The 65,719-nt window shown below is 35.6% G+C and overlaps 7 protein-coding genes and 1 pseudogene across 14 annotated transcripts; 3 read left to right on the top strand and 5 right to left on the bottom strand.

Moving 5' to 3' along the window:
- The first annotated feature begins 11,420 nt into the window (after window positions 1-11,420).
- On the top strand, window positions 11,421-14,856 carry LOC122319034. The gene is made up of 3 exons (XM_043136898.1): window positions 11,421-12,139; window positions 13,040-13,120; window positions 14,031-14,856. Exons 1-3 carry the CDS (start codon window positions 11,761-11,763, stop codon window positions 14,453-14,455), a joined length of 885 nt encoding a protein of 294 aa, XP_042992832.1. The 5' UTR covers window positions 11,421-11,760; the 3' UTR covers window positions 14,456-14,856.
- A 1,314-nt stretch (window positions 14,857-16,170) lies between these two features.
- LOC122318685 lies at window positions 16,171-20,601 on the top strand (annotated as a pseudogene).
- An 865-nt stretch (window positions 20,602-21,466) lies between these two features.
- Window positions 21,467-25,613, top strand: LOC122319033 (aspartate aminotransferase, cytoplasmic). The gene is made up of 12 exons (XM_043136896.1): window positions 21,467-21,781; window positions 22,329-22,400; window positions 22,677-22,738; window positions 22,818-22,901; window positions 23,037-23,136; window positions 23,230-23,350; window positions 23,641-23,804; window positions 23,920-24,057; window positions 24,388-24,509; window positions 24,657-24,751; window positions 24,863-24,983; window positions 25,279-25,613. Exons 1-12 carry the CDS (start codon window positions 21,551-21,553, stop codon window positions 25,361-25,363), a joined length of 1,395 nt encoding a protein of 464 aa, XP_042992830.1. The 5' UTR covers window positions 21,467-21,550; the 3' UTR covers window positions 25,364-25,613.
- A 1,212-nt stretch (window positions 25,614-26,825) lies between these two features.
- Window positions 26,826-34,503, bottom strand: LOC122319031 (transcription factor MYB3R-1-like). Of its 4 annotated transcripts, none has more exons than XM_043136893.1 (12): window positions 34,282-34,503; window positions 33,307-33,521; window positions 32,233-32,287; window positions 32,007-32,064; window positions 31,280-31,374; window positions 31,074-31,177; window positions 30,803-30,931; window positions 28,799-30,605; window positions 28,152-28,495; window positions 27,768-27,882; window positions 27,444-27,680; window positions 26,826-27,226 (listed from the first exon to the last, which is right to left on the bottom strand). In XM_043136893.1, exons 2-12 carry the CDS (start codon window positions 33,381-33,383, stop codon window positions 27,098-27,100), a joined length of 3,150 nt encoding a protein of 1,049 aa, XP_042992827.1. In that variant the 5' UTR covers window positions 33,384-33,521; window positions 34,282-34,503; the 3' UTR covers window positions 26,826-27,097. The 4 variants fall into 4 exon arrangements, with proteins under 4 accessions (XP_042992827.1, XP_042992825.1, XP_042992826.1 ...); XM_043136891.1 differs by having other exon boundaries at window positions 33,307-33,496; XM_043136892.1 differs by having other exon boundaries at window positions 33,307-33,492.
- A 784-nt stretch (window positions 34,504-35,287) lies between these two features.
- On the bottom strand, window positions 35,288-40,656 carry LOC122319032 (la protein 1). Its single transcript, XM_043136895.1, has 10 exons — window positions 40,494-40,656; window positions 40,319-40,397; window positions 39,761-39,910; window positions 39,076-39,218; window positions 38,321-38,469; window positions 37,376-37,477; window positions 36,861-37,284; window positions 36,376-36,523; window positions 35,826-35,904; window positions 35,288-35,676 (listed from the first exon to the last, which is right to left on the bottom strand). The coding sequence occupies exons 1-10, from the start codon at window positions 40,542-40,544 to the stop codon at window positions 35,577-35,579; spliced, it is 1,425 nt and encodes a 474-aa protein (XP_042992829.1). The 5' UTR covers window positions 40,545-40,656; the 3' UTR covers window positions 35,288-35,576.
- Window positions 40,657-42,588: 1,932 nt separating this feature from the next.
- LOC122319030 (coiled-coil domain-containing protein 25-like) lies at window positions 42,589-46,502 on the bottom strand. Its single transcript, XM_043136890.1, has 6 exons — window positions 46,236-46,502; window positions 45,321-45,448; window positions 44,946-45,049; window positions 44,731-44,818; window positions 44,392-44,453; window positions 42,589-43,030 (listed from the first exon to the last, which is right to left on the bottom strand). Exons 1-6 carry the CDS (start codon window positions 46,346-46,348, stop codon window positions 42,878-42,880), a joined length of 648 nt encoding a protein of 215 aa, XP_042992824.1. The 5' UTR covers window positions 46,349-46,502; the 3' UTR covers window positions 42,589-42,877.
- A 579-nt stretch (window positions 46,503-47,081) lies between these two features.
- LOC122319027 (sulfite exporter TauE/SafE family protein 3-like) lies at window positions 47,082-51,654 on the bottom strand. Of its 5 annotated transcripts, XM_043136884.1 has the most exons (14): window positions 51,553-51,654; window positions 50,879-51,467; window positions 50,530-50,689; window positions 49,649-49,849; window positions 49,503-49,567; window positions 49,153-49,180; window positions 48,978-49,057; window positions 48,818-48,904; window positions 48,680-48,730; window positions 48,355-48,594; window positions 47,915-48,008; window positions 47,596-47,736; window positions 47,419-47,491; window positions 47,082-47,279 (listed from the first exon to the last, which is right to left on the bottom strand). In XM_043136884.1, the coding sequence occupies exons 2-14, from the start codon at window positions 51,101-51,103 to the stop codon at window positions 47,105-47,107; spliced, it is 1,620 nt and encodes a 539-aa protein (XP_042992818.1). In that variant the 5' UTR covers window positions 51,104-51,467; window positions 51,553-51,654; the 3' UTR covers window positions 47,082-47,104. The 5 variants fall into 5 exon arrangements, with proteins under 5 accessions (XP_042992818.1, XP_042992817.1, XP_042992820.1 ...); XM_043136883.1 differs by lacking the exon at window positions 51,553-51,654 and having other exon boundaries at window positions 50,879-51,546; XM_043136886.1 differs by lacking the exon at window positions 51,553-51,654 and having other exon boundaries at window positions 48,355-48,576; window positions 50,879-51,546.
- A 3,784-nt stretch (window positions 51,655-55,438) lies between these two features.
- Window positions 55,439-60,077, bottom strand: LOC122319029 (sulfite exporter TauE/SafE family protein 3-like). Its single transcript, XM_043136888.1, has 12 exons — window positions 59,245-60,077; window positions 58,096-58,255; window positions 57,575-57,775; window positions 57,421-57,485; window positions 57,179-57,206; window positions 56,987-57,072; window positions 56,829-56,915; window positions 56,664-56,714; window positions 56,341-56,562; window positions 56,132-56,225; window positions 55,814-55,954; window positions 55,439-55,713 (listed from the first exon to the last, which is right to left on the bottom strand). Exons 1-12 carry the CDS (start codon window positions 59,470-59,472, stop codon window positions 55,628-55,630), a joined length of 1,449 nt encoding a protein of 482 aa, XP_042992822.1. The 5' UTR covers window positions 59,473-60,077; the 3' UTR covers window positions 55,439-55,627.
- Window positions 60,078-65,719: the final 5,642 nt, after the last annotated feature.

Genomic DNA, 65,719 nt, shown 5'->3' with positions numbered 1-65,719 from the left:
TCCGGACCCAAAATCTTATAGTATATAGCAATAAGAATATGTACAAGTTATTGGGATATATATTTATTGAAATATTTTATATAACACGTTATTATTTTATGTTCATCTTAATATATAAGATGTGATATATTTATTACTATTAAATAATTTTTTATTATTTAATAGCAATAAAGTATTAGCAAAATTATCACTATTATTAACCAAGAAAAATTATTCATAATAAAAACAAGACACATTTGGATCAGAAAAAGTCCCTACTCAAAAAATCAAATATATAAATATATATTTAATTTTTTGAGTAAGAGAATTTTTGTCAATAAAAAAAGCAAATATATTCAGATAAAATTTTAAAAATTGATTAATAAGCTAAGTCTATGTTTCGAGTTGTTTGATATCATAAATAAACTCAAATAGTTCGTTAGAGGATTCTTTAAATATTAAAATAAAAATAAAATGAGAATATGATCTATTACGTTATCATTAAACACCTTGTTTTACATTAATTAATTTTATTTTATTTTACATTAATTATTTGTGATCTGGTAAGTTTGATAATTAGAGAAATAAAAATTTTATGTATAATTATTTTTATGTATTCTTTTGTGTACTCCAGTGATATGATTGGTTGGATATTAAAAAAAAATTAATCTAGACAATTATATCAATAAAATATATAAAAAATATGTAAAAGTGATTATATATACCATTGCTCTGAGAGAAAAGTAGTTTCTGGTGCCACTTCGCGCGTTAAAGACGAAAGGCATTCCAAGAGAACGCGCGTTGCTTGAAATGATTGGTTTAGATTTTGACGTTTTGCTTATCGCAAACAGCTACCATACGTGTTGTGTGTGGAAAAACACCAGCGTACGAACAATATCATAGTCAAAACAAACATTTAATGATCCGTACATGTAATTGCAATACATTGTTCGAGAGGATCAGCAACGAGCGACGTGATGTCCATTCTCATATAATTCACACGAGCCAGCCACCTTGTCTAATTTAATTTTCCAAGAATACGGATGGAAATTCTTAAGTTATTTGATTGCATGTGTTTGGTAATTTACTTAGACAATTTTATACGTGAAAAATATAGAATTTCTTCTGAAATTTATAATAGTTATAAAAAAAACCTTTAAAAAATACATATATTTTTAAATATTAATTTATATGATGGAGGCTATGACGTGTTTGATAGAGTTTGAATGTGCACAAATTGTCTGTTACAAAGAAAACAATTATATTGCCTTACTAATAATACACAAATCAGTATCACATATATACAAGACTTTCCAAATCTATTCTAGGAAAGTAGGATAAAAATAAGACCGTATCTTCTAACGGTTACAAGTGTAAAACAGAGTCAAATTTCCTTATTGTTTCCTAGCTATTACATGCTTAATTATTGACAAATTTGCTATTGTTGAAATCTTCAGCTTGATTTAAAGAATTATCCTTTATACGCCCCCGCAAGATGGAGTCACCATAAGTTATTCCAATCTTGTTTCTAAGAGATTCAGTTTGCTGTCGTGAGAGGAGTTTTGTCAACAGGTCAGCTAGCTAATCTTGGGTGTGGACATGATAAACTTGGAGTGTACCTTTTTGCACAATATCACGCACAAAATGTAAGTCAATCTGAATGTGATTCATCCTTGAATGTTGAACTGGATTGAAACTCAAATGCGTTGCTCCCAAATTATCACACAAAAGCTTTGGAGAGTTTGAAATAGAGAATCCGAGTTCAGCAAAGAGAGCTAGAAGCCATAATGTTTCAGAAGCAGTATTGGCAAGTGCTCTATATTCAGCTTCAGTAGATGAGCGTGCTACAGCCCATTGTTTTTTTGAACTCCAAGAAATAGGATTAGAGCCAAGAAAATATATATAAGTTGAAGTGGATTTTCGATCATCAAAGTTACATGCCCAATCAGCATCTGAGTAGGTGAGAAGATTGGATGTTGAGCTCCTGCAAATATGAATCCCATGGAAAATGGTATGCTTCAAGCAGCGAAGTAACCTTTTTGCAGCTGACCAGTGAGTTGTTGTGGGTTTATGCATAAACTATGACAACTTGTTAACAGCAAAAGATATATCCGGTCGGGTGAGTGACAAGTATTGCAAAGCCCCAATTACACTTCGAAATTCAGTGATATCAAATGAGGAGGTGCCATCAATTAGCTTGAGTGCAGTGCTGGTTGAAAGGGGAGTGGTAACATCGTTTGCTCCATGCATATTGGTCTTTGTCAATAAGTCTCTAATATATTTATGTTGGAACAAAAAAAGACCTGTTATAGTGGGAATAACCTCCATACCCAAGAAAAAATAGAGCTGCCCCATATCTTTTAAGGAGAACCGAGTGCCAAGTTGAGCAATAATGGATGAGACAAAGCTGTGATCATTGCTTGTGATAACCAAATCGTCTACATACACCAAGAAGTAGCAAGTGACAGATTTGGTTTTATAGATGAACAAGGAGGAATCTGCTCTGGAATTCTCAAAACCAAAGTCTAGAATGGCACTTTTTAGAGCTGAATACCATGCTCTTGGGGCTTGCTTGAGGCCATAAATGACTTTGTTTAACCGACAAGCATGATTAGGTTTTGTATCATCTTTGAAACCCAAAGGTTGAATCATATATACATCCTCAGTCAACATACCATGCAAAAATGCATTATTGACGTCAAGTTGTCTCAATAACCAACCTTGGGTAACAGCAAGAGTTAAAACAGTCCTAATAGTAGCCGATTTCACAACTGGGCTAAAGGTTTCCTTGTAGTCCAAACCTGGACGTTGGTTGGAGCCTTTTGCAACTAGTCTCGCTTTAAAGCGATCAATCGACCCATTAGCTTTTCTTTTAACCCGAAACACCCATTTGCAGCCAATGGGGTTACAGTTGTTGGGTGGAGGAACTAATACCCATGTGTCGTGTCTCATTAGAGCTGTAAGCTTCTCAGACATGGCATGTCTCTAGTGAGAATCAGATAGTGTTTGACTCACACAACTGGGTTCAATTGTATGGGGAATAGGATGTTTGGTGACACCATAAAATTGCTTAGGTTTGTAAATTTGATTCATCGACCTAGTGACCATGGAATGTGTTCTTTGTGGTTGGGATACATTCGGAGCAGTAGAACCAGGAGGTGAACTTGGTGTGGAAATTGGAAGTTCCATGTGAGTGTGTGTAGGAGAATGGCCCGTGGAGGTCAAATTTTCGTTTGTTGGTTGGGAAGATCCAATCGGGTGGGTGTGAGAAATAGGGGTGTCCGTGTGGTATGAGGGTGAGAAACCCTCATCGTGATGCAGAACCAGTGGAGTAGAACATGAGGAATTTGAAGGTAATGATTTAGAAACAAAAGAGGGAAGATCAGATGCGTTACCTGAAGGTGATGCGAAAGCAGTGGCACGATCCGAGGTCACTGGTGGCGGTCGCAGCAGAGTGGGCACACGGATGGGTGGAGCAGCAGTCGAGGACGACCAAGGGGATATTTCACGCACAATAGGAGTCTGAAAAGGGGTTTGGGTTTCATCGAATGTAACGTGACGAGAGAGATAGAGTCGGTTTGTGGATATATCTAAACATTTGTAAGCATTCTGAGTTTGAGAATAACCAACAAACAAACACAGAATGGCTTTTGGTTGAAGCTTATTTGTGTTATACGGTTTTGTAAGTGGAAAACAAAGGCAGCCAAACTTTTTTAATTTGAGATAATTTGGATGTTGATGAAATAAGACTTCAAATGGAATTTTGTTTTGTAACAAAGGAATGGGTTGCCGATTAATAAGATAAGCGGCTGTGGAAAAAGCATGGGGCCAATAAGATAGTGGGAGAGAGGCATCATGTAACAGAGTGAGGCCGGTCTCTACTCAGTGACGATGACGACGTTCAGAGACCTCATTTTGTTGAAGTGTATGAGGGGCAATGCTATAGTGGCTAATCTCGTGTATAGAAAAATATTGTTTAAGAGCAACAAATTCACCACCATTATCCGAGTAGATACTTTTGATTTTGGTTTGAAATTTGTTTTCAACAAGGTGTTTAAATTGAGGAAAGATGCTACTTACACCAAATTTAGTTACCATGGTATAAAACCAAATGTATTTGGTAAAATGATCAACCAAAATCAAATAAAATCTGGACCTATCAAGACCAACCGTGTTTGAAGGACCCCAAACATCAGTGTAAATGAGATCGAGTGGTGCATGACTTTGAAAACTTGTTAGACAAAATGGTTGCTTATGAGCTTTATTGATAGAACAAGAGGTACAAAGATTAGACACTTGGTCTTTGTTTTTTATTGGAAGCGAAAAAGAATTAACAAGATGTCGAACAATTTTTTTAGACAGATGTCCTAGACGTTTGTGTCACCTGTTGCCCAGATGACTAACACAAGAGGGGGGGTGAATTGAGTTGTATTAAAAAAAATAACAATTATAAATCAAATATATAATATAAAATATAAACAAAATATGAAATAACAATAAATATAAAGAGTAAGGGTAAGAGAGAAGCAAACTCAGTATGTTAACGAGGTTCGGCCCCACTGCCTACGTGCTCGCCTCAATCTACCCCTTGAGGATTCCCAAATTCACTATTCAATCTCTTTCAGGTGGGGATAGAAACCTATTACACCTTTGAACAACACCGCTACAAAGGATTCGTGTAGAACACCCTCTACACTTGCAATCACCTTACACGTGGTGATTCAACTATTCCCCGTGTAAAATACTTTATACACGCACAAGGGTTATACACACTCTTTTTTCTGATACAAAAGCTGATAGTGGGTAGGTTATCAGAAAACACTCCTCAATGAGTGAAATAAGAACAATACAGCGCAAACTATATCTCTTAAAATGAATAAGGATTAATGCTCAATACTTAGAGAAGAGAGAATGAAAGCTTTGAATGAATGTTGTATGCTCTTGGTGTTGTGAATGTGAAGCTCTCAAATGATCTATTTATAGGCATATGAGACTTCATATTCAAATTTAAAAAGATTCACATGTCAAAGACAACATCATTCACTTTTTCAAAAAATTCAAATAAAAGATTCTTCTTTTTCAATTGTCAAAGACAACATCATTCACTTTTTCAAAAAAATCAAACCTAATCTTTTACTTTTGGCATATGACAAAATGAGCACACTTTCCTTTTCAAAAAATTCAAACCTAATCTTTTACTTTTTGCATATGACAAAATGAGCACACTTTACTTTTCAAATATTTCAAACAAAATCATCTACCTTTTGTATAAGTCTAAAAAAGCATCAATCACTTTTAAAAATATTCAAATAAAACATGCACATGTGAAAGATGACAATCAATCATCTTTAATATTTTCAAAGTTTAACCCTTTAATCAAGGCATGCACATGCAAAAGATGACAATCAATCATCTTTCAAAATTTTCAAATTTAATTTTCAAAAAAATTCATGCACATGTGAAAACTGTATTTTAATGCTTTATGATAAAATATTAATTTTGAGCATTAATCATAATTTCGAATTTTAAGAGATTTACAACATTACTCTATGACTTTAATGTGAACTTGTTTCCTTCTTGCTCATGCTTGGTTCTTTGATGTGCTTGATTCCATTGTGTGAACAACTTGAGCTTGAAACTCCTTTATTCTTTGAATTCATTTATTATCATCAAAATCCATGTGTAGATTTATAATCACATGAAACTTGAAACCTTGGGTTCAACACCACCCATCAAGTGAAGTCCGTTCATGCACATTTGCAACCATTTTTGGAGAGGATACCAGTGAGTCCGGAAGCGTGTAAACACCATTTTCACATGCACCTTTGAGTAGAACCGCCCCCCGTGATCTGATCTTTGACAAGAAAGAAAGAGGGGTGAAATTCAACATAAACATTATTCTAGGTTGTGAAATGGTGAACAGAAATAAGATTTTTGCGTATACTTAGAACACAGAGAGTGTCATGTAAATGAAATGTGCGGGTGGGTGAATGAAATACCAAAGAACTAATGTGTAAGACATGCAAACCTGATCCGTCACCAATGACAAGTTCATCGGTTCCATCATATTCGGAGTGGACAGATAAATTTGCAAGATCACTAGTAATATTATGAAATGCAGCTGAATCAATAAACCATTTAGTGTCCTTGGCTTAGGAGGTAGAAGCACAATTAACTGTTGCTTCAAAAAAATTCAACCGCGGGCAATACTTAGCAATATGGCCTAGTTGATCACATATTTGACATTTAGGTTGATACATATGCTGGCCATTGGATTTATTAGGCCTTTATTGTCCCATGGACTTCCAGTGTTATGGGTTGGGGCTGAAGTACCATCAGGTTTAGAATTGCCCCCTTTGCTTGACTTGTTAAAGCCTTTGGAGCCATTACTTCCAACCAAAGGGTTGGAAAAAGACCTGCGATGTGAGAAATTTGCTGCAGCGATGAGCTGCTGCGTGCTGGCCTCAAGACGACGCATGTAGGTTTCATGACTCACAAGCAAATCATGAAGCTCTTCAAAAGACAGTGGGCGTTCCCTTGCGTGGATAGGTGCAACAATTTCTCAAAAATCTGGTCCCAATCCATTTAGAATGTAGAGTGTAAGATCATCCTCTGAAATGGGGTGATCAATGAGTGCAATCTCATCGGCAAGGGCCTTGACAGTATGCATATAGTCTTGAATCGACCGATTATCTTTCTTGATCAAGGTAATTTCCTCTTTTAGTTACATGGCATGGCTACGGGACCGGCTTGCATACATGGTGTTTAATTTGCACCATGCGGCTTGAGATGTCGTAGCAGCGGAGATAAATGAGGTTATGGTGGGTGTGGTGGATGCTAGGATAACGCTGAGGATCAGCTTGTCTTGCCGGACCCAGTGTGATTTTTGAAGAGAGGAAACAGATGAATCATTTGGGGAGAGACATGGTTTGTTGCCAGTAACATAGTCGATGAGATTGTAGCCAATAAGTAGGGTTTTAAACTGTGCACGCCACTGAGGAAAGGTGGATGAAGTGAGTTTTTCATTGATTTGGGTAGCAATGTTTAGAGCAATGAGTGGACTATCTATGGAGGATTGCAGATTTGTGATGGGAGGAGGAGAAGTTTCTAAGTTGGGGATCGAATTCTCGGTGGAGTGGGGCTCTACTGATACCATGATAGAGTTTGAATATGCACAGATTATCTGTTACGAAGGAAACAATTATATGGCCTTACTAATAATACACAAATCAGTATCACATATATACAAGACTTTCCAAATCTATTCTAGGAAAATAGGGTAAAAATAAGATCGTATCTTCTAAAGGTTACAAGCTTAAAACAGAGTCAACTTTCCTTGTTGTTTCCTAGCTATTACATGCTTGATTATTGACAAATATGCTCTTGTTGAAATCTTCAGCTTGCTTTAAGGAATTATCCTTTATAGTATTCACATTAAAAATATTATTTAACATCTTTTAATTTTATGCATCAATCACATTAAAATATTTTTGTTTTAGTTTTTTTAATAGTTAAAATAAATCTCAAAATAAATAATGTCCTTTCATGACACCGACTTATAATTAACAAATCTGTGTGTATAGCCCTTAATTTAAACTTCCATATTTGTTAGACAAATAAGTAATTTCAAGTTGACAGAGTTGGTAGATGAAGATGGTGCTCGCAATTTCAATTGTAGTCAATTACTAGTACTTGTATGTAGTGGTATACAATTTCAGGAACATGTAACAAATATTGTATATACGATGCAAAAGTTGCATACTGTTTTGGTCATTATCTCTGACCAAAACAGTTTCACACGATTTATTTTCAATATTCACCTCTGTACAAATATTCACCTCTGTACAAAAGCATTCGGACAACTTCGCTGAATAACTGGCATTTCTTATCGGCAAATACGAGGGAAATGCGAGCCTGGTCTGCTTGTGCAACGTTTTGTTGGATTGAATATGATTTGGTGTCTGCTAGACTGGCGAGAAACCTTTGAAAGAAGATGCTCCATTTAGTTGGCCCCCTAATATTGACGGGGATAAAGGGTGAATTATGAAATGGATAAATGATTTATACCGTCTTAAACGTGTAAATTCTATAGACTTATTTTAAAAAAATAGATAAATATAAAATCTTAATAAATAAAAAATGATGGACCCTTATATTTATATTCAAATAAAATATATAAATTTTATATATTTTAAAACTGTAACTATCATTATTGTATTCTTTATATGTCAGTCCAACAAAATCAATATTATCTATTTGGCATTCCCATCAGCCTGTTACACTCAAAAGTATGAAAACTAGGGGCATTTAAATACCATCAAATATGCATGTCAGCAATTCAAAGCACCATATTTGGAGTGATCTCTAATGCGCAGCCGTGTCACGTAACACCCAGAGGAGGAAAAGCAACTGGGGGGGCCAGATGTCATGTCCCCAGCCACGACCTGTTTTAATAACAGCAATGCTACATATAAATTTCAAATAACTAACTTCCATATTTTATAATATCTCATTAAAAATAATAATTTTTTAAGATTTTGTTAAGATGAAATCTTTTTATTTCTTAATAAAAACATGTGCACACAAAATTTATCTATTTATAACTTATTCAAATCATTTATTTTTGCATAAAAGAAGAAAACAAAAGTGCCATAGAATGATAAACACTACGTTACGATCTCGTTTGGATTCAGAAAATATTTTATCTTATCTCGTCTCGTTATTATAATTTTTTTAAATTTTTATATATATTATAATAAACAATTCAATTTTTTCAAATTCTAATTTAACTTTTTTCAAATTTAAAAATAATAATAATAATATTTTATTTAATTTTTATTTTTATCTAAAATTACCTCATTTCGTCTTAAAATTTAAACCCTTCCTAAATTGTCTAGAGCAGCGAAACTGTGAAAGTCTTACAACCGAATTAGTTCGTTTATAATTTTTAATAATATAGTAGTTTTAAAATATTTAAACCCATCAAATCAAGATAAAAGTCAAACTAAAATTTTAAAAAACATATTATTTTAATCTATAATTATAAACAAATTGTCTATCATTTTTCAATTATAAGTGTATTAGAGGACCCGAATGCAATGCAAAAGTACCGTAAATAGAAAACAATTCAACCATATCTTTAGTATTTTTTTTTTTTAAATAAACGGTAATATTAATATAAATAGTCAAAGTCTAAATATATAAGATATGTAATACAAGAGATAAGACCTATATCATATCTTTGGTATAAAAAGATGTTAAGGTCGACTATGGCTCATGCCTTGAGAGGATGAAAGACAGATACGACATAAACCTGAAAACTAGAGATAAAGGAGTAGTGGGAGATATGTGAAGCGTAAGGCGTAGAGATTAAGTTCTCGTTTAAGTATTAAGATGATATAAAATAAAAGATCTATGAATAGTAATGAAAATAATTTGTAAATAATAATAAAATTATTTAAGTTGAGATGTTTTATAGAATTTTAGAAAATAAGAGAAAAAATATAAATAAAAAATATTATAAAGTTAAAATATTATTAGATATAATTTTTATTTAAAAATTTAAAAAATTTATATTTTATTTGAGAATTTAAAAAAATGATAATGTTTATATAATAATTATCTCAACAATTCAAAATAAAAATTTATTTATATTTAAATAATATTTAAATATTGAAATGAAATTTCTTTCTAACAAACCCAAAAAGGTAAAGGTTTGATCAAAGTAAGGAAACCACTTTGACTTTGCGTCCCGTGAACTTCATATTCAATCTCTCCCCTCATCAATTCTCACCGTCATGACATGGAGTAAAACTAGGTAAATGAGCTTTTAAAATTATTAAATAAAGTGGAATTTGTTCCCAAAAGACCTATAGACATAGATTTTAGTGTCAAATTACATAAATTTTAGTGTTTCTCTATTTATAGTTTCTCTATTTATTTCCTGTTCAAGTTATAGATGAAGACTCTAAATACCGTCTCTCTAGCTCTGTTGAAGCACTATACTATAGATTATTAAACAATATAAAATTTTATATATCACATTATCATCTTACTTTCATCTAATTATATAAGATGTGACATATTTATTATCATTAGATAATTTACCATTAGATAATTAAAAATTATCTAATAATAATAAATGTGTCACATCTTAATATGTTTAAAATGTTTTAAATAGCGCCTCCTTAATATATTGGCTCAAGCATTAAGGCATGTTATCTATACTTAGGTGCAGCTTATATGGATATAACTATGTCAGCTCAAAAAATAACGACTTATTTATGCCAAACATGATACACATAAATTCTCACCAATTCCTCCTGATCGTTTACAATTTTTTATTTTTATGACATTTTGCCTTTTTTTCCCTTTACTTTATAAGGGAAGAATAGATCAAGATATGCACGACCAACCTCCATAGACAAACACATCAGTACTTATAAGGCTAGAATCCTCTAAAGTCCTACCCAACAAAGTTACCAATACAGAGTAAATTAAAAAACAATCAAGAAATGATTCCAACGAATTAAACCGATCAAATGTTTATTGATTCTATGTCAAGAAATGGCCAACACAATTGGCAAATTTTAGTCAATCTATAATAGGACTGTTTTGAGGACGTTTTCCAACAGTTTGGCATGTGATGAATATTGTTGGTCTCCATTCTCACAACATTCTTAGCATGAAAAATGGTAGATTTGATAAGATCTCGATTGCAAATAGATGTTACGCGTGCTAACAACGACACATTTGATCTACGCATTCTATAAAAATTATGAATAATATTATATACAATTTTAAAATATATATGCCTATGTATTTTTTTGAATAATAATGAAATCTATCACTTAAAAAATAATTTATTTTATTGAATTTTAAATTGATATATATATTTTAAAGTAATGATGAGAACTGTATATCATAAACTGAACAAATCATTTTCAAAAACTATTTAGAGCGGTTAAAATAGAAAATATTAAATTAGAACTATTTTAATTAAAAAAAATTAAAGATGCATTATTATCCTTAAAAATAATCTACTGATCAAGTTAGTCAAAAGAAAAAAAGAAAAAAGATACCACGTGGCTCGAGGTACAAAGTGTGGTAGCCCAACGAATCCTAGGGTTGGGGATTATACGCGTCACCACACGAGAATACCCGCTGCCGCCAAAACTTTCGCGGAACTGCGCTCTCTACCTGAAGTATTGTACGTACTTGTAGAATTCCCTCGGTACTCTAGTGTCTCTTTTTACCCTTTTTTTTAATTTAAATTATACTTTTAAAAGTTTAACCGTGCACTAATTTATATATTAATATAATTTATTTATATTTAAATTTTAAATTAATATTATTTTTAATAAAATTTATTTTTAACTAATTACATCATATTAATATACAAATTAATATATAATTATACTTACGACTATATTTTCCTTTCTAATTTATTTAGTTGTTCTAACCCTCACCGCCAAATCTTTACAATTAGGGTTCGTTTAGTTTCTCCCAATTTCCAAATCCCCGAACCCTAGCCTTCAAACTAGCCGTATCGCACTCTTCTATTGCGAGATAGGGTGTTCTAATATCAGTTATAAGTTCAAATTTCATAGATCCACAGTTATTTGTTTCGTGATAGTTACCTATAAAATCGTGATAGTTGGCTGTAATTTGAAACCCACCCAGAAATCTGAGACGAGCTTGATTTCACCAATTATAATTGAGATCGAAGGCTACTTTATTTTGAGTGAGGGCACTGGACTGTTTTACGACGACTTGGGACCGATGGCGATGATCGGCGACGCGCTTCGCCAAGCGTTCATGCCGAAGCATGAGTACGAGAGCCTCCGGGAGGAAGATAAGGCGTGGGGCAAACTCCAGAGACCTTTCGTAATGGCTTCCATGGCTTTCATCTGCCTAGTACTAATTGTATGTACCATTATTAGTCTGAGCATCGTGTTCCCGCCCGACATTGGGAAGAGGCCATTTTGCAGTGATGAGAGGCTCCAGCCACTGACTATTAACACGAAAGGAGGAGGCGATTCCGATCTGTTTCCTGGCGCGTTTTATCTCACGGACCAGGAGACTGTGGATTACTACTGGATGGTCGTGTTCCTTCCCTCCATGTTAATTTTCTTCGTCTCGGTTGTCTATCTTGTTGCAGGTAATCGTGCCTCTCTTTTATTTCGTTTTTCACTGTCCTCCTTTGGAAGATCTTGATGCTAAAAATGTGTCACTTCTGGAATGGTTCCGTTTAAAGGGCATGATATGTGCAGAAAAATCTAGGTGAAAAGATAGATTCTACAGACAACAATTAACCACACGATCTGCATTTTAGACTAGGCAGTTGATATGCACGCTATAGCATTAAGACGCGCCGTCTGTGTAACATCCTAAGCTTAGCATATACTACCTAGAAGGCTCGAATAAGAATCGGGTCCAGAATATGTATAAGCCATATGTGAGATTGACAAATTATTGGGATTAAGCTCTTGGGCTACCTTATGAAAATCTTTTTCTGAGAAAGAGGACACTGTAAAGTTGTTTGCTTGGAAAACTGAGTTTCATTGTGCTCCATCCTAGGCCTAGGCTACCTAGAATGAGAATCGGGTCCAGGATGTGTATAAGCCATATGTGAGATTGTCAGATTATTGGGTTTCCAACTCTTGGGCTACCTTATGATTTTTTGAGAAAGAGGAAGTAGTTTACTTGGAATACTGAGTTTGAAACTTTATAAAAGGGCTCATGTAAGGCAATAACTATTCGATTTTATTTAAAGCTGAAGTTTCATAACGAAAAGGGAAGGTGACTGACTCATTGTTCTTGTTTTTTAATTCAAGAAAGCGCTATGGTTCTTCAAACTAATAGTGGAATTTAAAGTGCTCGTAAAACAATACTAGTGGATTGAAAAGAAATTTCAAGAAACTTTTCAGAGCAGTTTCTCTGCATGTTTGAAAGGACTCTTGCATTTCTGGAATCTGGAGTGTTGCTTAGGCATTTCTGAAATCTGCTTTCTCTATGCATAATGACTTCCAAATTTCTCATAGTTCTGGTTTTGCTGCAGGAATCACTGTTGCTTATGCTGCTCCAGCAAGACATGGGTGCTTGAAGGTAGTCGAAAATAATTACTGTACCTCAAAAAGAGGTCTGTTCTCTCTCTCTCTCTCTCTCTCTCTGTGATGCATAAATGAGATGTATCTGGCATGAGTTGTATTATTCTTTCATGCCAAATACCCCATCTCCTTTCTTTTCCAATTGTTGAATATGCCAAACAACTTGCTCTTTATAAAATGGAGTGGGAATGATCTTGATGCATTTAATATTTAAGCTGGAGTTGTCACTTGGATGTTGCCATTCTTTGAATCCTTTCCATGCTCTTCTCATATCTAATCCAAGTTATGGCTTAAAAGTCCAATGTATAAACAATTTAGCCCACCGAGTGCTGGTGTGGTGAGTTTCTCCAGAACTAGCTCCGGTATGCTTCATTTGGCCAACAAGACAGCGGAAAGAAAGAAAATTGGGAATCTTACAGCTTCTGGGATGCTCAAACTTGTTTCATCTTTCATAACAAAAGAAGACAAGTACAATGAGTTCCACTTTGGTCATACCTTTCTTCTTTCATTTGGAATACGAATCTAGGATATTTGTTTGCAATATTGTTGTAGCCTTGCTTATCTTTAGGAAACTTTTTATAAAGTTTTCTTGTGGTGATGTGAACCACAAAGTCTCTTCATGGATTACATATCAATAACAGAATATCAGCTTGGCATCTGGATTATCATAAGTTTACCTAGAGCATAGCTACACGTCCTTCCTCTTTACTTGCCTTTTTGTTCAATTTTCTGTTTCTGCAAGATAGTGGAAGGAAATTAGTGCAGTCATACCCATGGAGATGTTTACCACACACTTGGATTTATCTGAAACAGTTCCAAGTTCCAACTGTTATATTGCAATTTTTATCATTTCATTTGTTTAGTCTATGATAGGCTGAAAAACTTGGTGTTGTACGAACACCTCAAATAGGTGGTTTGAAGCTTCTTTATTGTAATTTACAGGTGGCATTCGTTGTCTCTCTCTGCTGAATACTATCTTTGCAATCATTTTTGGTCTTCTTGCATTATTTCTTGGATCAACGCTCCTCACATTAGGTAACAGCTGCTCTGTGCCCCTGTTTTGGTGCTATGAGTTCACATCATGGGGGCTGGTTATTTTGTATGGAGGAACTGCATTCTTCCTAAGAAGGAAAGCAGCTGTGATTCTCGGTGAGGTAGATTTTAGTGCTAGAAACCTTGGGCTGGAAATGTTGGAGGCTAATCCCTTGGAAGTCACACCAGAGGTGGAAAGGCGTGTTAATGAAGGGTTTAAGACATGGATGGGGTCGTCCCTCTTATCCTCTGACGAAGAAGATGAACCCGAAAGTTATCAGGAAGTGCCTCCTCCTCATATTGTTTATACCAATTCTAACAGGCAAAGAGTGTGAACTCCACGTTTTTTCCTTCTTTCTTCTTTTTCAATTATCTTATGATTTAGGCATAGAGAGTAGATGGAAATCCAGTTTGGATTATTGAATGCACCAGCTTTGTCATGATGGTTGAACGAATGCCATGCAAAACAAGATAATGCTAATTGGCTGGGGGTAAGTTCCACTGTATGAGCTGTCGGTTCATCTGTCGTCCTAGGTAAATATTATCTCAGAAATGTGGCTTGGTGATATTTTTTGTTGGTTTGATTAGCAGCTGTAATTTGGTCTTATGGTGCGCCTATTGATCATGGTGCTGTACATGTTTTAGTCTGGTAGATGGCGGTGTATATGCATTGCCTAAGGCTCCGTTTGGACATTGAAAGTATTTTATCTCATTTTATCCTCATGATTTTTTTAAACTTGCATACAAAATATAATAAATAATTTAGTTTTTTTCAAATTTCAAAACAATAATAATATTAAAAAATAATATTTTAAAAATATTTTGTTTAATTTTTATTGTTTATCTAAAATCATCTTATCTCATTTCATTATCTGAACCACAACTAATTGTGGTGGTGATGTGTACTGAACTTCTTTGATTAACTTTACACCGTTTGCTTGTGATCGATTTGCATGATATCCGGGAGACATTAGTATAACATTCCTTAACTTACTGAAGGTAAATTGCCTCTCCGGGAGGAGATCATCTCTTAACTAAATGGTGTATCGGTGATGTAATGGGATGGGGCTTGACAAAATTTTATTTACATGTAGGGCTCTTTTTTACCTCTTTTTTAAATCGATGGAAAAAAGATAAATTTAATTATTTATATTATCTTAAAACACCCCATCATGTGTGGGCCAACGGCCCAACATTCTCATTAATAGTTGAGTCTAAGAAGTGGAATATCTAATCTATTCGAATTCATACACTTCTATTCTAATATCATAAGAAATCACATTTATTCTAAAAATTTAAACGGATAGAAATAAATATATTTAATTATTTATATTTATTTAAAAGGATATCGCAGCATTTTAATAAATAAACTGGAATAAATAGAAATTGTGTAAAATGAACGGTTAAATCCCATATTTTCTCTATTGATTAGTTATAAAATAAAAAGATTTTTTAATATTTTGTTGAGTCTCACATTGCTCAAATAAAGCCTTTGTATTGCCTTGGTCTCTTATATAAATGTTGGCTTAGGAGGGTAATGCAATATAGTCTTGTGAATAAATCTAATAAATTTAAAAATTGATAACATAATTTATATATTATCAGTTTTTATTGTTATATATATAAATTTAATTTACAATTTAAATTATATAAAAATTTGAGTCCAAAAAAATATTTTTTAGATCAAAAATAATTTTTCATTAGTACTCTTGAAGTGGGCAAGGGGTTGGGCGAATGGGATGTCCACCCCTACCTCCCGGGGGGACGAAGTGCTGGGCTGAAAAGCTTTCCCCGCATGATGCGGGAAAGAGGAAGAATCCACCCCACCCCACACCATGCGGGTATCACCTCTAGTTGAGATGATTTAAGATCATTTCTAACGGCACCTAAATCAAACGCTCAGGAAATGGCATTATGGCACATCCGGATTTACTTGGATCGAGCTGCTTGTGGTCTGTGGCCTAAAGACTGGTAGGGCTAACGTTTTGGGTATTTTTGGTGTTGGATGTCTCCAACAGGCTCATCGGAGCCCAATAGCGGATGATCCATCTGTGTTTCCCAATCTAAAGTTCTACACCCTAATAAAATCTCTCCCCTGCTCGGCTCTTCCGTCTCCTCCTTCTCCGTCTCCATCGCATCAGCCAACTCGGCTGCGGAGGCCGTCCCACCGTCATCTATACAATCACAGAACGTCGTCGGGTACGACCCCAACTTCGTACCGGACTCGGTGAAGTCGTTCGTGGTGCACCTGTATAGGCACATGCGGGAGAAGAACGAGTACGAGATCCACCAGAAGTATGAGACGTCGTTCCAGACGCTGTCTGAGCGGCTCTTCAAGGACACCCCCTGGCCCTCCGTGACTCCGTCGATGCCGTGGCACACTACGTGGACAATGACGTTTTCTGCCTCCTCTACCGCGAGATGTGGTTCCGGCACTTGCGAGGCTCTCCCCGATGCTCAAGCAGAGGATCGATTCCTGGGACAATTACTGCAGCCTCTTTCACGTGGTACTCCACGGGGTCGTCAACATGCAGTTGCCCAATCAGTGGCTCTGGGACATGGTCGATGAATTTGTCTACCAGTTTCAAAGCTTTTGGCAGTATAGAGCTAAAATGAAGAACAAGACCGACCAGGAGATTGCGCTTCTCAGGCAGTATGACCAGGTGCGCGCGCGCGCGTTTTTCAATCCGTGCTCTCTGAAAATGCTAGGAGTTTTATTCTATGATTTGTTGGTAGTCGGACTCCATCTACACACCTAATAATTAATAATATCATGGTTATATATGCGTGCTTCTTTATTTTGAATTATGTTTTTTTTTTCCATTTCTGTTTTTTCTGTTTTCCAACATTGGCTGCCGAAATTGAACGATTTATATTTTTAACAGGCCTGGAACGTGTATGGTGTGCTCAACTACTTGCAAGCTCTTGTGGAGAAGTCCATGATCATTCATATTCTTGAGCAGGAGAAGGAAGGTCTAAAACAGTTTACTGTAAATGATGGGTAAGATTACGATGGTGGGAGTAAAGTCTTGAAGGTTTTGGGTTATTTCAGCATGGTGGGATTGCTGCGAGTTCATTGTCTTTTAGGCGATTATCATACTGGTTTAAGGTGCTTACTTCCAATTGACATTAGTCAACAAGGCGTCTACACAATTGTAATAGGAAGTCACATTACCACCATATATCATTTTGGATTTGCCAATCTTATGTTGCGCAGGTACATTAATCAATTGCTTTGTCCGTTAGTTTTTTTTTTTTTTTCAATACCTTGTACATATTAGGTTTTAAGGTGCTTTGTCTTTTTATCTGTAACTGTTTCGATGTATTTGAGGTGTATTCTGTTGTTTCTTGTCTAATGACGCGTAGCTCTCTGCCGTTTGTTCTCATCTTTAATATCCATCCTTTTAGTTTTAGCTTTGTTTCATTTCTTTTTCCTCTCTTTGAAATTCTTGAATAAAATGTTGGATTCCTGCTGGTGCCCTTTTCAGGTTCTTTTAAGCTTGATGTTATAAGTCATGGATGGTTGCCCTATTTCTCAAATCTGAAAAAAGTATGAGAACGCTTTAAATTGTTTGTTGAAAGTATGGTTTTAAATTTTAAGGAAAGCTTTCATAGGAATCTGAGCTTCACTTGGTCAGATGTGCAAGAAAATTTAATCACTTGCCGAATGCACTTGTTTCTTATATTCTACTAGAGGCTCTTCCAAACTTCTGTTACCCCTAGTTTTTTAGAACTTGTAGCCGTTATGTACAGCCTCGCCTAATTTTTCAGATTATGTTGCTCTCCCATTATTTCATCTCAAAACACCTGCAACATTTTAGATTAGAAGGGCTCATTGACAAGTAAAATATGGGCCAAAAATCTTCAGTCGTAGGAAATTCTGATGGTAAAGGAGTTTGTATGTGTGGGTGGACCTCATAAATAAGCGTAAAAATAAAACCGAATTACTTTCATTTAAAATGTTCTTGGTATGCCTTCCGTGAATTTATAATTTTGTTTTTCAGTCGTCTCCATACGTTTTTTCCGTTTTACCAATGAACTATAGTCCGCTTGATCTTTTTCCTCTTCATACGAATGAAGTTGGAGTGTGAGGATGTGGATTCAAGACTCATTGGGTGCGTACATAACTTACCATGAACTGTGACTTTTCTTTACAGGTATGTGGAGTCAATTCGGGAATTCAATAAGATTCTTTTGTACATTTACAAGACTAAGCAATATCATCAAAAGTTTCCACAGTATGAGCAGATACTGAAGAAAAATGAGCAGATGTATGCCTTACTGGCAATTTGCCTTTCATTTTGTCCCCAGGTGAACCTTGTTAATGAAATTGTGAACTCTCAGTTGCGGGAGAAGTATGGTGAAAAGATAATCAGAATGTAAAGATACGATGATGAGCTCTTCTCATATGCATGCCCTAAGTTCATTACCCCTTCGGCTCCAAGTTTTGAGGAGCCGCTTGTAAATTACAACCAGGTGTTTACTTTTTGTTGGAGCCTGTGTACTTTGAAAAGATTTAGACTTAACTGTGAATCTCTTTTAGTATTTTCTGTTTTCAATTTCCAGTTGTCACACAAAATTTTGAGATTAGAGAAAAGATATATGCTTGTCTGAAATTTTTAATGATTGATCTTTGACCAGGAAAGTTTTTGCATGTGAAAGAAAGATGGTCAGTTTGGGAAATTTCTCATGAAAACTAGTATTGAATGTTTTGATAATTGTTATCTGACCTATTCGGTACGTTTGGTTGTGTATTTGCTCTCTCTCTCTGATTTTACCAAATAAATTTATTTCTTGCAGGATGCCTGTAGGCTTCAGTTGAAACTATTTCTGTATGAAGTGAAGCAACAACAGTTATTATCAGGCGTCAGGACCTTCTTGAAAGTGTATTCAACCATCACCCTTGGGAAGCTTGCAAATTATATGGAAGTTGATGAGCCTACGTTGAGGTATTTCGTGAGGAGTTCGTCGTAGGCTGAAATATGTCAGTTCCTTTGTGTAATAATACGTAAAAACAACGTAAATATGTGAAAACACCGTGTTCAGCTTTTTTCTGTTGTGTCTCACAGGGCTATCTTGATGACGTACAAGCATAAGACACATGCTGTTGATGGTGATGGAAAAATCGTATCCAATGCTGATGTGGATTTCTACACTGGTGACGTATGTTTGTTTGATTACTACAGACATTTTATTTCTTACATTACTCTTTTAGGTTGAAATTGTCCAACCGCATATTTGTGCTTCTTGAATTTATGAGATGGCTGAACTTAAAAGATAAGTTTGAGCTCGTTTGTGGAATTTTTTGGAAATAAACATAAAATGTGATAGTCAAACTAAGCGTAGTAGTTGTCAGCTAAAGTGATGCCCTTACCCTTCACTTTCCTGTATCAACCCACGCACATTTAACACAGGTGGATTACTAATAATTACACGTCTGTAAAAAACTGACTGCAGGCTGTGAAAAGATTTGGTGACTTTGTATTGGCCTTCGCTTGACATCCCTGCCAGTTTAAAGTTCCTTTGGTATTTGTTATATGTGTGTTGATGTTTAACTTCAGCCTGCTTACTTAAGTTAATGTACTAAAGCTAAACATAGAATCCCCAAAGCCAAACAAGCTCAGGGTATTGAAAATTGGAAGATTTTTAGAAGAGCCTCTCCCCTTAAGGGTGCTGCAAGTCACCTTTTCATACAGCTGCAGGACAGGATTTGTGTTGTTGAATCCAAACCAGCTAAGGGATATGGAGATCACTTCTTGCGTCAGATTGTGAAGGTATATCAATTGTATTGCTGTTAGCCGTTTTTTCTGACATTCCAACTCGATTTGTTTTTTTATTTTACTAGATGTTTTTATGGTAACAGCTCGAAGGGGTGATCAATGATATGGACAAGGATAAAGCTGGACTGAGGTACCCATCCCCTTCTAGTAATGGACCCCGTGGTCTTTCCATTTGTTCTTTTCACTTCTTATGGTACCGGGCAAATTTGTTTCCTTTTTCCTTGTTTATAATTTTCCTGCATTTTCTGATTAGTGGATGCGGTTAGCTGTTAAATATGTGGTTGAAATGAGTAGTGCTTTTCTTGTAAGCAAAAAAGGATCGACTATGTACATGCATGTATGTATGATGTGCATGGGGACGGAAGAAGTGTTGTCCTGTGTTTGTCAGCATGCTGCTGAGGATACCAGATAGTGCTCCAGGCAACGTTTTTGTACAGTTGAACGTTTGCTGAGGGTCCACGCCAGGACAAATGTGCAGACAAGTGTGAAGTCTTGTGCAGGGAAAATCTAATACCAAGACCAATAGAAGAAAAATCATAATTAATCCTTGAATGTGATGTATGGAACTGCTTTTGAGACGTAAACAGTAGTGCTAACCTCAAATGCCACTTGTCTAGATGATTTTGAACTTGAAGCCCAATGTTGTATGTGCCCAACTCCCCATCTATTAAACTTTGAAATCCTGAATTCCTTTCACAGCATTATTTCCCTATAGATAATTATAACCAAACTCGTGTAGAAGATAATAATAAAAGAACCGTAGGAGTTTAGGCCGATGAATCCACTCATCCGTGTACGGAAGGATTGCAAGAAATATCTTTAGATCTTACAATAAATAGATTGGTGAGATGTTTTGATGGGACAATTTACAAACTTCATTGGTAGTTTGGTTGACAGAGAATAACTAATTTGGAGAAAAATAATTGAGCTTCGTCCAAACGGTTCCATTTATTCTTTTAATTTTATTTTAAAGGCAAATCCACTTTTGACCATTGCAAGATTTGACTGAAGTTATAGCTTGCATAGGATTGTGGATGAAGATGAAATAAGAATTTTTTTTACTTTTTTATTTTTTTGTCGGTTTGTCTTGGAGTGTGCGCAAGTTTATCCTTAAAATTCCCCTGTCCCAAAAAAAAAAAAAAAAAAAAGTTTATCCTTAAAATTCCAAACAGAAGATACGCTTGGGTTTTTGTCGTGTAATTCAGCCTCGATTAAAGTGCCAGTGCCAGAATAGTTCTCCTTTGTCACCTGTCGGGGTCCAACTTATCCTCTAATCTGAACTGTTGCCTTCGCCGGAGGAAGGAGGGCTGCTTTGTCATTATCCTTAAAAAATATAAATAACGAAAATATAACATTTATTTGTCGGAGGACAAAAATATAGAGATGGTAAGAGAAAATAAATTAAAAATACACCGTGAAAAGACAGAATAACAAGGGTCCAACTTATGGAAACACGTCACCACGTAACAACTTCCATCGCTCGCCGCGTAAGAATCGGCAAACCCTTTTGGTTTTTTAATCCTTCCTCCCCGCAATATAAAATGCAAAGCATGCAACGGTCCCCAGCACAAACAAACACGCGCCCCCTAGAAGAAACCGAGTTGTATTTTAAAGCAAATCTTTTCAATAGAAAGTGGGTTGGGGTCCAAAATGCGCCCACAGGTAACGTCAACCGAAGCCCATTGTATTGGTACCCCTCGTGCTTTTTCTTCATCAACCGATCGGAGGTTGAACACTCTGGTGAGACACCTTATTGCCCCATCGCTCCTGTTGGACTCTCAGATTCGGAACGATACCATGTCTGCCTCTCCCACCTCCGGCTTTCATGCCGATTCCGTCTTCGCTCACATCGATCGCGCTCCCGAAGATCCCATCCTCGGGGTACTCTCTCTCTCTCTCTCTCTCTCTCTCTCTCTTTCCCCGTCTGTTCGCACAGAAAACAGCGGGAAACTTGAGAAGATTAATTTTGCGGAACTTGTGATAGTTCGATTCCACAAGATTCATGTACTACATTAAAAAAAAAAAAAAAAACTGTGATCGACCGATAGAAAACGAGTTCCATGTTTTGTTGCGATTGAAATGACTTTTTCGGTTTTTTATTTTCGGCTTGTGGATGTCGATCCCAAAATCTGGAGACCTTGAGATCTCCAAAAATTTTTGCTGACTCTCACGCTAATCCATAATTTCGCAGCAGCAGCAAAAGAGTGTAGAGAATCTGAACTGATTTAACTTCAATTTTAACCATTGGTTTCTTACAATTAGTTTCAATCTTAATCTCATTTTACACACGTGTGTATATAAATATATTCTATTGATTGGTGTTATGAATTTTAAATCGCCGCGGATGTTGAGCAAAAACTCTTAGACTTGACTTTTCTTTCTGTTTGTTTCGATAATAATCTAATCATGTATCTTGTTTGATCAATAGGTAACTGTTGCATATAACAAAGATCCAAGCCCCATTAAGCTGAATTTGGGAGTTGGCGCTTACCGGACCGAGGTGATTTTATCTTTTCATGGACATATTTCACATACTGTTATTGAAGATTTGTTGAACAAGAACCACCGTATTTCGTTGATTGCATATGCAGACTTGTTTTCCAAACTCGATGTTTGGACGCTGTGAATATATTGGGCAAGCGTAATGATTGCATGTGGCGTAATTTATTTTAGATAAACAATTTGAAGGAATACGATTGGTCTGAAATGTTAGGCTTCATAAGATTTTATATCTTTATGAAATGTTGCTAAGCTAGCAGAATCAATGGCATAACAGGAAGGAAAACCTCTTGTTCTGAATGTAGTGAGACAAGCAGAGCAGCAGCTTGTTAATGACAGGTAAGGTATTTTATGGTTATCGGTGTGATTTTAATACTGCGCAAAACAGTGATTGAAAAGGAATTTTCTTGATGTCCAGGTCACGCGTGAAGGAATATCTTCCGATTGTTGGACTAGCAGACTTCAACAAATTGAGTGCTAAACTCATTCTTGGTGCTGACAGGTATGGCTGCCTAATATTTAGGAGGCAAATTAGATCTAGTATTCTATATCATGTTGTTTAATTTAAGAGGTTGCTTTGTTCCCCTTTGCCTGACTATTTTTTCTTTTTATTTTAATTTTTTGGTGATGGATATAGCCCTGCCGTTCAAGAGAACAGGGTTACAACTGTCCAATGCTTGTCTGGTACTGGCTCATTGAGAGTCGGTGGTGAATTTTTGGCCAGACATTATCATCAAGTAAAGTGTTCGCTTGACAATTCTTTCCTGAGCTATTATAATCTGATCATAATATGGCATCATATTAACCTTATCATCTACTTTACCATGCAGCGCACAATATATATTCCCCTGCCAACATGGGGAAACCATCCAAAAGTATTTACTCTAGCAGGCCTATCTGTGAAAACTTACCGCTATTATGATCCAGCAACACGCGGGCTGAACTTCCAAGGTTTGGCGCTATCCTATTTACAAGTCATGAATATTTATTATAAATATAATTTGATGTTTTCCGTAATCAGCATTTGCTTGTATTTATCTTACCTGCCTCTTATTTAATTTTTTTTAATCATAAGTTGTTTGTTTAGGTTGATATGTAACTTCTATATATATATTTTTTATAAGTATATATATGATATATATTTATATATATAAGTGTCACGGTGTGTTTATGATTCTATTGAATATGTAAATGGCATATTTCTTTTTCATGGTTAGACACTACTTTACTGTTGCTAACAGGCCTCCTAGAAGACCTTGGTTCTGCCCCATCTGGAGCTATTGTGTTGCTCCATGCATGTGCACACAACCCCACTGGTGTTGATCCAACCATTCAGCAGTGGGAGCAGATCAGGCAGCTGATGAGATCAAAAAGTTTATTGCCTTTCTTCGACAGTGCTTATCAAGTACGAATCTGTGTTTGCAAGAAAGATAACTTCCCTCTAACTAGGATTCAAATTCCTTTTCATTGTTTAACATCATTCCATCTCATGAACTCAAATCATTATTTTGATATTAAAGGGTTTTGCAAGTGGAAGTCTGGATGCAGATGCACAGCCAGTTCGTATGTTTGTTGCTGATGGTGGTGAATGCCTTGTAGCTCAGAGTTATGCCAAGAACATGGGACTCTATGGTGAACGTGTTGGCGCCTTGAGCATAGTAAGACTTTGTTACACATCCTACTGTTAACTCTTCATACCTTTTAGTTGATGGTGTTTGGATTGTATGGGTGTATGAGTTCTGTTTACCTAGAAACAACAATGTTTATGACTTCGTAGTTTTGATTCTTCAGCACATTGTTGCTTGTTACTTCTGTTGCTTAATTTTTAGTGCTTTTGTCCATCTATTTGATTGCTTCTGTCTAGTAGTAATTGTGATGAAAATTTATATCGGATCAAATTTATGCTTCTTACATCTGGTGTTTGTTCACCAGGTGGATGTCCATCTTTCCTCGAATTGTTCTTTTCTCAATTTTATATGTGAATGTAGGTTTGCAAGACAGCTGATGTTGCAAGCAGGGTTGAAAGCCAGCTTAAACTTGTCATCAGACCAATGTATTCAAACCCACCCATTCATGGTGCATCTATTGTGGCTACAATCCTCAAGGACAGGTAATCATTCTAAGCGTGACAAGATACCTGGCTAACACAATGAGGTGGAGGATTGACTTAAAAGTATTGGGATAATGTGATAGCTTCCACTAGTTGTTTATTTTGTATTTTTTTCTGTTGCCTGCATAAAATGTTTGTCACTCTCAGGGACATGTACAATGAATGGACAATTGAATTGAAGGCAATGGCTGACCGTATTATCAGCATGCGCCAGAAACTTTTTGATGCCTTGCGCGCTAGAGGTGGGTCTTTTTATATTTTTGTTCCCGTGGTCTGAATGATTGTATGCCTTTTAATTGTGTTTAAAATATGTGCATAGCGCATGCATCTATTTCACGCATTCTATTTGGCAGGTACACCAGGGGACTGGAGTCATATTATTAAGCAGATCGGAATGTTTACTTTCACTGGATTGAACTCGGAACAAGTTGCTTTCATGACAAAAGAATACCACATATACATGACTTCTGATGGGTAAGAAGCTTCAGTTCCCAAGGGGGTCCAGTATAAAGAGAATTTCTCTATTTATTCTTTTCTTTCACTCATTTTCTCAAGTACTTCCCCAAACCATGCTTATGTTTATTATAAATGGTAATGGTACTCCAACCTTTCCCAGAACTCTTGCTTCCCAGGCATTAGTATTTTGTTCCGTTACGGTCTTCCTCTCCCCAAGCACATTCGTCAGTATAAAAATAGAACTCTTAAAAGGCTATAGGAATATGAGATGATTTCAAATCGAATCAAATTCTTGCTTCTTTACATTATGCAGGAGAATTAGCATGGCAGGCCTGAGCTCCAAGACGGTCCCCCATCTTGCAGATGCAATTCATGCAGCAGTTACTCGCGTGGTCTGATTCTTTTGCTGACCTAGCGAGACTCTGGAAGGCCTCTCCCCACATCGGGGGACTCTTTCCCATTTTGCTATTTTGTTGTAATAATGGCTACCTCAAGTACTGATTGGTTAAAGCTGTCAGTGTTTCGCAGTTGAGGTAATCTCAAGAGATAATTGGTTTTGAGCTTTAAACTCTGCCTCTAGGCTACGTATTTTTACAGCTTGTATTTGTAGCCATGTTGCGTTCTATTATAGTCCCTCCTTTTCCTCTATATCCTTAACAAAATATGGAAGAAACCATTAAGAAGATTAAGGGCCTCTTTGGGATTGTATAAGGGGTCTTAAAAAGTGCTAAAATAGTCTCAAAAACTCGTTAATAATAAAATTAGATTGTTTGGTTGTTGCATATTAAAAAATTTTTTAATCTCAAAAAAATTAAAAAGTGTGTTTCTATACTTTTTCTCAAACATGGTTTTCTGAAATTGCAAAATGTAGTTACAATTTTAAAGACTCAATAAGCAAAATACCCATTCAACTTTCAGGTAGTTATAGTTTTGCCTTTTACTTTTTATCCAGGATATTTACAAAATTAAATAACATTTGTTTTATTATTTATATCCCAAAATGTATTTTTTTATATTATTTTCAAACAAATACAACATATTTAAAATTGTTTGACATATTGTTATAAAATGGTAAACAGTTTTTAAATAGTTAAAAATTATATTATCCACCTTAGTCCCAAAAATGCAATATACAATTTTGTTAACAAGTCTCGTAAATTGTAATATATATTTATATATAAATAAAAATAAAAATATTTATAAATGTAAAAATATAAGTGGGGGAGGGCGGGGGAAATGCAGGTAAGGTTGGCCCTACTGCCCTGTTAGGCGGTAAAATGCAGGGCCGGTGGGCCTGCCATCTGCATTTGGCAGATGGGGTCCACTCCGCCCATGTGGAGGTGAGGCCGGGCAGTGGGTTGCAGGGCCCCACTGCCACCCCTAGGCTACACCAAGCTTATACCGGCCGAGTGCTTCGCCAATATGGGAAAAAAGATGGGAGGGTTTTTCTTGGGTCACGGCTTTCGTGGTTTCATTATGTAGATGGAACAGATCTCCAACGGATTGGAGATTTGGATTACCTACACTTCATTAAACCTACAGAAAGTGAACGCCAAAACATTTAAGTAAATTATTATGGAATCCACTTCATGTTATGGAATACTTAATGTTTTTATCTCTCACCTTATGCTTTAGAGTTTGGTTAAGAACTCCATGAGATCCAAATCCAAATCTAAAGCCTCCTAAAAACATAAAACATGTGTAACGCTTGAACCCCTAAACTAATTACAACAAATCTTTCCCTTTACACATGGCCCAGGCAAAATGCTCAGCTAACTGAATCCCAGAAGAAAGTCGGAATTGTCTGCCTTTTTCTGCGAGAAAGCATTTTGTTATGCTCTGGGGGACAAACAAAATATGTTCATGTGGGAACTCTAAACATTATTCTGCTGGGTAATGCGACGTGTAGATGCATCCCCTTTTCGAAGAGGAAATGGTCTGCCCGTCAAATGAGGTAACATGGTTAAAAAAGTATAATGCACTTAGAACAATCTTCTATGAATTAATCAAATTGTAATCCAGCACTGGAAAAGAAAACGAGGAAGAATATTAAAAAAAAAAAAAAAAACATATATATATAATATATTGGCTTCAAAATATGACATCAAAAGGCCTTTAGTCATAGGAAACCGCTATCTGCAATTCTTCAAGAGATAAGAAGAAGGACTACTTGACAAGCTTACAGCATTCGGGGGTTTCCCATTCTCTGTTCCCTTCCCGGGTGTTCCACATTCACTGAAGTCAAGGGTGCGACACTCTGACTGCAAAGTTCCATAACAATCTAATTCAGAACACTTCATTATATTTAATAGGAATCAATAAAATTTAAGGTGAATAAAATTGTGAATTCTTGATTTATGAATCGCTCGAGGAACTGCTGTACACGCCAAACTCTATAGAGCTTTTAATCTTTTACACTCGAGCCAGCAAGTTTATGATTTTTTTTTCCCAAGAGAATTCATGAAAAACTGGTCATACCAAAACAGTTGGAGCCAAGTGGGAACGGTTCCCATGATGACTGTGGGGTACACGACTGTTCTCTTGGTCCCTACTCCCATGGCTGTTGCATTTTCCCCTTTTTAATGTTTTTGGAGTTTCATTTCCCAAAACCTCCTGAGCGTTGGCATAAGCAGCAGCACTGTGCTCGCTTATGTGTTTCATTAACCCAATGGCATCATAACTTCTATCCCCTGGGCTCATAAAATACCCTATATCCTGGAAGAAATCAAAGGTATTAGTGGAAGAACCAGAAATCATATCTAACACCTTGTAGAAAATACTTTTAACCAGAATTTGTGATACCTCAATTGTTATTTCAGTTTCAACCCTTGGGCCTGGCAGAAAAGAATTGATGAACCAAGGGGATTTCCATGCTGAAGGGGATTCGATACTTCTTTTAAATGGAGTTCCACCAAATCTGAAACAAATACCATCATCAAAGGTATTAGCAACAATCATGGTCAAGCCTTCAATGATCAACAAGAAATCAGTAGGGAATATTAAAATCAAGCGCAGCAACATCATGCTGCTGTTATTAAAGTCCCACAAGTAACTTCTGCAGTTGCATGCAGAAGAGAGAATGATACCAGCATCATCCACGGCATTATCAAGAGTAATCACCCGAAAAGTATGCCATAGCAATAACAAGAAAAGTGATAACAAAAACAAAAATTGGCTGAATCTTACATGCCAAAGGTTTCAACGCCAGCATCATTCCGTCCGTTATGGCCAGCAGTCTCCAGAGGAGCTGATGAAGAAGCAGCTTGAGTGCATGTAACTGCAACTGAATGACTTTCATTCTTTTTCCCACAAAGAGTAGGGGAGCGAAAATGTGCACATGAATTTCCTGAGGATAAATGATTAGAAAGGCCCCGGTCTGATGCAGCTGCCAAGCTTCTAGATTGTTGATTTCTTGGAGTTCTAGAGCTGGAACTTAACATCCTGTCTGCTTTGGAACCAACTTGATCGGGAGAATGTAGAAGCAGATCATTCATGTTACGTTCAACAAGGACTCCAGAAGGCTGCTGGACCTGACAGACACAGACACACAAACATAGTTATACTAAACCTATTGCATAAACTTAATTTTAACACTTGACAACACTCATATAAAGTTAAATACTAGCTTATTGGCAACACTGCAATAGTAACCACATCTTAATTTGTTCTGACAAAGTAAAGTCATACTCTTTACTTTTTTTGGATAAGTTAGATACTCTTTACTGATTACTTCATTTTAGAAAACTAAACCTGCTTTAAATTTTATTTTTAAAATGAAATATACAAAATCTAGTAAAATAACTCAAGGCAAGGGCAGCAGTGTCAATATTAACCTTGGTCTTAGCATCAACATCAGCAGTCGGCCGCTTCATATCGCCTTGCAAATTACTATCATCAGAATTTTTCTCTAAATTTCTATCATCGAAAGATGAAGTGCCATCTCTACCCTTTCCCTTGGCCACTTTAAAGGCATAATCAGTATTTTCTTTATCCATAGGGGAGGCTCCAAAGTTTCTTTTACGATTGGATGATGGAGAGAAAGGAGCATTTTGGGTACTGATTTCATCAAATACAACATCTAAGTGAGAAAAATGTCTGGTCAAGCTGGATGTCATGTCAATCTCTAGCCTTTTGTCACTTCTTCTATCAGATAGTGGTGAAAACAAGTCGCGGTGTCGTTTCTTCAATATGGATGGTGTACCTGTGAAAGTTTTAGCTGCACTCTTCAGAAAAGCATCGGGACTATCATCGCGAGATGGTGAATCCCACAGCCTAAATGGGGTGATACAGTTCATAGAAGACATCATAAGTTGGCGGATTCCAAGTGGGCTATATTCTTGTTGTGTATCACTACCAGATTGTATCAGATCACAGCTTAAAAATGGAATATCCAAGCTTGGAAAACGGGGCGGCTCATAACATAGTGCTCCGGCATCCTGCTGTTCCAAATGTACATGCAGTCTCTCACTCACAGAGGGGCATGTGTCCGTGATATCTGATCCTGAGCCAAAAGTATTTACAGGGACTAATTTTGAAGTGTCCTTTACATCTGGTTGCTCTTGCATTCCTGTGTTATCTGTACCATTGTTGCAAGGAGAATTGGTGAAGTCATTGGTATAAGTAAAGCCCTCATGGGCACCAGTGACAAACCCTTCTTCCTGAGTTTCAAACAACTGGTTAGGTTCATCACCATATAGAAGTGTACCACAGTCAACAGATATAAGTGACGATAGGAACCTAAAAGATTGAGAGCACGGACTTCCCACTAAATCAGACCTTGGAGGACAATAAGATTGTACAGCTGAAGTTCCATCAGCTTCAGGTATGATGCAGTCTGATGATTGGCAACAAAATGAATCAGTGCATTCCCCCAAGGGATCAATGTTAGAAACTTTTGTATGATTTCCAGAGAAAAAACCGTCATTTAATGCCTCTGAAAATAGAATTCTACAACATTCATCATCAGGTATCCTCAAGTTCTCTAGTTTATATGAACCCAAGGTTATATACCCCATTGAAGTAGAAGCTCTCAACTCCGCTGAAGTTTGACATGGAACATTCATTGTTTCATGGCTTTCAATACAATTTGTTTTCAACTGTGATGATTCCTGCTCCACTTCCAATGACGAGATATTCGGTATTGCATGTATATTAAACTGGTTATCCCCACCTGCAGAAGTTCCGGCATCATGCGAGAAATTTTGTTCCAGAAATTTGCCAGAGCAATCCGCTTCACAAGTAATATTTGGCATTGAAAAAGCAACATCTTCCAGAGATGTATAATATTGTTCAGAACAAGATGGTGGGCTCGAGCTTTGTTCCTTAGCTGAACCAGATTCTCGAGTCAATGGGAATTCTTCACTGGCATGCAAAACTGCATTGGTCATATCACTTGAAGACTTATAGCAACCTGCAACAGTTGACTCTTGACTGCATTCCGATGTTTCCTGTGTTTCTATCCCTTTGGGACCACTATCATCTGCACTACCCTGCATCCTTGAAGATGATGAATGCATGTGTTGATTTTGATGTTCGATATGAGGAAGCGCTGGGAACTGAGCAAGTAAACCTGATGCCAGATAAGAATCCAATTTCTTTTTCACAGAACTGTTCCAATGATTTTTTATAGCATTGTCTGACCTGTTGACCACACGAGCCAGATATATGACAAAAGTAAAAAATTTATAAGTTCTAAATGTTGTTATAGAATGGTATCGGAATAAAACCTGTCGTCCCAAAATTAGAGTTTATAAGAAACGGAAGAATTTAGAGAAACTAAAACAAAGTAAAATAGTGGCAGATTACAGTCTTCTTATACAAGCTACTGATGCACAAACCTTCCTGGCAAGAACTTTGTTAGCTCTGCCCATTTGTTCCCATAAATCTGATGAGCACGAATCAAAGCCAGTTCCTCTTCCTGCGTCCATGCTTCTTTGTTTATAGCAGGATTAAGATGATTATGCCACCTAAATGTGGTATCAGTTCATGTGAGTAAAGAATACAGCATACAATTTCTGACACAAGCTACATACAAGACAAAAGGGAAGGGGGGTATTCAAGGTAAAGAGAAAACTATTAAATCAGCTAGAAAAAGCCCTTTGGTCATACCTTTCACGACATTGTTTCCCAATACGCCCAGGTAAATGCTGTGCAATGGTGGACCATTTTTTTGGACCATACTTGTTCACCAATTTAACAATTATTTCATCCTCCTATACATATTATGCAAAAATAGCTGGTAAGGTCATTTAATGCCAATTTGGGAAAAAAACACGGGGAATTTATGTGAATAGCAACCAGATATTGTAGGTCACCTCTTTAGACCATGGACCTTTGACAAGCTCTGGATTTAAGACCTTCTGCCACCTATGTAGGCATTGCACATCGGTTCTGTCCTTGAAACACTCCGCTGCATGGCCAGATTTTACAACTAATGAATGAGTAAGTTATGAAAAATCAAAAGCACCACCGACTAATAGTTAATAAAGTATATTAGCAGAAATAAATGGTCAGATGAGACAAGTACAGCAACTGCACACAAAGGTGGCTGTCCAAATTTTAGAAAAAGATGGATATTGGAGACAAGTGGCATGGTCCGCAAGGAAGAGATAATAGCCTATTGTCGGCACATGGCCCAGCGTAGCAGAAACAATCACGGTTGGAATATGTATTTTTTTATTTAATTTTGATTTGACTTCACTACATACCTCAAAAGTCGATCCAATCTTAAAGGATTAACCCAGAAACAGATAAAAAGCTATGTCCATAAATTTCAAGTTAAATTAAGCAGAATCCTTTCGTTGGCGTTCAAAAACTGTAAGCCATCTAAATTAGTAGGCAACCAATAACTGGTAAATGTAAAATATAAGAAACAAATGATGAATATAAAACACAGTAAAAAAAAAATGAATAAAACATAAGAAGGATAACAAAGGATAAAATAAAAGCACAATGACAAAAGAAACGCTGAAGTGTAAACAAGCCCATCATTTGTTTGATAATATTCTGATGCAGATAAACGCATTGGTTCCGCAATAATACCTATTTTTTTCCAGTTCTTTCCTTTAAAACGTTGAACAGCCTTCCGCAAAATCTCGTCCTAAAACACATGGAAATTCATTCCGTTCACTTAACGAAAAAAACAAACGGCTTTAAATCCAAAATCATCAATATCAATGAAACACAACAATGAATTACACAGTTAATATATTATCAGCAACGATAACATATTGAAAAATTAGTCATTATAAGCAACAATAGGCGTTACCTCTTCTGGTGCCCATTGGCCTTTGGTAGAACGCCTCGTAGGACCAGTTGTTCTCCTAAAAGCCATTGTGCAATGTTTAAAACAGTTCAGATGCTAATGAAATAGTCATTGCCTAAACCAAGTATAAGCTATGCATGATATAGGTAGAAGTAACCCATCTCCAAGAAGAAAAAAAATTATACTACTAAGAAGGTAGGGCTTTCAATAGAGAAATTGGAAAAAAATTCCTCAACCTGAAGTGAAGTTTCGTAGTATGTGGTTCTAGAAGACCAAAAAAATTTATTTGAATAAAAGAAGAAGAAGAAGAAGAAGAAGAGAGCGAGAAGCTGTTTCCCGGTATTTTTATTTTTATTTTTCGAAAGAGCAGCCATAAAGGCAAGAAAAGCCCAGTAGAGCCTGACACAAGGACATGAACTATAAGAAAAAAAAAAATTCATCAGCACCAATTATAAGAAAAAAAAAATCATCAGCACCAATTAAAATAGTGTATTATTTAAGAGTAATGTTATACACTACATTCTCATCCTATTTTTATCTCACTATATAATATGTGACACATTTATCACTATTAGATGATAAAAAAATCTAATAAAAGATTATTTAATGGTGATAAATGTGTCACATCTTACATAGTAGAATGAAAATAAAATGGTAGTGTGGTATATAAAATTTTTCATTATCTAAAATTGTAAAGAAAATATAGAAATTCGCTTGAGATAACGTGTTTATTAATTAAAAAGGGGGAAAACTACACCTTAATCCCTCAAACTATCACTCCTTTTGCAAAATGACTACTAAACTATCAAAATTTTCGTATTACCTTCAAACTACACATGATGCAATTTGCCCCCAAACTATCATATAATGAGTAGATCTTAATAAATTGGAGGCAGATCCATAATTTTGACAGTTCAGCGAACATATTGCAAAAGGAATGATAGTTTGAGGGGGTAACATGATATTCCTGGTTCCAGCGGTTGACAAGAGGGAATGCCCAGCAAGACATTAGCAGAGGAAGAACATCGGAGACATTGAAATGACAACTAAAAAAGATTCAAGATGCTATTAGAATACCCGTGTAGAGGTCGCATTTTCTGACCACCATCGCCAAGCCCATCTTGAGGAGTATAGATTGTCTGGTCACCTTCCATAGTTTCTTGACAAATAGGTAAACCTGCACACCCCAATTCCCATGCGACTGCAACTCTCTCTGGAATATGCTCTCCAAATCATTATATTCTAACTAAGAAGAGCCAGGGGCTACCTTTTCACACGAAAGAACCCACAGACTAAGGGAACGAAACACATACAAAAATAGAAATCCTAAAATTACTTGCATAATCTTCAAAATTGATAGGAAAAACATGATAAATATATAAAGAGTAGATACAAACAAAATATTAGAGAAAACTAGATAGGGGGCAAAAATCTGTAATTCATAATTGGAAGAATCGATCTATCCGAGGTAAAATCAATAATCTCATATAGTGACATTTCAACATAAATAGAACAAGCTTCACCCACAATTCAACTATTGCCGAGCTTGTTAAACAATGCTTAAGAGGTCCAAGATATTTCCAATTCATTAACCACAACCTGGCACCTATCAATCCCTCAAGTCAGTGAACTTAAATGACATTGAACAAGAATCGTGCTGTCTAGCTCGGATAATTTTGAAAATAGTGGGAAATTCTTGCCAATTGGTGTAGTTTTCGAAACTAAAGAAAAGATCTGCGACTTATAAAAGTGATGCTGAATGTTTTCTTTTTCAAAAGTACACAAATAAATTTTGAAACAATCTAGTAATTCATAAGCAATATACTATGCATCCGAAAAAACATTGAAGATGTTCCAAAAGAAAACCGAATATCCATCGAACTCAAATACGGCAAATTAAATTAAAAAATCTGGACAGATTGCGAGAGAATTGAGATAAATTTCAAGCTTAGTTGACTTGAATAACTAAAATTCGATTCTATCCTAAGCTCGTTGAAACCGGAAAATAACATCGAAGAAACATATTTCAAGTTGAAGCAAGCGAAAGTCTACCTCGACGAACTGAGCTATAGAATGCGAAACGAAGAGAACCGAACGGGAGAGAAAAGTAATGGTGCGATCATAGCGATGCGCATTTGCAGATCCAGACGAAGGAAGATATGCAAAAAGTAGCTGAGAGACTCGATCTGCAAATGAACTTCGGAGTAGAGAGGAGAAAATTTGAGAGAGAGCGAAAAGGTTCCGTAGCTTTATTCAAACATTAAAGGCGGACTCGGAAGTTTCAAACCCTATGGTTAAAGACCGAGCAGGTTTCGGTGAGTGAACGGGTGAGATATAGACACGTGGAAATCGCGACACTTGTGATAATCGTTGTTTGGTCCTTTTCCAAAAGTTGAACCGACAAATTATTTTTCTTCAGCAAAGTAATATTTCAAAATCTCGTTTTGTGTAACATATTACCATTAATTGCCATCGGTTTTATTTTCGTTTTAAAAAGATTAAAAATTGATGTTGGTTAGTATATAACATGTGTTTTTAAAAAAATAAAGGTCTCTCTGCTCTCCTAGTCCTACCCATCTTTAAACTTTTGTTTTTAAAGCAGATCTTTGACTTTTGAATGACTGTTTGCCGTAGCCTGTAACCCTGATTTATTTGAATAGTTGATATAACTCAATTAAGTTTTCTTAAAAGTAAGATATTTGGTCAGATTTGGTTATCAAATATTAAATCATCTTGTTCATCTCATTTAATAATTATAATTTTTTTAAATTTTCATTCAAACTATAATAAATAATTTAATTTTTTAAATTTTAAAACAAAATTCATGTTAAAAGATTATATTATAATAATATTTTATTTAATTTTTAATAATACATCTCATCTCATGTTAAATCATATATTATTTTTCATTGGGTATGATCTTATAAACTGCACCATAAAGATATTCCCTTTGGTTCAAAATCTCAAGCTGAAAGGCAGATAAGTGAAGCACATTGGTGACTAGTTCACTATTACAGAATCACAAGGGGAACTAACCATTAGAGGTAGATATGTGGGATTGACTTAAAGAATAGTAATAAATTAAAACAACCAAAATTTGTGAAGCACAAGTTTGACATTACAGGATCACAAAGGCCAACTTATCTTCAGAGATAACTTAAATTAGACGAGTTGCATTGAACGGGAAGCAAAATACATTACTATAGATTATGAGGAAGTGCAAAAACTTGAAATAGATGACAGACACGGGAGGATCGAGAAGCAAGGAGAGGACTTCTTCCACAGATGTCTGTCTACAGGTGTCCTGGAAAAATGATCCCATAACTGATCGAAGCTTCAAAAATAGCTCATGCGGCTCCAACTTTCTGGGCTTTATTTGGGCGACCAGTTGCAGTATCATTTTCCCTGTAGCGACCATGTCTCCCACCTCTATTGTATTTTCCTCCCCTACGAAGCGCAAATAAATCAGAAATATAAATAAATACTGAGAAATATTACATAGGTGTTGCAGGTGACGACAACAAAAAAAAAGTGCAGCCAAAACATTCTGAACTAGATGAACATGTAAAATGGGACAGATGTAGAGTCATACTAACCTTCCTCGGTGTCCCTTGATTTCCCGGTGCTTTTCCTGACTACCACGGAGAACACTCCAGTACTCCTTTTCAACCTCACCTGAAAAGCATATAAGGTAAAACAAATTGCACTCTATTAGTCTCATTTCCTGATAGAAATAACTAAGGCTATAAATAGTCATCAAGGGGACAGACAAGCATAATTGCATTATATAGATTTAAGTTCTGGACAATACAAATTCGTATTGCAAGATACATGTATTATTATTAGCAACCAATCTAAAAAATTTCTCCAGAAGCAAAAACGCACTAGCAATGGTCAAATTCATCAAGAATTCATCGTGCCTTGCCTCATCTCATCAATGGCAAACACCAGAATGTAAGCATGCAACTCTGAAGCATACTAATTTACGAACTTCATTATTTTCCATCACTTGGAAAATAAAATCCTACCCTAGCTCATTGTAATTCACATTCCAAGACTACAACTAGGAAAAGAAAATGAATCATCATGCAATACTGAGCTTTCATATAACCTATCAAAATTGTGAAGATAAAGGTTGCTACCTACCAGTGAGTGGTTCTAGAGTGGCAATGTAATTTTTAACGAGGAGACCCTCTTGTTCAGAAAGGACAGCAGCAGCACGAGCCTTCTGGGCTGCTTCAGGTTCTTCAAACCGAATGTATCCCGAATCTGCTCCAAGCTTGAAATCAATGTACTTCACCAGGAAAAAGTACATACAAATAAATGTGTCAGAATTAACCAAAAGAAAGTATTGTCAAAACCATTTTGGATGGCTACTAAAGATCCTTTTCAACGTAATGACCATATGACACAAGAAAAAGATATGCAAATTTGACAACAAGAACACAAACCACTTGGGTTGGCATATTGCTTCATGTTTTACGATCAAAATATAGTTGGGAAAAAGTGGGATCTTTAAAAAATACTACATGAAAAGAATGCAAGAATATAAGGTGTCTAGCCTAAGTTTCAATCTATTTTGGTATCTAACATATCAAGTAAAAGAATAGGAAGAAGAATCCAGAAGATACCTTAACTGTGCCAAACTGTTGAAAGACAACTTTCAGATCCTCACGCAAAACAACATTCATGTCGTCCTTGTAGGCGGCAGCATTAACTCTCTGTTCTTTCTCGCAACCTATTTCAGTGGGACCTTTGGGAGACTTCTCTTCGCCTTCATTTTCATTTTCTTCACTCCCCAAACCATTATTCTCGTCAACCTTTTCTTCATCACCTATCTCAATATTCTCTCCAGGCATTTGTCCATCTTCAATAACATTTTCTACAACCACCTTTTCAGTTTCTCCATTCGCATTTTCTGAGGAATCTAATCCCCCATCTGTTTTGCAAACAGTTTCGCAGTCATTGGCTGTGACATTAGTACCATTTTTTCCTGAGGAACCTCCATCTGACATGCGCTTTAGTGTAAATGAGATAATTAAGCCTTTAGGGTAGCTGCAATCATTGTGAAGGAAGTTAACACTGAGTTATTCCACCTAGGCTACGAAAGTTAAATGGTAAACATGTAGTGGTATCTGCTACATACTTTGACTCTGCATTTGAGTTATTCTTATGATTTGGACCCCTGAGAGAAAGAGCCTTCTCATATTCCTCTGTTTCTCTTGCTCTCTCTATGTCAAAATCCCTCCTGAAATTGAAAACTTCTTTTATTGGGAACATGTGACAGGATAAAAATAATGGGCGTGAATCAGAAAAAGGGGAGAAAATACACAGACCTCCCCCCTTTTTTTCAAATTACGATGGCAATATGCAATGTCCCGCCCAAACTTTCAAATCCAGCAATATAACCCCGACCAAACAATTATAATGTCCCACTATTTTCCCCATTCTAATTGCAAATTAGTAGAAATGTCTTCCTAGTACCTAAATGAAAGTAACAAAATTAAATTGCATGAAAATTCAACTGTTTTTGCCATTCTCTTCTTCTATTTTTTCTTTTATTGGCACTGGATGTCTTGGAACAACGTCCCGACTAATCCAGATGGCGCATAGGCCCTCAGCAAGGAGTTTCCTGCAAGTGCACCTCAGGCAATTCAAGGAAAAATTCCCTCAGTCCAATGGCCCTAGAGTTTGTTTGCACCCAAGGAGAATTGAACCTTAGACCTGGGGGGAGCATACCCCCAAGCCCAAGGCCTTTACCACTAGAGCCAACCCCTAGGGGGAAGAACATCAATACCATTGGAGATTATGACCCTCAACACTGTCTATGACAGATGAACATTAGACCAATTATGTTCCTTACAAACATTTTTATCAACAAGACTACCGTCCATTAGACAGTTAACCTTAATCCCAACAGACCAAAAAACACCATTGAACATCATAATAATGGTTCATTAAAAAAATAATATTCATTATAAACAAATCAACTAAGATGTAACCAGGACGTGCTCAAACTACGCAAAATTCAATTTTTCAAAAACCGGCCCCAAGAAATTTTATTTACACCCAAGCTAGGGACGGAGCTTACTTTGGTTTTAGTTCTAAAGCAACACCAGCATAAACCAAGTCTTGCTTCGAAACCTTTTCAGCATCCTCCTCCGTAGAAAACTCAATCAAAGCAGTACCACAAAAGAACCTTTTGTCGCCAATGTGACGGGGCAGCCTCACACTATTAACCTGAAAAGGGTAAATAAACTCATATACACAGAAGCATAACTAAAAATATCTATATATTTCCTAAAGTATGTTGAATTGCAAGATCTAATGCCACCATGTACTTCTAGTAAAAAACTAACACAATGGCTCAGTTTTTCAAAGAACTAATGCCAAGCCAGAGTTAGGTCATGTGGGGGCCGTTGCATATATCAGCTGTTTGGCTAGTCCTGGGATGTAGGTGGCAGGCCTACTTATGAAGTATTTAAGGCTCCCCCTTTAAGGGCATCTTTAAGCCGAAAACAATCTGGGATGGTATTTTTGAGCAGTTGGAACCCCAATTGGCATGGTGAATTTGGAGATAAATATATGATTGATTGCGTAACCCTTTTGAGAATATTATTAGGTACAACAGACAGAGCATGCCCCAGAGTATTGATGGCCTCGGACAAGTAGTTGCATACTTCTCAGGGCACTCCATGCCTCAGATACATTTAATTTTTGTTCATATACAAAAAAAAAAAAAAAAAAAAAAAAAAAAAAAAAAAAGACATGGTACTGTTTTAGTTTCTTACTGATACAATTTTTTTATAAGTTTCCTACCGTTATAAAATGACAAGACAGCAATACCTTGGCAAATTGACCAAAGAAAATCTCCAAATCTTCTTGGGTCACACCATACTCTAACGGCGATGCAGCTATTGTTCTTATGTCTAATTGCTCGATTACGTCTTCTGGCTTTGGGAGTTCAGTAGTTCTACCAATCTTTCTCCCTGGGAAAAAAAAAAAAAAAAAAAAAAAAAAAAAAGTTAAAGGAAACGACGTAAAAAATATTAATCAGCCTCAAAATTCTTAGAACTAAATTCATCCCTTCCACTAATTAAAAGAAAAACTCCTCTCTTTTTTTCCCATTGACCCCAGGTGTCTAGGAAGAGCGTCCTACTAATCCCGGAGGTACATAGGCCCTCGACAAGGAGTTTTCCGCAAGTGCACCTCGGATAATTCAAGGAAAAAATCCCCAGCCCGATAGCCCTTGAAGATTGTTTGCACCAAGGGGATTTGAACCTTAAACATGGGAGAGCATACCCTTAAACATGGGAAAGCATACCCCAAGCCCAAAGCCTTTACCATTTGAACCAACCCCTAAGGGTTCTATCCTTTCTTCTTCTACTTTTTTTACTCTTATTATGATATTCCTATACCAGGTAAATCTTATAAATAATGGAAAATATGATGACTTTTTTTCTCCTTTATTTTGCTTCATTCTCTTGAAAAAACTGGACTATAAAAGGGAAAATGAGAGCAAAAAACCTACCGTCTTCAGAAACCTTTAGAGAAGTAGATTTTGTAAGGGTCTCGGCAACAGCTTTAACGGTATCTTCTGGAACCTCATTGGGCTTCACGTTCCCCAAATTGAGATGATTTCTCATCCGAGTAAAAGAACATATCAAAGCCAAATCCACCACTATACTCACAGTCAAGTTCAACAAAAAGGGACATACTGCAACAATATTCAACAAAAAGCTCAAGTCCCGAATTAAAAACAAAAACCCGGGTCGAAACCTTTTATTGATCATAACTTAATACTTCAACATCCTTATTGGTGAATCTTCAGATTCCTCCGAAGGGGAACAGAAACACCTTTTTACACCAAGATAATATTTTCGAGGAACACTTTCAAGTTCTCCACCAAAACAAACGATGCATGATTTAAAGTCGAAAACAAGGAGACTGCTTGGGAACCGAGGGAGAGATAAAATATACAAATACATAGACATAAATATGTCCATATCTTATACGCGAACACACGAAAGCAAACTGAGGGAGAGATTATAATTAAAGACAGAATCGATAAACTGAAGAGTAAGGATACTTCCATCATCGCTTTCATTGATGGATTTCTTGAGAAAATTGTCCCTTGGGAGATTGCTATCGCTGAAGTAGAACTCAACCTGCAAACAATGGTACAAAAGATTTCAACAGACATGCAAACCCAATCGGAAGTCAAAGAAAGTTAAACATATAAGAAAAAATCATTTATGTTTGACCTGTCGGAGAACTTTCTTCGCCGTATCTTCGTCCAACGAAGGCGTCGCCATGGTTGTAGGCGCAAAATTTAGAGGGAAAGACTGTAAGTAAAAGAAAACGACACAGAGCAAGCGAGAGAGGGAGGGTGCGATTTATGCCTTTAGGGTTTTGGAGTGTTAACGTGGGCTGTACTTGTGGTTTTATAAGTAACAAGTGCTCCTTCCGTTCCAACTCGGGCAGTCAAGTCGTTCAGTTTTGGCTCAAAAATTAAAAAAATAATAATAATAAAAATAAAAAAGGTGGGTCCCTTTTTGTTCCAATTTCGAATTAAAATGGCATTTAAGAAAAAAAAAATATGATTATCTATAAATAATCATCCATGTAAGCTGCCATTTAGATAATAACAGAAAAATATATGCAATCGATCTTTGATGTGAAAGTCGTTGTACCAAATAGCATGAAAAAACACATATATTTACTGTATGAGACAAATATTCATAGCTAAGTAAATATGGAAATAACCTGATGAGGAAATATTATAGCCTGTTTCCTTTATTTAAATAATGATGAAGGAAAGTTACATTCACTTGAACATAACAGAGATTACTGTTAGGGAAGATCATACTTGAAAGTGATGCCTTAAATGTTGTTAAAAACATTAAGCAGAGTTTGGATTCCTGTCACTACTCGAGGGCCATTACTTGGGATACAAAATCTGTAGATTATTAGGAAGCTATTCATATTAGAAGTGGGTCAAACATTGCTGCAGATACACTAGCTAAAAGTGTACTATGAATAAGAGAGTTGTCCACCTTGTATTCTTTTCCTCATTTGAGGTGATTTTAATTAATGAAGAGTATTCTTTTTAAAAAAAATGATATAAAGTACCAAAATAAGAGGAAAATGTCTTTAATATATAACCATAAGATTATAAATAATGTTTAGAAAAGAAAAGGAAAAAAAACAAAAACAAAAAGAAGAAGAAGAAACTTAAAATAGGATAGACTGCTACGTGGATGCACTACAAGAAATAGGATAGACAGTTTGACAGTTAGAAATTTTAATTTCAAATTCAAAATTTTCATCTTATCATTATAATTTTTTTAAATTTTTATATAAAATATAATAAATAATTCAACTTTTTTTAAATTTTTTTAAATTTCAAAACAATAATAATATTTTAATATTTCATCTTAAAAATAAAAAATTATCTACTATCAAACCCAACCTATAGGCATCTAAATTTTCTACAATTTTTTTATTCAACCACTAGGTTGTATTAAATACAATGAAGTCCCCTTGCTATATCTGATGGAAAAATCTTTCAAAGATACAAACGCAAAAAGTGTGCATGATATGATTCTGAGGGTCTTGTGTCTGTGTCTCTGAAATTGCAATTGCAATACTAAAGGACTATTGCGTGTAATGTTAGCCATTACAACATTAAATTACACGACATTGCCACTAACTAGAGCCGAAACCAGAGAGGCCCGTAGTGGACATGGCTTCCTGGTGTTTTTTAATTATTTAAATATATATAATATATAATTGAATAAATACGTTTATATGTATTTAATGTATATATAATTAAAATAAATAAATAAATTTGGTCCTGTAAAAATTAAAAGTCATCTTCCTATAGTTAGTAAATTGTTAAAAATTCAACAAGTTTGTTCTACAGTCGATTTATTTTTATAAACTATGTATAGAAAAAAAAAAAATTCGAATTTTATGTCTATATTTGATTGGGGTATAACGTTATGCATATACATATTTCATGCTTTCTTTTATTAAACACGAATATAACCAGATAATAATTTTGCGTAAAAGAAAAAATAGAAATCACCCAAAAGGGTATACCATTATCTCCAACTCTTATATTTTTAGACCCCAGAAATAATGGATTGAACATTCTCGATTCCATTGCACTCCTCCAGAACTTTGCTGATTTCTAAACCTCGAAGCACACAGGGTTGGGTGGATTATGAACATGCAATTCTTGCCTACCAATTTGCAAGATCTCCGATCATCATATATATGGCCAATCACGAGTCGCTGGTAGACGATCTAAACCAAATGAAAACTCAATCAAACTAGAAATATAGTAAACAAAACTGTAAAAATAGCTAGTTTTGTTTATGAATATGACAGTGAGCTTTATCACCCATTATCCCAATGCATATAGATACAAATAATGTTCTTCGTCGTCATCCTCTTATACATATGAAAGTAAAAGGAAGGAGGTTAAATCTCATCCTCATTCCCCCCAATTTCTTTCTCTACTCCGTCGAAGTTGCAGATGCTATTTCTTATAAACATCCACAGGGAAAGACGAGGTACTATAAACTGAATGACAATCATGCTTCCTTATCGGCCCAGTAATTTGGCATTTAAAGAATCAAGTTTACATGAAATCTTCTTCCAGTTCCTGCAAGGACTTGCTTGTTGCGGCAATCTGTTTATTAGATGTCATATTTTCAGAGACCATCAAACCCTTGTAACTTTTTAGCTCTGCTTGTCTCTCCTTCTCAAGTCTTTCCATCTCCTCACGTCGTTTCTGCAGAGACAACGTGAATGACATTTATCCAGAAATGTAAACTCTCAATTACTGAATTACCAACAGTACACTGTTCTGTGTTTTGTCCTTACTAAACATGTTGGTAAGAATTAATTATCGACTTGCTATAAGTTACAAAACAAAAACAAAACTGACTGGAGCAAGTAAGCTAAAAGGAAATACAGAAAAAACAAACAAGAGGAAATATGTAAGCTACCCAACACTTTTTTTTTTTTTTTCCTTTTTTATTTGATGGGTGTGCAAAAGAAAGATAAGAGATTCTAGAAACTGATAACAACTGCCGATGACATGCTACAAGAGAAATGCCCTAGGTTGAATGTTTTGTGTAATTTAGATAAAGTGATTTTGGTCACATGCAAAGTGAAATGAAAAGTACCCAGTTCATAACATGATAACTAAGAAACAAAACTAAATTGGCAAAAAGAAACTTGTACAGGTTTAAGCAAGTGAACTGAAGTACAATCTTTGGTAAAAGGAAGGACCACTTTAAGCACAATAACCTCTTTTTTTATAACTAAGAAAAAAAATATTATTAATAGAAAAGAGGTATAGCCCAAGTACACAGGAAGAAGATTGTTTTTTTGGATAGGTAAGCTTTAAGCAAGAGAACTCAAAACTGGATAAGTTCAATACCTCACACCTCTATTAGAATGGTTGTGCCAATCACATTAAAGAAAAACGGCGTATTAGGAGTATATTACCTCAAACAAGACCGTTTATTGGTTAAAGATGGAATCAACATGCCTTCCATGAATGGTAGTCAACAATCAAGACATACCACACACAAGGAGTCAACTATCAAGACATATGACCGTAGGTCAAGTTCCAGAAGAGGGCTCTCATTCCTTCCTTTAAACAGCTTAAGTAATCAAATGAAGGGCTACAGATAATTGCACAGGTAGTTGGAATTTTCAGAGTTCAACTACACTAAACAGGAGGGATTATCTAGTAGTGCACTGTTGCAAGCAAGTAAGAGTAGCAAGAGCCATGAGATATCATGATGCTAATCCTTGGGCGTTCTACATATTAAGTGGAAGGAAGATGACGTTGATAGTTGAAAATGATTTTCCAGAGGGAAACAAATTGAAATCTGCTGTTATTAGGTAGCCTTCTAGGCACACAAAGTGAAAAAGAGTTCAATGTCATGTTAGCTTCTCAATAAATATTTGCCCCAAAACTTTTCCACCAACAAGAAGAGCATATGTCAAGATTTTTCTTTTCTTTCTTGATAGGTTGCATATGTCAAGATTCTATCAAGGTACTTCCAAAGTAATTCCTTCGATCAAGGTACAATACAGAATTCTGTGCCTGAATTGGTTTTAGCAGCATACGGAACTTACTTTATCTCTCAGCTGTTGTTTTCTTTCTGCTCTTTCTGCAGCGCCAACTGCTTCACGCTCCGCTGCAGTTACATGATATAAATGAGTGAATTGTAGCACCATCACAACAGGATTATAGAATATTAACAGAAGAATTAAAATCCCAATAACTTCAACCTGAATTCTCATGAAGATAAAGAAAATCATGATACAAGATAAAATTGCAAACTATCCTGGAGTGGAACAGGACTGATTTTGTGCATTAGTTCCTCCATAAAGAGCAAAAATAGTACTTGCTTAAGCATATTCAATCTAAAAGAATCATGGATGGAAGCTGAGAATCTGAGATCACAATTTTACCTTTCAAATCAGGTTTCCTTTCCACTTTGGTCCTATTCAACCTGTTAACAATCTCGTTAACCCGTTTCTCCACTCTCACAGTTCGAACCTATAGGTGACATCAAATAAGAGAAAGAGTTATCTCTCACACATCTTCAGATGAGAAATATAGAAAGATTTAAAAACTACGCAGCATCCCAAATATCAATGTGCACAAGCAAGAAGGGGGGACCCACCATTTTTGAACTGTAAAAACCAACTTGACCAACATCCATAGAAGCAGTTTTCTTTAAATTGGACCAGGGAGTGTAAACAACATCAATATTGTTCACCTTGTTGCCTGCCATATAATGATACAGTAAGCCATCTATAACAGAAAGCCGCTACCTCATTCAGAGCAAAAAAGAAAGGACAAAACTCATTTCAGAAGAATGAAAGATAACCACGTGATTGTATCCTGTAGGGGAATCTTATTACATCTGTGTGACCTTTTTGTTGATATACGTGAGGTAATTACTAATTATTCGACTACATATTATATAAGTACGTGCACAATCAAACGATCTGTTTCATAAAAACAGGAAGAATCTGAATCGGGTGCAGTTTTTTGCCTTGGATGGAATTTGCTTTGACAAGCTGAGCACAATCCTCCAATAAGCCTTCACTTATATCATCAATAGTCTGACCCTTGTGCAATCTTACATATACATGGGCGGAAGACATTTTATCCACATGAAACCTGCAACAAACAAACCCTGATAAGAATACACCACTTAAAAGTTCAGACAAGCTTAAGAGAATCTAATTGTGCATCAAGGCACGGTCCCTCTCTCTTTTAATTGAATCGACAAAGACTGAGCTCTCTTAGGTAACTCTATATATTGAATTTGTGGATTTTTTTAACAATAATTTAGTTGTAATTTCTGAACATAATGGATTTTGGCTGTGCTTTCTGTATGGGGCTACAATTTCTAGAAAATTCCCGAGTGGGAACTAAATTCAAGGTTTTGTGGGGGCGTTTGGTTGCTGAGAAACAGAAAGAAAAGGAACAATGGCCTAGTTAAATGTTTTGAGCTTTCTGCTTTGTGTAGATGCTAAGGGGTTTTAATTGGGTCTGCAATAATTATTTAGGAAATTTGAAATTGTTTCTATTTTGGATATATAAGTCGCAGTGTTTTTTTCATTAAAATGATTTCGTTTCGGTTAATTTCCAGATACTTTCTCAGCTACCCACCCACTAGAGCGTGATCTGGCTTTGCTGCATGATTTGAAGCGGCACCATTAGGTTTAAAATGATTTTCCAGTCCTATCAAAAACACAATCCAAATTGTTTACTGGGTGGACATGAAACAAGCCAAATATGCACAAGCGCACACATTGAAATCTGCATCCTTCCTCCTCTTTCCTCAGTTTTGTCAATAAAAAACCCAAATATTCGGAAAACTAAATCGAAATAAAATCAGAAAACGGTGAATAATTTTGTGAATCCTTGGCAAAAACTGGCAAACATAAAAATTAGAGGCTACCAAATGTCTTCAGGGAAGCCGTATTTGATGAGCTCCTCGTTCTCGTACTTATCGAGACCCATGAATATGGAGTAATCGCCAGCCTCCGGTCGGGCTTTGAAGTAGAACACCATGGCTGCCTCCTCTTTTTCGCCCCAAAAAGAGCGTGTGCCAGGGGGAGAGAGAGAGAGAGAGAGAGAGTCCGAGTTAGGGCTTCTATCCTTGTGTCCGTCGAGTTACCAGTTTATAGTCCTGGGATGAGACTAGTAGATGGTTGTCCACGTGGAAAATGTAATCGCAGGTTTGGATATTGCGTTTTCTCGACGCATTCACCTTTCCGCTTTTTCCAGACGTTATTTTTTACCTTATTTTTATTATTTTAAAAGTTTTAATCTTCATAATATATAGTCCATTTAAAAAAAATTAAATTAAATATTACATTAAAAATTTTAAATCTAAATTACCACATCATTCGACAAGTTTACCAATTTAAAACATTTCTCAATTTGGATATTATACGACTTAAATAAAAAAAAAAAATTAATAAATAATATCCCTCCGTCTTAAATGGCATATGTTTACCTTTCAAGATCAATCGCATTCCATGTCTATCTATCATCCAGTGACTCTCCTCGGTCGTTATCCATGAACTCTGATATTTTTGTATTCTTATCATATCGTTTTATTCTGTTGCAAATTATATTTTAAAAGGCATAAAACAGGCATAATTGTTTTATACTTATATTTTAAAATGAGTGTATTTTATGTAAAGTGATGTTATTTTTTAAAAATGATTATCATTTAAAAAAATATATAATTATAAAAATAGCTGTATGTCTATATTTTTCGTAATTAAACTTACTGTAGTCGAGGCACAAGATAACTATGTTCTAGCAACTCAACCTTGTGCGGTGTAATTGGTCTTGTGAAGTGTACCAAGTTGGTAGTTGATGAGGTGAAAAAGAAGGGAAAAAGGAGAGAAATTTGAGGATTAAAAAGGATCGTTGCAAAGATAGTATAAACAACAACGGATCAAATCTGCTTCTCAGCTGTGTTCTTGGCAGCCTAACTGCACCAGAAATTTATGAGAAAAAGATAATATAGTAATAGTATTACAGCATATGCAGCATAAACAACAACGGATCAAAGAAGCAAAAAGTAAAAGAAGAATGAACCAAGCTGAGAAACTTGCTATGCATCATACTTGCAGAGGTTCTCAAATCCCATGTATTCGTGCCGATGAATCTTCCCGATCATATTTGAAATGCCAACCCCACCTTAAAAACAGAGAACTATTTTTAGGAATCTTAATTCAAAGATTTTGAAGTTTATCGAAAGTCATACTTCTCCGAACTAAATGGTAGGGAACAATAATGCCCACCTAGGGATATTGCACTGACGAATATGGTGAAGGCTAGAATAAAGATTATTAGCGATGCCCTTCCAAATAAATTGACCAACTTTCTCACAATATTCTGCCCAATGAAGGCACCAACAATAGACACTGCAACAAAGTAGGAAGCTGCCACAAAAGTTGCAGATGATTAAAGATACATGTAGGAATCAAAGTCCCTCTGCCTAGAGGCAGAGAACCTTAGTTACCCTCTTTTCAAGACTTAAGATGCTAGATGATAAAAAAACAGTATGAGAAAGCATAATTTTGTACAGATTCATCTGGGTGTTGTGCGGTCTTGACTTACCATAGGGAACAGGAAAACGTTTCAAAAGGTAGTATTCCACAACAGACATGGATGAAGAGAAGGTCATTCCGAAGTTTGCAGTGGCACTTGAGACCTGCACATAAGAGCTCAAGAAGTTATAGATGAAGAAAGCATAAACAACAAGATTTTTTTCCAATGCTTTTTAGAATTTGGCCATGTACAGTATGTATGCTACTTTCAGTAATAGTAACTCTACTTCTATATAGGTTTTCAGTTTTGAGGTTCCTTGTTGGACAACAACACTGTTAACCTTTTCTCTTTCTTGCCAAGTAAGGAGGAGACGGGTAAATTTCCACTTGTTTAACTATTATTTTGCAAACCATCACCACTTCCCAAAAATTGCCAACTTTCAAATGTATTTTTTTTAAATCTCTGAATGTTAATAATTTGATGTATTTCAATGAAAACCACAAACTCACCTGAGCGGGGATTCCCAACTCCAGAAATAATGGAGCCATGATAAACCCTCCACCAAGTCCAAGCAGCCCGCCAACTATTCCTGCCAGTATACCTAGAGAGCAATAGGTAACCAGCTGATGCACTTGCCAGTTTGTCCTTTCATCTCTCCTGGATGCAATAACTCTGTGTCCCTTGTATAGGCCAACTGCCTGATACAAAGATACCCCGAAAGAAACTGGGATCTGTGCAGAGAGTGTCCACTACTCTAAGTAACCCGGACAAGCACAAACTCAGAGACAGATAGAGGAAAGTACATGTACATTTTTTCAGTCTCAATAGAAATACCTGCAACAAGTTCAGCACCCAATATGTTGTCGAACATGTAGCTGTATAATTCTGTTGTCATTGGGAGATGAGCATTTAACAATGAGAGATTGAATGGTGTAAAGTTCTTGACATGAAAGAACAACAGAAGAAACAAACCTTGGCTATCTGAAGGAAAAGGAATGCAACCCAAACAAAAACGAGAAGTCCAAATTGTTTCCAGTAAACGTTCTCAAGAATAGTGACCTGCAATAATTATTGTATTGATCCAGCTTCCAGAAATCTTAAGACTGATGACAGCTTTCAAAAGTATTCTTACCTCTGATTCTTGGGAGTCCTTTTCACCATTGTTTGAGCCACCAGGAAGAGACGTGTATTCCACTTCTGCACCACCAGAATCTGATAGCATGGAACAAATATGGAAGCTGATTTCAGAAATAAACTCCAGGCAATGGTAACCTATTATTTGTTTACAACTAGAGATATCAACTCACCATTTGACTTCAGTCTCTTAGCAGCCTCCTAAAATTTGAAACATTGGGATTCCAAGGTAAGAAATAGGTCTTGGTACTAAAAACAGGACAAAAAAGGGGCATTTGGACCAAATTCTAAACTGAATGCCGTCCTCATTCTCTTTCAGCACCACAAGGCAATGAAGGCATAAAGGATTCGAGAGACAATATAATGGATTTCAGTCCTTAAATTATATTATACACGTACCAAAATAAAATTCTTTCAAATGCAATCAAAGGAAACAAATCTAAAGGGGAAAGATGTTTGACTTGACTTTCAATGCAGAGAACATGGAAATCATGGATATAAGACAAAGTTCTTAGGTGATTACCCTATTCATAATGGTTTCCTTTTTCCATGTTTCAATACCCATAAAGAATGCCTTTGTTGAAATAACTGCAAACCACAAGAAACAATCAGGGTGTTATTAGAGCACGTACCGTGCCAAGCAATGGGAACTCTAGTTTAACAACTTACCTATAAAAAGAAAGATAAGCAAAACTGTGACCATCCAATCCGCAAACACAACGTTGAAAGCCACTCCTATACTAATGCCTAACATGAGCATTGGTTGGATGAGCAGTACCAAATCATAGTCAATGACGGGCATATCGAGTTGAGGATGCCTTAGCTTAAAGTCGAAGGAAACAGTTGAGAATGCTGCACCCATGATCATACCTGATAAAAGCAAAAAGGAATTCAAAACTCGTTAAATATGCCTGGTCTCTTTTAATGTTGGATCCTTTTTGTGCATTCGGTTCGGCTGTAGAAGACATCTTACAGAGATGCAACGATCGGAACAGCTAAAATATGTCTTCCAAGCTTAAAATCATCCATCTCCAATATTCTGAACCCCCTTTTTTAGAATATTGCATTAATTAAAATTAAATGAGAAGATAAAGAGTATGGGACCCCAACAAAAATCTAATTGGTGAATTTGTTGGACGCAGTATTGCTCTCCACTATTATTAATATAAATCCATAATCAAATAGCTAAAAAATTCTGCATAATCAAGTGGCCTTTTAATTACTCAACACAGCACGCAGAGACTTTTCCCTCTTTTTTTTGGCTCTTATATTTTTTATCTATTAAAAAATTAGATATAACATATATATCTATCGAATAAACTATATATTAATTATTTTTATGTGCTCCCTTAGGCGTAGCATTTCTCTTAAAGACTTCTTCCATAATCAAGAAGGCCAGCTATTACCATGTCCTCTTTTAATGAATGGAATTTGGTGCGTTATTTAATTATAAAAAATAAATAAATAAAATAAAATAAAAACTCCAATGCATCTGAATACCGGAGAGAGAAAGAAATAAAAAATCCCCCAGGATATTAACTAATTCTTACATTTTGAGATAGCTGTAGCCGACTTCGGATCAAACCCAATAATTAGGCTAAGCATAGGAACAAAAATACCACCACCGCCAACGCCACCGACACTCCCAAACGCAGCTCCACAGAATCCAATTATGGTACCCACAACAATTTTCCACCCAAAATTCATCTCCTGCAAAGCAAAATTCACTGTCACCCAGATTTAAATTACATAAGAGTCATTTCTACAATTCGTTAATTATATAATAACAGTTACCACACATCCAATATAGAAAGCGTACTGGTTGAAAAGGACTGCAAATTAGTTTACACAAGTCCAAAAAGGAAAAAAAATGTGGAAGTTGGAATTAATATACCGTACCGGCCAAACTTGGTTACGACCCGATCTGTCGGGTTGCCATAACAAATTTACTGCCTTGAGAGGATACATGCATTCAGGTCCTCCTGTTCCATCGTGTCTTGAATCGTCTTCCAGCCTCAGGTGCCTCTCCGCCGAAACAAACATCACAGCTAAGAGAAACTTCAGCAACACTATCCGCACGGATCTCATACCCCACCGCCGCCATTTCGCTGCAAGTTCAGCCATCAGCTTATGTTTCCAACAACGTAAGCAAGCACGCACGCTTTCTGGTTCTTTGATTGACAAGGCTCTCGCCAAGAATCCTTCACGTTCAAAAGCTTAATACACAACCACCCGAGGGAAATCGCTTTCTATGCAAAGAGAGAATCGCATCAGAGCTATCACGTCGTGCAATAGTACTTTCGGAATGCAAGACACTCTCCTTTAGTTCAGCACCCGAGGACACTTAGGCTTGGTATGCTTGCTTAAAACCTCGAGGGAAAATAAAAGAAGCCGAAAATGTTGAATCTTTTTGGTTATGATCGATCAAGCACTCTGAGATCAGCTAGTTTTTTGTTTTGAACTGATCACAGAAAGATCGCAAGATGTACTGCAAGAAAATAAAAAGTCAGAGAAAGGGAGAGAGAGTGAGAGAGACTCGAACGATAGCTAGGAAGAGGAAATGGAGACCAGACATGTAACGTTGTCGCTGATAAGTGAAGATATCTCATCATGTCTTCACTGACGTCGCCTATAGCCTCTCGTTATGACGCCCCAAGGGCCAAGACAGTAAGCACTCCAAATGGTGTCCCCTCAATTTCAACGAATAAAGGCATCGGTCAATGACTCAATTATATACAAGACGACAAGTTTTATTGACTTATAACAAAAAACTGACAAACACGACGTGCGCTTAAAGGGCAAAAAAAAAACTGCTAATATGCTTCAAATTTCTATTAATCATTTTGTTTGGTAAGGATATTGCCACGTAAATTATTAAAAATAATCAAAAAATAAAATTATAAAAGAATAGTGGAAATCTAATATTTTAATCTTCTGATTTTTATGTTTTTAAGGCGTTATTTTATTTTAAATATATATTTTTAAATTTTTTTCACTAATATGGTGCTGCGTCAATAGACAAGTTAAATAGTATAAATTAAGGACAAAAACACAGCTTTACTCAAGAGAAATAAATAAATAAATAAATAAATAACTAGTCTTGTACATAAATGTGAAGTTAAGGACGTGTCTCACTGTTTCAAACGTAATTGTTCACCTGTAAAATGTAAGAGAATATCAACATAATATGCCTACAAATATTTTGATACTTAAGTCATAAAGAATCTCACATAAACAATTAAGAATTCATATTAAGATTGTCTTTAAAATTACTTAGTACATAAACTTTAAGTTGAATTAGATCAATATTACAGTTAAATCATAATCAGGTGATATCTATTTCATGTGGTATTTATCTGTGTAAATTATTCCTAAATAATCGAAATGTCTATAAAATGTTTATTTCTCTATGCACGGTGGCGCATAGATCCCTATAGGGCCTAGGACCGAGGCGTGTGATCGAGAGTATTATCCCTTAGGTCGAAACCGCTAAATGCGTCCTCCATGTGGAACGATGAATCTGTTTTGCCTCCGATCGGTTCAACATCTTTATAACGAGGTATGAGAAATCAGTGGGAGTGGTAGTTTATAATTGAACAATGTTAGGGTGGTTATTAAATATATTAAATGTGTACACCCGTATAAATAAGTTTTTTTTAATCGTTTTTAAACATCATTTACTATTAAAAAATAAATAAAAAATTATAAATTTACTAATAGTCATTTCTTTAACAATTAAAAAATTTTAAAAATAAAAATATATGAATGAGCATATTTAATAGTCATACTATCATTTTCCTTTATAATTAGGTGAATGATTCAATTTTATCTTTCTTATTTTTCTAAACATACATATTATAAATATATTTAATAGTTATAGGATACAATAGTCAATAGAGTGGAAGGTCCCAATATTTATCCCAAACCAGTAAATACAACACAAGAAATAAAATAAAAAAAGAGAAATATGGACTCAATGACTTGATCCCCACACATTTCTCACAAAGGCAAGCCGCATTATTGATATAGTTTGATAAATTGAATGAAATATTGTGACTGAGAGTCGCAATGAAGTGAGTTGTGTTGTATTTTATTGGTTTGGACTAGCTGTAGAAGACTTCCATTATCTCTTTCTTACGATTATTGGTTAGGCAGAACAGGAACATAGTGTTAAGGTCGTGTTTTACACACCTTTAAGCTACGCTCAAGCGACTCTGGTTTTCGTTCTTGGATCTCACACATAAAGAAAATACAGAGAATCGGGAGTTTGGGTGGATATCAAGAAGTTACTGATGCCTAAGTCAGTATCATCTTATTAATTTGTGCAAAAGAGTAAATGAATTATATAATGTTCTTTGTACAGGGGGATTACCTTTTATATTAGGTTTATGGGAGGCAAATGTCCATACCTTGTGTCAAGGGAATATATACCATCAATAGTTCATTTAGTCAGATTCATATAATGAGGCATGACTCTTTGTCCATTTTATCATATGGGTGCACATTGTCAGAAGATCAATAGCTCTTCGTGTTTCTTGTCCACCTGCCTACACAATGCTATCTGATGCTAGGTGTGATAGGGGAATGTCAAGGTGATGTATCCCCTTCTTACTTGCATTTTTGGAATCTTACTACATGATTATGCCCATAGGATGATCTCTAATGGGCTGATAGGCCGTCTAGTCAAGTTGGGCTTCTCACGTTTGAGCTTTTTTTCTAGACCTTCGGCCTAAGGGAAAAGATTCCCTTACACATAGGAAGATAGCAAATAAAAATGCGTCGAATTAACAAAAGATAAAAGTCAGAGACTATAGAGGTGCATGAAGGCCGCAAACCACTCTAGGAAAGTGGAGCTTGGTTGGATCTGAAGGATCCGAGGCCGATGGCCCTGAAAATGCCACACGTGGCGGCAATAGGTACTCCCCGGTGTGACAGCATGTGGATCTACTCCGTTTGACATTTTGTTTTGGTCGTATGAAGGATCGACAGCAAGAGAGTCTTGCGGTGGGGGGTTGGAAAGAAGTAAATTGGCACCTCTTCTTGCTATGGACGACACAATAAAAATTGAAATAAAAAATGATTAGAAGACACAATAAAAACTAGAAAGCATTAAAGGGGAGGAGAACCCCCCTCTGGCTGGAGAAGATGTGATCTTTAGTTTTTATAGGAGAAAAAACGTCTAGAGAAACGAAAACTATCCAATTCTTTTACTCTTGGTTGTGTTGTTATAATTTTTTTTTTTTAAATCCCCTTTAACTCAATAGGAGAAGACGCAAAATAACACTCAATTTTTTTATCACCATTTACAAGCATTGGACCGGGGAACATAGTGCATCTTCACATAACCTTCTCGGTTATCAGATTAATAGACATTGTTAGGATTTAAAAATTAACTCAATTATCTCATTTCTTCTTATTTAATAATTACAAATTTTTAAACTTTTAGATAAAATATTATAAATAATATAATTTTTTTAAAATTTTAAAATAAAAAATAATATTAAAAATAATATTATAATAATATTTTATTTAATATTTAATCCTCATTTCTCCTCAACTCAACTCAATTTATTATCTATAACTTTCCTAACCAAAGGTTTGGTATATGGTCGAAATTGGATTACGCTTAGGAGTGTCTGACACTGACATTTCTATTCTCAAATGAATAGATGGTACTACAGGCACTCTTGGTGGCTCTCAGCAGAGCGGAGCGACCGTTAGGTGAAAAAAGTTTTTTATTTTTTATTTTTTTTAAATCATTTTTAATAGTTTTAAATATTTTAAAAATATATAAAAAAATTATAATAATATTAAAAAAATTTAATTATTAAAAAATTAGGCCAACAGTAACTCCAGAACCACCAGCAGTGCTTAGTGTTTTCCCTAATGAATAAAGCCTGCTACTGAGAATACTGCTCAGCCAGCTGGGATGTTAAGATGGAGGTGAAAGTCATCTAAAGAATCGGGGTGGCCTGCTGTAGCTAACCCCAGAGTGGGCAAGTGGCCGACACATCTCTAGAATTTACAATTTCTTTTTTTTAATATGTTTTAAATGTGGGACTCAAGTTTACAAGAAAACCTATAAAATTGTCTATCTCATCTCCAATTCTTTTTTTTTTTTTCTTTTTTTCTTTTTTAAATCACAGCTTTTCCCATCCAAACATATCCAGGCTTTTAATCAATTTAGAGCCGAGCAAGTGCCAAGAACGCGCAGCTAGGTTCAATGATCCAATAAGTCAACAACACCATGGTCTTGCAATAGTATACGTAGTTGGTAGCTGACGAGGAGAGAGAGAGAGAGAAGAAAAAAAGAGAGAGAGAAGGGAATTAAAAGAAAGTTGTAAAGATGGTAGATGTTCTCCTTTTCTGAGTTTTTGACGCCCCATAAATTTATCATAAAAAGACAATATATAACATACGCCAGTTGTAATGGATCCGAGTAAACTGAGAGAAGCAATGTTCGTCAGAACTTCATCTTGCATCATCTTACCCAATAATTGGTACAAAGTGCAAGGCAATTTGTCGCCTTAGGAACACGTTCAACCCCATAAATAAATCAAGGGATTTTTGTTCTTTTACGAGAGAGAGAGAGAGAGAGAGAGAGAGAGAGAGAGAGGAAAAAGTAAAAAGAACTAAGCTTGAAGCATGCTAGGCATCGTACATGCAGAGGTTCTCAAATCCCATGTATTCATGCTGCTGAATCTTCCCAATCATGTTTGATATTCCAACCCCACCTAATAAACGGAGAGAAGTCTTTTTAGAATTCGAGTTCACAGATTAAATTGAAGTCATATTTGACTGGACCAAATAGTATGCAATAATATTGAAGCTCACCTAGGGATATTGCACTGACAAATATAGTGAAGGCTAGAATAAAGATGATTAGTGACGCCCTTCCTAATAAATTGACCAACTTTCTCACAATATGCTGCCCTATGAAGGCTGCAATGGTAGCCACAGCAACAAAGTAGAGAGCTGCAACAAAAGTTGGAAATGATCAAATTAAGAAATACTTGGATGAATCGCAGGGATCCCTTGCCTAGAGGCAATGCACGCTACTTGTCCTCTCGTCAAGATGTTAGAAGATGAAAAGACTAAAGAGAAACTAAAGTTTGTACAGAATTATCTGGGTGTTGTGCTGTACTGACTTACCATATGGAACAGGAAAACGTTTTAAAAGGTAGTATTCAACTACAGACATTGATGAAGAGAAGGTCATTCCAAAGGTGGCAGAGGCACTTGAGACCTGCACAGAAGAAATCCAACAAGATTCTTTGCCTAAATTTACACAAATAATTTTCCTTAAAAAAATGAGTGAATGCGAATAACTTGATGTATTTCAATGAGGACCACAAACTCACCTGAGGGGGGATTCCCAACTCCAAAAACAGTGGACCCATGATAAAACCTCCACCAAGTCCAAGCAGCCCGCCAACTATTCCAGCCACCACGCCTAAAAAGCAATAGATAACAAGCTGATGCACTCGCCACTTTGTCCTGTCATCCCCCTGGGATGCAATAACTCTGTGTCCCTTGTAAAGGCCAACTGCCTCGTACAAAGATACCCCAAAAGAAACAGGGATCTGTGCATAATGTTAGCTACTTCAAAGTAACCCGGACTAGCACAAACTCATATAAAGAGAGAGGACAGAACATAGGTCGTTTCCAGTGTCAATAGAAATACCTGCAACAAGTTCAACGCCCAGTATGTTGTTGAACATGTAGCTGTATAATTCTGTTCTCAATGGGAGAATGATTATTTAGCCGTGAGACGCCATTGATATCACATAACAAGGAGAGATTAAAAGATGGGAAATTTTTGACAGGGAAGAACAACAGAAGAGAAAACCTTGGTAATCTGAATGGCAAGGAATGCAACCCAAACAAAAACGAGAAGTCCAAGTTCCTTCCAGTAAACATTCTCGAGAATAGAGACCTGCATTGATTGGATTGATTTAGCTTCCAGAATTCTGTGGCACTAGTAACAGTTTACAGGAGTATTCTTACCTCTTGTTCTTTGGAGTCCTTATGATCAGTACCATTGTTAGGGCCACCAGGGAGAGGCTTGTATTCCCCTTCCGCACCGCCTGAACCTGATGGCGACGAACAAATATAAGAAGGTAACCTCGGAAACAAATTCCAGGCAATGCTAGCGCTATTATTTTTGTATACAATTAGAGGAACAGCAGACAAACTAACCATTTATCTCCAGTCTCTTAGCAGCCTCCTAAAGTTAGAAATATTAAAATTAAATCGTAAGCAATTGATTTTAGTACTAATACCGGAAAAACAGAATTAACGGAGTTGACTCTAAACTAAAAGCAAAGTGAGAATTAGTGGCAAACAGATCTAAAACAGACGGATGTTTGAATACATCAAACTTTAAATGGAGCCCCGAAATCATGAATATATGAGCGTGTAATTAGTTTGTACGGGATTACCTTTTTCATAATGGTTTCCTTTTTCCATGCTTCAACACCCTTAAGGAATGCCTTTGTCGATGTAACTGCAAGCCACCTCGCAATTAGAGCAAACCAAAGTTCCTAGCTAGCAAGCAAAAGGAACTACATTAATTTGAACAAATTAATTAATTACCTATAAAGAGAAAGATAAGCAAAACTGTGACCATCCAATCAGCAAATGCAACGTTGAAAGCGACCCCAATACTAATGCCCAGCATGAGCATTGGTTGGATGAGCAGTACCAAATCATAGTCAATGATGGGCAGGTCAAGTGTCGGATGCCTTAGCTTAAGGTTGTAGTAGACGGTTGAGCCTGCTGCACCCATGATCATGCCTGAAACAAGCAAAAAGGGAATTTATAACTATGTTATACTTTAAATATGCCAAGGTTTCTGCTGATGGAGCTTTCCTTTTGTGCATCAGTTTAGCTGGGGAGAAGACATTTTACTTTTTTTACTTTTTTTTTAGGAGAAGTCAACACAAAGTCACAGACTGACCCGTTAATCATTCAACACAGCATGCGAGACTTCCTCCTTTTTAATTGTTTTCTTTCCAAACTAATAATGATATATACAATTACAAATGTATATGTTAGTACAGAATTTTATAAAAATAAGTAAATTTCATTATAACAAAAAGTATATATTATCTTACATTTTGATATAGCAGTTGCCGACTTGGGATCAAACCCAATAATTAGGCTAAGCATAGGAACAAAAATACCACCACCGCCAACGCCACCAACACTCCCAAATGCAGCTCCACAGAATCCAATTATGGTACCAACAACAATTTTCCACCCAAATTCCATCTCCTGTAGATCAAAATTCACAGCTACCCATTTTTAACTTACTGCACACCCGAAAACAACACGACAGAAGAAGTCCTTAATATGTGATGTGATATTACAGAAGTGCGTGATACACGGATGAATTCACGTGGCTTGCACGGCATATATATGTTTCAACACATATATCTTGTGGACATCAAACCAGAAAAAAAAAAAACAAAAAACACATATCTTGTGCAATCATGGGATGAATATTGTATCATTACTCCTCGTAATGTATGTTCCCTAACACGCAATGTGCATAAGACGACAAAAACCTCTGGTTCGAGGCACGTAATACCAAAACTAATATACTTAAGTGATCAAATGAATTTGTCATTGCTACGAAGAGCTGATAGTAATATGTGATGTTGATAATGAAAGACAATCTTAAACCCTTTTTTCATTAAAGAATAATCAAACGCGTGGATATATTTTAGAACAACTCTCAACTGTATTTTAAATGACAGACATTTTAATAAAATAACTTATAGAAATTATAAAAAATATATATTTTTTTAATTTAAACATATTTATTTATAAAAAAAAAATTATAAAAAAATGTCTCGTATCATTTTTCGAACGAGAGTACTAATAAAATAATTAATTTGTTTTGACAAGTGAATGTATTAATATTAAGTTAAGAGAAATATTTTTTGCAGTCGACAGATACAGTCGGCGTGCAGTCGGTTGTAAAAAAAAATTAATACGGGACTTATATGAAAAAAAAAAATTATTTTTATAACTTTTTATAATTCATGTAAGTCTTTTTGAATATAAAAAAATTTTTTTATAATTTTTTTTTATTCATTCCGTACAACCGACTGCACGCCGAATAGATCTGGCGACTGTACGTAACAAAGCCCGTTAATGGTGGAAAAGGGCTTTAGATTTTCTATCGGCAAAAAGCGCTTAAAACTTTGGTTGAAAAAAGTTAAAAAGAACAGAAAAAAATTGTGGAAGTTGGAATTTACCGGCCAAACATGGTGATAACCAGACTGGTCGGGTTGCCATAAGAAATTCACTGCTTTGAGAAGGTAACTGGACTCGGGTCCTCCTTCTGTCCCATCGAGTCTTGAATCTTCCAGCCTCAGCTGCCACCTTTCCGCCGAAGCAAACACCAAAGCTAAGAGATAGTTCAACGACAACATCCACACTGATCTCAAACCCCACACCCATTTCGCTGTAAAGTACTCAGCCATCAGATTCCGATTCTAACAGCGTACGCTTTCTGATTCTTTAATTGACAAGGGTATCAACAAGAATCCTTCACGTTCAAAAGCTTACTCTACAAAAACCCCGACAGAAATCTCTTTCCAAACAGAATCACATATATAATACTTCCTACGAACTTCAGAATGCCAAGAAACTCTCCTTCAGTTCAGTACCCGAGAGTACTTAATTTGGATTGGTTTGCTAGCCCAGAAACCTCGAGAGAGAATAAAATTAAGATGCCGAAGAAGTTGAACTTTTTATTGTTTGGCTGACGATCAAGTTCCACGAAAGCTTTTTGAAGATTACCTTACTGCAACTGCAAAAGACCCCCAAAAAAAATACAAAAAACAAAAACAAAAGGAAAGGGAAAGTACTGGTGTGGATACAAAGACTCCACGCAAATCGTAGAAAGCAAGAAAGATCAGGTGCAAAAAATTGCCCTTGAAAGGATGCACTCACACACGAAAAAAAAAAAAATTTTGAAAAAAAGAAGACAAGAGAGAATGGTAGAATCAAACGCTAGCTGGCTCTAAAGGAGAAGCTGAAATGGTGGAAAAATCTCCCTCCAGCTCTATCGAGATGGAACAAGAAGACTGACACGTTTATAAATAGCTAAAAAGCATTGCTACTCATTGTTCACATTTTTTTTTTTTAATTTTTTTTAGATTTATAATTTTTAAATTAATTCAATTTTTCTATTTTTTATTTATATACTAAATATTTGATAAATGAAAAAAATAAAAAAAAATAGATGACATGGGCTGTATGGCTTATGTTTAAAATTTTTCAGAGAGTTAAATGTGCTTTGTCTGAGTTGTAAGTCATTTTGATCTGGGGAAGTGCCTATGATTTTCCCTCGTGCATTTTCCACGTGGGTGGCCCAAGAGCCTCCCTTGGGAGCTCATGTTGCACCTCCAGCCTATGATTTTTCCTTGTGTATTTTTATAAAATTATAATATTTTTAAATAATTTTTATAAAATTTATAATATTATTAAAAAATACTTAATTAATTATTAAATAAATAATAAGAATAAAATAAAAAATCCCACTACTAGTGGATTAAGAAGAATATATAGTAATCAATACATTAGGTTGGATTTGAATGTTAAAAAGTATAGAAATATATTGTGAATAGTAATTAAAAAATAATAAAATAATAAAAATAAAATATTAAATAGTAATAAAAAGTAATAAATATGAATAAAAATAAATAAAAAAATATATTAAAAATATTAAAATATTCTCAATATCCAAACATAAAAAAACTAAAACGAAATTGCACCCCTCCCATTTTAGGGAAAAGTAGCATTATTCTTTCCACGGACATTATCTCACCTCACCTCGATGATCAGTACCTGTATTTCTATTTACTTTATCTGTTGATCACTTATTTTCATTTTGCTTTTCTTCAATGTATTGATTACTTACATATATCTTCTTCTTTCTTCTTAATCCTCTAGCATAAGGGCGGTCCATATCATATCCCTGGTAGAATCAGCAGTGTCAATGGATAGGCAAATTGACTGATCACTTTTCTTTCCATCAGTGACGTGTACAAATAAGTTGAATCTTACCCTTTTATTGGGATGTAAAATGAAAATAACAGGAATATACCTACTCACATAGTTTAGATGTTAATATTCAAATCTTATGATCTATATACAGAGTTCCTATAAAAATAAATATATATTGTCTCACAATATTTATAATTAATTGAGTAAATTCCATAATATTATTATATATGACATCCAAATCCAGTACGGACGTACTACTTCCCACCCTCTGAGAATGGACCTGCATATATAATTCCTAAGTCCTGTTTTCTAGATGCTAATGCCAGCCCATTGGTGCATCTATCTAAACATATTCATAATCACGAGATCAGACTTTGTGTATACAAAGCGTATTTCTTAATGACCACGGCGACAAAATATTCTAAGGAGATATAAGTGGGTTTGGTTTGTGTCATTTTCTTCCTGATTGCCCGAGTGGTGCGGATGACTCTAGTTTCACCCAGCCATATACAGATGTAAACTACTTTCGGCACTACACAACAATCCCATAGGATTTAAAAAAAAAATAAAAAAATATGCTATATAGTTTTAGGATGAACAGATTCTTCGCATTTTTTTTAGAAAAAATGTTTGTTCAACGTTAAAAAAAGTGAGCTTTTCCATTAGAGTGTTCAGATTTGTTTTTTTTTTTTTTTTTTTAAAAAAAAGAATGCGTGTACTTACATAGGGGTTCCGTTTGGTAGTAAAATGAGAATTTTAAGTTTTAAAATGAGAATTATATTTTAATATTATTATTATTTCAAAATTTGAAAAAATTAAAAAAAAGTTGAAATATTTATTATATTTTATATGTAAATTTAAAAAATTTATAATGATGAGATGAAAATTTCTAACTATCAAACCGAACCTAAAGGTTCGGCATGTTTGATAAGTAAGATGAGAATTTTGAGTCGAGATGAAAGTTTAAAATATTATTTTTTAGTATTATTATTGTTTTGAAATTTGAAAAAGTTGTATTGAAATTTAAAAAAGTTAAATTATTTATTATATTTTATTTAAAAATTTAGGAAAATTATAACGATGAGATGAAAATTTTGAGTTAAGATGTGTCTTCCAAATCTATCAATTTTTTGTACAAATTATTTTTTATTTAAAAAAAATATTTATTTAGACACTTCATTGCTTGTCATTCGTGAATCATTTGCAGTTTAATAAAAATAATAATTGGTTCATAGTGAGATATGATTAACTTACATGACTCATAGCTAGGTTAGATTTATCTAACGAACATGGCTTTTCTTTTTGTTTTTCCCCTCTTTGTTTTCTGTTAAAAAATAGAACTTAAACTCGGATCTCCTGCAGGTTAAAGAGAAAAGAAAATATCTCCTTAGTTTCCCAAGTGCAGGCCAGCTCTCAAGTCCAATAAGCAAACGTACTGTGTACATGTGAAGAGGGCTTCCCTGGGCGGACTCTGCTACGCTTGGCCGTAGATCTGAATTGAGTTAATTTTTATAAATAGTAATAAGTTAAGATGATAGAGTAAATTTTGTGATATTTATGTAAAATTAATTTAGATATTTTTAGATGTTAAAATGAGTATAAATATATTTATTAAAAATTAAAAAATGTGTTAAGTTTAAATTTTACGTGTAAAAAAATCTTAAATTAAATAATATTTAATAATTTAAAAATTATATATTTAAATATTAGACTAGGCTTAAATTTGAACTCACAACTCATCTCTCATCTGAATTGAGATAGCCCATCTTCCACATAAGGCCTGATCAGCTGAAAACTTTGAGCACCGACGTACATAAAAGAGACATCTCAACTGAAAAGGTGATAGAAAAATTAGAAATAGAAATGGCTCGTGAGAATTGAGCAGTGGTGCAAAGAAAGGGAGGGGGGCAGGAGAGCGGATGTGCCGTCTGCTAATATTGTCTGACCATGTTGGGGGCGGGGGGAGCTGGTGGGTTTAACTTTTACTTTTAGGCTGTACGTTCAGGACCAGAAAAAAGGGGAAGAAGAGAGAACAAAAGAAAAGGTTGCACCCAATGTTTGTTAATTTAACAATTCTACACTCAGTCAGCAAATGTAAACAAGGTGCAGTTGACGCGATCACATCAGCCGCTATTAAAAAAAAAATGAAAACAAAAATAAAATAAAATGCGGAAGAAAGCAATTGAAACATTTCGACAGATATTTCCCACTTTTGGTGTGCGGTTGAGAACGAAAAGAAGGTCCCCATTTTGTTGGCCTGGCTTCTTCACTCCGTCGTGGGTATAGATCGGTTGTCGCTGGGTTAGACATTTGGTTTGGATGGGTTAAGTTCGGGCCGACTGCGTTGGGTGGGTCAAGCCTAAGCCTTGTTTGGGTGAGCTTGGTGGGTTGAGTTTGGGTCAGATCCATGGGCCATCACCTCGGGTCAGCTTCGTGGGCCAGCATTTCGGGTCAGCTAAGTGGGTTGGCTATTCGTGGGTCGGTCTGCGTTTTGTGGGTCGAGATTTAACTTTGCCGTTGGCACCATCACAGCCAGGTTCTGTATCCACCATCGATCGGAAAACTTATGCTTGAATAAATGTTTTATTTGCCTGATATATAATTTGCACAAAACGTGCTCAGTTTCGTTGCATTTTCATCAACATGGTAAATATATATATATGTGGCTATGTGGGTCTGTTTCGTGGCATTTGCATGAACAGGGTAAAGTGAGATGTTGGAGCATTAAATATGAGGAACAAAAAGCTTTGTTTGAAAATGTTGTTTATAGTTGTTGGTTAGTTATATGATTGGAAGATTTAATAATTTTCTGGTGCAAAAGATTGAATACTAGTGTAGTATTTTTAATCCTACCTTCAAGTGTTTGACATAGTGGTTAAAACTGTACCAATAAATGCACTAATTGCATAATGCTAATGGTTGAGGATTTTAAAATTGATGGTGATAAGCCTACTGAAACAGTTGGAAACAAATTATGTATAAACAGAGTAACATATAATCACCATGCAGCTATGGACATGGCATTATCGAGTCCCCTTTCAATGTGGCTCAAATTTGTTTTTTCCTTTTAAGTGAAAATTGTTGGCATTTATGTTTCACATAAGGGAAAAAAAATGACTAATCTCATGAAAATTGAGAATTTATTATTATTGTTATACTTGGTCATATTTTTTTTCCTTTAAATTGAAAATGTTGAGGGTGTGATGTACAAGTTTAGTAATAAGAAAATAAAATCATGGCTGAGAAACATGAAGGTTTTAACTCCAAATGTAAGATGTGAAAATTGATTACTAATTGTCATTTATTTTTTAATTAAAAGAAAAGTTTTATTATGCTTACTTCACAATTGCTTTTTGAACATGTGATCATATTAGTGAACAACTTGTATAGGGCATGGGAAAAGCGGAAGAACACGCATCTACCTTAACACCATCTAGCTCAAATCACCCAACCTCAGTATGTTATTTCATAATTTAAAAACTTAATGCAACTCAATTATTTAGCATCTTAATTATTATTATTTCTTTTATGTTAGGATATCCCTTAAACTGGTCTACAAAACTTTCCAAAGGACATGCATGGTTACTTTGGATCAGTTTCTGCATGGTCACCAGCTTTCATGCCGTATTTAGATGGTAACAAAAATGTAAGCAACATTGTGGTGCTTTTCAACTTTGTGCATGAATTTATGTTCTAAGTTAATTATAACTTATATTATTTATATTTTATTTCTTTCCTGTTAAGCAAAACTTTGGATATCTATTTTAATATGAGATGGGACCTCCAAGGCCATTTATGACTACAAGCTCCGAGACGAGCGCAAGATTTGTTGAAGAAGATAGACCCGATTGTTTTGAAACTGAAGCACCATTACTTTTGCCGCTAGAGTTGATGAAGAAATTATGGATAGACCAGTTGATGTCATAACTGAACCTATTTTCCCCGGTACACCACATGTAGTGACATCTTCAGATGGTGATGATATCATTGAGGAGCCAAAGTCAGGGATGGAGTTCAATTCGTTTGAAGATTTGTTGAGCTATTATAAGCAGTATGCAAAAAGATGTGGGTTTGGGGTGATGACATAAAGGAGTGAGAGGTCTGATGATCACGGTGTGAGATATGTTACTCTTGGTTGTGCACGGGGAGGGAAGGCCCGGATTAAGAGTTCTAATCCTGCAAACCCACGTCTGATGAGAAAGACAGACTGTAAAGCCCAGATTAATGCACTAAGAATTAAGGAAAAGATGTGGTTGACAACAGTGAATAATATACATAATTATGTAATCAGTCCACAAAAATCTCGCTTCTTTCGATGTAATAGAGCAGTTAGTGAAACTGTTAAAAGAGTCCTAGACACAAATGACTTAGTTGGCATCCGAATGAACAAGAGTTACGGATCTCTTGTGATTGGTGCAGGTGGCTTTGAGAACCTCCCATTTTTGGAAAAGGATTGTCGCAATTACATCAACAAAGCCTGTCACCTGCGACTTGGTGCAGATGGTGCTAGAGCACTTCGTGATTATTTTATGAGGATGCAGTACAAGAATAACGGCTTTTTTGCGTTGATGGATTTAGACGATGACGGGAGGTTAAAAAATATTTTTTTGGCAGATCCACGTAGTCGGGCTGCCTATCAGTATTTTGGTGATGTCGTCATATTCGACACCACATACCTGACTAATAGGTATGAGATGCCATTTGCACCATTTGGTGGTG

Source organism: Carya illinoinensis, chromosome 8 (genome assembly GCF_018687715.1).
Source record: "Carya illinoinensis cultivar Pawnee chromosome 8, C.illinoinensisPawnee_v1, whole genome shotgun sequence".
Taxonomy (NCBI): domain Eukaryota; kingdom Viridiplantae; phylum Streptophyta; class Magnoliopsida; order Fagales; family Juglandaceae; genus Carya; species Carya illinoinensis.
The sequence above is the reverse complement of the archived record's forward strand: the minus strand, read 5'-3'. Positions and strand labels throughout refer to the sequence as shown.

Coding starts and splice junctions, on each gene's coding strand:
- LOC122319030 (XM_043136890.1), bottom strand. CDS start 46,348: ATGGTGTTCTACTTCAAAGCCCGACCGGAGGCTGGCGATTACTCCATA. Junction 45,449..46,235: donor GGCTTCCCTGAAGACATTTG/GTAGCCTCTAAT, acceptor TGTTTGTTGCAG/GTTTCATGTGGATAAAATGT. Junction 44,819..44,945: donor GTTTTTACAGTTCAAAAATG/GTGGGTCCCCCC, acceptor TGTCACCTATAG/GTTCGAACTGTGAGAGTGGA.
- LOC122319029 (XM_043136888.1), bottom strand. CDS start 59,472: ATGGCTGAGTACTTTACAGCGAAATGGGTGTGGGGTTTGAGATCAGTG. Junction 56,715..56,828: donor TTGCCATTCAGATTACCAAG/GTTTTCTCTTCT, acceptor CATTGAGAACAG/AATTATACAGCTACATGTTC. Junction 56,226..56,340: donor AGTTGGGAATCCCCCCTCAG/GTGAGTTTGTGG, acceptor TCTTCTGTGCAG/GTCTCAAGTGCCTCTGCCAC.
- LOC122319033 (XM_043136896.1), top strand. CDS start 21,551: ATGCGCCCACAGGTAACGTCAACCGAAGCCCATTGTATTGGTACCCCT. Junction 22,401..22,676: donor TTGGCGCTTACCGGACCGAG/GTGATTTTATCT, acceptor ATGGCATAACAG/GAAGGAAAACCTCTTGTTCT. Junction 22,739..22,817: donor CAGCAGCTTGTTAATGACAG/GTAAGGTATTTT, acceptor CTTGATGTCCAG/GTCACGCGTGAAGGAATATC.
- LOC122319031 (XM_043136893.1), bottom strand. CDS start 33,383: ATGGAAGGTGACCAGACAATCTATACTCCTCAAGATGGGCTTGGCGAT. Junction 27,681..27,767: donor AAACTGAAATAACAATTGAG/GTATCACAAATT, acceptor GATTTCTTCCAG/GATATAGGGTATTTTATGAG. Junction 27,227..27,443: donor ACTTGGCTCCAACTGTTTTG/GTATGACCAGTT, acceptor GGAACTTTGCAG/TCAGAGTGTCGCACCCTTGA.
- LOC122319034 (XM_043136898.1), top strand. CDS start 11,761: ATGGCGATGATCGGCGACGCGCTTCGCCAAGCGTTCATGCCGAAGCAT. Junction 12,140..13,039: donor GGTTGTCTATCTTGTTGCAG/GTAATCGTGCCT, acceptor GTTTTGCTGCAG/GAATCACTGTTGCTTATGCT. Junction 13,121..14,030: donor TTACTGTACCTCAAAAAGAG/GTCTGTTCTCTC, acceptor TGTAATTTACAG/GTGGCATTCGTTGTCTCTCT.
- LOC122319027 (XM_043136884.1), bottom strand. CDS start 51,103: ATGGCTGAACTTGCAGCGAAATGGCGGCGGTGGGGTATGAGATCCGTG. Junction 49,181..49,502: donor AGGAAACCATTATGAATAGG/GTAATCACCTAA, acceptor TTCAAATTTTAG/GAGGCTGCTAAGAGACTGAA. Junction 49,058..49,152: donor TAAGAGACTGAAGTCAAATG/GTGAGTTGATAT, acceptor CCATGCTATCAG/ATTCTGGTGGTGCAGAAGTG.
- LOC122319032 (XM_043136895.1), bottom strand. CDS start 40,544: ATGGCGACGCCTTCGTTGGACGAAGATACGGCGAAGAAAGTTCTCCGA. Junction 40,398..40,493: donor CGAAGAAAGTTCTCCGACAG/GTCAAACATAAA, acceptor CATTGTTTGCAG/GTTGAGTTCTACTTCAGCGA. Junction 35,677..35,825: donor ATCAAGGGACACCGAGGAAG/GTTAGTATGACT, acceptor TGCGCTTCGTAG/GGGAGGAAAATACAATAGAG.